Genomic DNA, 70,664 nt, shown 5'->3' with positions numbered 1-70,664 from the left:
GACATAGGATCCACTCAGATTGCCTTCTTCTGGAGATGAGAGGATATTTCCTCCCTCAAAACGGCTGCTGAGGGTCCGGGAACAGTCAGCGTGATGGCGCTGCAGAAGCGTGGGGGACGCACAACAATTTGTAGCCTGTGCCCTGACATCACTGTTCGCATGATCCAGGGCGGCAATGCGTATGCATGCCATTGGTCGACGCAAACAGCGAGCCTCCAGTGAAGTGTCATCTGAAGAGAGATTGTGGACTGGGAGAGATTGCTTCTTTTTCCCATTTCCACCACTCTTGAAAACCGTGTCTGAATGTGGAGAAGGGAAACTTTTCATCAAACTCACAAGCGTGAGACACAACACTTTGACACCGTGAACACTGTGGGACTTGGGGTTGAAAAAACTGTGTTTATGTGCCAAGGTTTACCTAAAGCCCGACCCACTCTGGGTACAAGGGCTTTGGCGATCAGTGACATACCCCGATTAGCAGTGCCACCTGGGTGTACTGTTGTAACAACGAGCTTCACTCGGTTTAGGCAATAAGATGCATTCCGGTAACCGCTGGATCGCACACATAAAAAATAGACCAAGGGGAAAAAACGTTATCAGGGAGGTTACCCTACCGACCAGTCATACGTAGCCTACAGGCGACAAAGCGCCTTGTAACTTAGCTGGGGATGGGACAGACAGCTCTCTGAAAAACTGACCCATTCTATGTTAACAGACCGGGGCAATTCGTAATCGAATCTAATTCCAGGAAGGAAAATTTCTGAGCTGGAGAAAGACAGCTCATTTCGGGGTTCAGATGAACCACAGAGACTGTGTGTGGGATAATGGCATGGTCGTGTCCAACCCTGCTTGTTCCCTCGACTCCGCTACCAACCACAAATCACCTACAGGGCCCATTTCCTGTATCACTAGACACCTCATAAGGACTAGTGAGCTACAGGCAGAAATCAGCGATGAATCCCAGTATGTGGGAAGGGTGCCCCCTTTTGGACAGACAGCGAATCATCCAATTTATTACTCCCAACATGGGGAGATTGATATACCCCTTGAACCCCGTTAACAGCATGGAACGCGGGGTACCAGAGGGGCAGTAAACATGGACACGTTGTGCATCCGTGAGACTGTACAGCCTGCATGAGACCCAGCCAACTTATGAGCACAGACGGCTCCGGCAATGGCTAGACGTTGTACCCCGTTTGCTGTAACAAAACATGTGGTCACTGTCATCACAGTGGAGCGACACAGCTGCTCGTGGGCTACTTCCTCATCGGAGGACCAAGCAAGCCCCGCTTTGTCTACTCCCTCCAACTCCAGGTATTGAAAATGGGAATGCCATAGCGCTGTGGGAACGCTAAAAAGCTTAATTCACCTGAAGTTATGCATTCTAGCTGACGTTGGCCAGGAGGCTCTTTAGTCTAAGCTAGGCTAGCTAGCTTAGCACGGTCCGTTTACAATAACCAAGCAATCTAACGCTACGCATTCTAAGCAAGAGAGCTACTCAAGCAACTCCACCGTTGGAAGGCAGGAATAGTTACTAGTAGCTAGCTTGCCTTCGTGAGTTAGCTAATCTGGCTAGCATGCTATGCAGCGCTTGTTAGCTAGCCTGGTCTTGAAAGTCTATGTAGGACCAAATCACAGAGGGCAAGCGGTGCTAAACCAAGGCAGACACAGGTGGTGGGGGGATACCCACAGAACCTGGTTGCCCTCTTTCTTTGAGTAGCCTCCCATAACTGGCAACACAGCGCACTGGGGCCAGAAGACATTCGACCCGACCAACGACCCAAACCATCTCCGCGTCCTGAAACTCAGACTCAGCCGAGGTACCGGCACCCGGGAGAGGAAGTCACTATCAGAAACGCGAAGCCCACTAAAGAATGCTACGCGATTGTCAAGAAAACCAGTGCTGCAGACTATTAAGGAACAGTGCCAGCCGTCCCCTAGTCTCCGGACTGAGACATACAAGACAACAAACATGAGTATCTTTTAATTCATTGGGGCATGGTCGCGAACCCGAAACCAACTTGTTAGCCTTCGTCACTTCTATTGCGTTAGCCATCGTACTTATTTATATAGCCAGGCCAATCAATTACAAGACTAACTAATTGTTTGTGATTAGGAAACTTATGAGAACCATACATACTTCAGCACACAACGTCCAGGGGGTGAGCACACTCTACCACTATGGGACAGTTTAGTTGGCGCAACGCAAGACAGTCTTGTGTCCCAAATCATTCCTGTTCACACTGAGTTGAAGAGCGGAATAATTGAAGGAATGAATCCAGATTCAACTGTGGAAGGTGGGGCTTTCAGCGAGGCACGGATTTCATTGGCCTTGTCAGGCGTGATTGTAGATCCTTCAACCAAATTCGTGAGAGTGCTACTCCCCCATAGTATGTTGTACCGAAGTTGACAGACTGAAAGGGAACCATTGATTTCAAAGTTTAACATACCATATAACTCTATGCACAAGGAACTAAACTATATGCATAAGGATTACTTTAAACAGTTTTCACACATTTCACAAAAACACATTTAATGGAAGAACTGTGCAGATGCAAAGTTTGTTAACAGAATTACAGTAAAATCTCCCTTTTTTTATGTGACCATGTTTTACTAAAACTCTTAAATATCTGCTCCGAATTCAAATTCAAAGATGTCTGCTGAATGGAGGGGGGACAGGGCTGGGATGGGAATATAATATAATTCTGAGTGATTAACATTTAAATGTAATCCATGTAGCCCACTGCCACTGGCCAGTAATGAGTCTCTACTCAGTCTCAATAAAGAATTAGCTGTTTTCTAGTGCCTTTGATACTATGTATTGTTTTAAGCATTCTGGTCCGGAGAATAAATGGGTGGACAGAGGGAAGCTGTTGTTCAAAGTGTCAACTCACCTGGTCTTTAGTGAGTGTCCACACACAGGTCTGTACTACTCACCAAATGATCAAGGCTGTGTCTAGACTTGACATTAATGCCATTTTTGTATTTTGATCATGGAATCATCTCTGCATCACTCCACCAATCAGGCCTTTATGGTAGAGTGGCCAGACGGAAGCCACAACTCAGTAAAAGGGATATGAGAGCTCACAAGGAGTTTGCAAAAAGGCACCTAAAAGACTCTCAGACCATGAGAAACAAGATTCTCTGCTCTGATGAAACCAAGATTGAACTCTTTGGCCTGAATGCCAAGTGTCACATCTGGAGGAAATCTGGCACCATTCCTACTGTGAAGCATGGTGGTGGCAGCATCATGCTGTGGGGATGTTTTTCAGCGGCAGGGATTGGTAGACTTTCCATGATCAAGGGAAAGATGAATGGAGCAAAGTACCAAGAGATCCTTGATGAAAACCTGCTCCAGAGCACTCAGGACATCAGACTGGACAACGATCCTATGCACACAGCAAAGACAATACAGGAGTGGCTTTGGGACAAGTCTCTGAATGTCCTTGAGTGGCCCTGCCAGAGCCTGGACTTGAACACTATTGAACATCTCTGAAGAGACTTCAAAATAGCTGTGCAGCGACACTCCCCATTCAACCTGACAGAGCTTGAGAAGATCTGCAGAGAAGAATGGGAGAAACTCCCCAAATACAGGTGTGCCAAGCTTGTAGCGTCCTACCCAAGACTCAAGGCTGTAATCGCTGCCAACGGTGCTTCAGTAAAGGGTCTGAATACTTGTGTAAATGTAATATTTCCTTCTTTTTTTATACAGTTGCCAAAAAAACTGTTTTTGCTTTGTCATTATGGGGTATTGTGTGTAGATTGATGAAGAAGAAAAAACCCAATTTAATCAATTTTAGAAGAAGGCTGTAATGTAACAAAATGTGTAAAAAGTCAAGGGGTCTGAATACTTTCCGAACGCACTGTATGCCCGCTAATACGGCACTATTAAAAGGCCCAGTGCACTACTTTCTACTTTTGTGATTGAAAAAAAATCAGATTTTTCTCAGCACCCCTACTTCCCGCGGCTATGATCTAGGCCCCATAGGTACACTGAACATATGGTGAAACTACTCATGAAGTAACAGGTAAGGTACATATTTTTGTTTACTTAAATACAGTGCTGAAATACAGTAACTGGGTAACGACAGGAAAGTAATCGGAAACGAAACTGAAACAAGAGGCAACTACCCAGCTACAAGCAAAGACCCAAAAGGTAGGATGGCCTACATTCAGCATGTGAAGGTTCCAAGTACATTCCTAATAATTATAGTATTATTGATAGTTCTTCAGTAACAAATAGTTGTTCCTACATAACAACCAGGATAATTCATCACTCTTTATATCATTACTACAAACCAACTATCAATGGGTAATTACCAAGTTCCTACCTGGTTGTTGTCGTCTTATTTTGCTGTTGCTTCCTGGTACTTCCCGGAAACAACAGCACTGTGCTTAATTTAGCAAAAATATGGCTTTGATTTGACACCTAATTTGGCGATAATACAGTCTGAACAACATATAAAAAGCTCTGAATGGAATGAAAATGGTCTGGATTCAGTTGAAATGATGCTGCAAAGTTTTGGCAATGAGGGTGCTCATGGCGTAAAAGGTAAGACTGCATTTCAAACAGGATAATGCGAGTTACAACAATTCTAGGGAGAGAGAATGTTTTTGCAATGTTACCCATAATGTTCCCTTGATGTTTGAGTGTCCAGTTTCCACCAGACACTTGGAGATGAATTCACTTTTCAGCAGGACAATAACCTAAAACACAAGGAAAAGTCTACACTGGAGTTGCTTACCAGGAAGACAGTAAATGTTCCTGAGTGTCCGAGTTACAGTTTTGACTTTAATCTGCTTGAAAATCTGTGGCAAGACCTGAAAATGGTTGTCTAGCAATGATCAACAACCAATTTGACAGAGCTTGAAGAATTTTGAAAAGAATAATGGGCATATGTTGCACAATCCATGTGTGTAAAGCTCTTAGAGACTTACCCAGAAAGACTGTAATTGCTGCCAAAGGTGAATCTAACATGTATTGACTCAGGGGCTTCAATACTTATCGAATTAAGATATATTAGTGTTTTACTTTTCATTCATTTTTTACAAATGTTGGAATACTTCTTCCACTTCAACATTTTGTGTAGACCATTGACAAAAAAATGACAATTAAATCCATTTTAATCCCACTTTGTAACACAACAAAATGTTTAAAAAAAGTAAAAGGGTGTGAATACTTTCTGAAGGTACTGTATAGCAACACCCCACCCTCGTGTGCAGTAAATACATTGATCTGATTAATTAGATTGAATGCAACCTCACCCATCACAGAATCTACAACTCAAAACCCCCTTTTTCTAAATACATGGTTGCTATAGGATTCTGATGGGCAAGTGTGAAAACAATCACTAAATCTTTGAAGGCCATTTTATCAAAAGTCTGTTCAACTTTCAAAAGGGAGGTCAGCATTACTTCCTGGAAATTACGCCAATTGCAGAGTGTGATACGTGATTATGAAGCTCTGAATCTGTACTGTTATTAATTGCAAATAAATAGAAAATCAACAAATCTGAAGTTGAGCCTCATTGCCCTTGTTGAGTCACATTTCTTTGGTCTTTGATTGAGGCCCAAAACCCACTGACAAAGTCGTTATACAAAGTATTTGGCATCATATTATAATATTTAAAGAAAAACTTTATAAAGAGAGTACAGTTATAGTACTCCTGATCAGATGACCTCACAAAATCCTTTTTAATTATAATTTTTTTCATCTCTGATCACAAATGAGCCCTTTATTCCCTTCTGTCTCCCCTCAAGATGCTCAGAGGATTTAATGCTACATTTTAGTCCCGAAGAGTCTTAATGTGGTAGCATCTGTGCACCTGTTTCTGCTGCTTCAAACAACCGGAAGCCCCCGGGCTTGGAGATGTGTGCTGGCGAAGAAACATCTGAACAGCTGATAGCAACTGTCCAGCAACCCTACCCACTCCGCCCCTACCCAGATGGTCATGTGCCATCGCAATCCTCGCTCTCTCTCTCCCACTACTTCTCCTCTTCTATCCTATCATCTCGTCCTTCTGCTAAATCCTTCTCACTCCTGTCTCCCAACTCTGCCTCTTCGACCCTACTCTCTTCCCTTTCTGCCTCATTTGACTCCCACTGTCCCCTTTCCTCCTGGCCAGCCAAACCCTCCATTCCTGCACCGTGGATGAGTGGCCGTGTCCAAATACCCATACTTGCGTCCTAAATAGTAGGTCGTTTTGAGTATGCAAAAAAAGAAAGTCTTATAGTATGTGAAATTTTGAAAATCTAGTATACTTTAACTGCCAGTATCTCATATTCATTTCAGCTTTTCATCTAGTAGAATTCCCTGCACACTATTGAGGAAGATAATAGTTTTTCACACCCACATGTGTTTGACAACAGCTGATAATCAGAATAGGGGATGCGCTCTACAAGAATACATGAATAGCGGGGAGCAAGCATGATTGCACATTCCATGACACCTTCTTAGTATGGATGAGTAGTATGTTGATATTTGTTGCTTACTGCAAATGTGTTTACTAAATAGTACATTCTAAATACTTTGTAGTATGATTAGTACACAGTATGCAGTTTAAGTATGTAGCCAGATTTCGGACACGGCCAGTGGCTCACTGCGTGTTCAGAGTGAAAATGGAGGGAAACTAAACTTCTGGAGGACCCATCATCCTGCCACTTCGTCCTCAATACCTTCTCTTCTTCTGTGTCTGCTGCCAAATTCCAAGTCTCTCAAGTCTCTATTCCACCTTCTGCTCTGTCCTTAATCCTCCACCTCCTCCCCCTCCCTCTCAGCAGACAACTTTGTCAAGCACTTTAAAAAAATGCTGGGGCGACATCTGCTCCTCATTCACTCAGTCTACTGAGTCCACTGGTCCCACTCACACAGTACTACCCTACGCTTTGACCTCTTTCTCCCCTCTCTCTCCAGATGAAATCCTGCAACTAGTGATGTCTAGCCGCCTGACAATCTGCCCAATCTACCCCATTCCCTCTTCCCTTCGCCACGAGTATTTCTGTCTGTAATAAATCCCTTTTGTGGGAGAAAAACTCATTCTGATTGGCAGGGCCTTGCTCCCAAATGGGTGAGCCTATGCCCTCCAAGGCCCACCCATGGCTGTGCCCCTGCCCAGTCATGTGAAATCCATAGATTAGGGACTAATGAATTCATTTGAATTGACTTATTTCCTTATATGAACTGTAACAGTGAAGTCAGTGAAATTGTTGCATGTTGCGTTTATATTTTGGTTAGGTATACACTACCGTTCAAAAGTTTGGGGTCACTTAGAAATGTCCTTGTTTTTGAAAGAAAAGCCAATTTTTTTGTCCATTAAAATAACATCAAATTGATCAGAAATATAGTGTAGATATTGTTAATGTTGTAAATGTCTATTGTAGCTGGAAATTGTTGATTATTTATGGAATATCTACATAGGCGTACAGAGGCTCATTATCAGCAACCATCACTCCTGTGTTCCAATGGCATGTACTGTTAGCTAACCCAAGTTTATCGTTTTAAAAGGCTAATTGATCATTAGAAAACCCTTTTGCAGTTATGTTAGCACATTAAAGAAGCAATAAAACTGGCCTACTTTAGACTAGTTGAGTATCTGAAGCATCAACATTTGTGGGTTCGATTACAAGCTCAAAATGTCCAGAAACAAATCACTTTCTTCTGAAACTTGTCAGTCTATTCTAGAAGGCCACCATCCCAGAGTCGCCTCTTCACTGTTGACGTTGAGACTGGTGTTTTGCGGGTACTATTTAATGAAGCTGCCAGTTGACGACTTGTGAGGCGTCTGTTTTTCAAACTAGACACTAATGTACTTGTCCTCTTGCTCAGTTATGCACTGCCCGGGGCCTACCACTCCTCTTTCTATTCTGGTTAGAGACAGTTTGCGCTGTTCTGTGAGCAAGTAGTACACAGTGTTGTACGAGATCTTCAGTTTCTTGGCAATTTCTCGCATGGAATAGCCTTCCTTTCTCAGAACAAGAATAGACTGACGAGTTTCAGAAGAAAGTCCTACGTTTCTGGCCATTTTGAGCCTGTAATCGAACCCACAAATGCTGATGCTCCAGATACTCAACAAGTCTAAAGAAGGCCAGTTTTATTGATTCTTTAATTAGGACAACAGTTTTAAGCTGTGCTAACATAATTGCAAAAGGGTTTTCTAATGATCAATTAACCTTTTAAAATGACAAACTTGGATTAGCTAACACAACGTGCCATTGGAACACAGGAGTGATGGTTGCTGATAATGGGCCTCTGTACACCTATGTAGATAATCCATTAAAAAAATAATCCGTTTCCAGCTACAATAGTCATTTACAACATTAACAATGTCTACACTGTATTTCTGATCAATTTGTTGTTATTTTAATGGACAAAAAAATTGCTTTTCTTTCAAAAACAAGAACATTTCTAAGTGACCCCAAACTTTTGAACGGTAGTGTATATATAATTCCAAAAATAAGTCCAAAAATGGATGTAGCAATTACAGATTGCCCCTTTAAGTCTATAAAAAGTTTGCAATAAAAATTTAGCAATAAAAGCCCCACTTCTATTCCATAGGCTGGGATCCGCTGTCACGACTTCCGCCGAAGTCGGTTCCTCTCCTTGTTCGGGCGGCATTCGGCGGTCGACGTCACCGGTCTACTAGCCATCGCCGATCCACCTTTAATTTTCCATTTGTTTTGTATTTTTTTCCAACACACCTGGTTTACATTTCCCTCATTACTTGTCATGTATTTAACCCTCTGGTCCCCCCATGTCTGTGTGTGAAACTGTTTGTTGTAAGTGCTTGTGCACATTTTGACTGGTGTGCAACAGGTTTTGTACCCATATTTTGTAATTCTGGATGCGGTTGGTTTTGATAATTAAACTGCTCCGGTTATTACCCAGCTCTGCTCTCCTGCGTCTGACTTCCCTGCCACCAGTTACGCACCCCTTACATCCGCACTGTGCAGCTGTTGCAAGAGAGCATTTTTCACTGGCTGACTGTCCACTGGTTTCAAAAACAATGATTGATAGGCAGTTTAAACGTCTTGAATTCAACAATTATTGGGTTCAAATACACATTTAGATGTGTGAAAAGCCATCCACAACAACCACAATCCGTAAGGCGCAAATAGCTAAATGAGAGAGCAGCAGTGTGATTCACATCAATATGCTATGTAGATATCAATAATAAGTGATATCCGTATTGCCGTAGACTACACCATCGCTGTCCTTCTTACGTCCAAGCATTTATTCAAGTTGGATAATCTTTGGATACCAACAGCAGTCGTACAATTCGAAGACATAGCTTGGACTGTAGCCTACAAAAGCATATTCCTACTCTTTTCCCGCGATCCATCAAACCCATTTGGTGTCTCGTCATAGTTGTTTATGATTTCTGGTCAGACTCGCTCAGGTGGAAAAAACTTACATTTGCGCCCTTTTTCAATGTTGATTTGAATGTCATTGAGAAAAAAGAGAAGCGTCAAAGATTTCTTTCGCAACCTCCTTTCTGAATTTAAAAGTAATCCTCTAAGTAATCATCTAGTTTTTCAAAAGTATCTGTATTTGGTTCCAATATTTTTGCTGGTAATGTAACGGATTACTGTTACCGTTTTTTGTAATCCCTTACATGTAACGGATGTAATCGTTACTCTCCAACCCTGCATACCCGTCGTGCATTATTGCCTATTTCTAGTATGTTTATTGATCAGGAAAAGCATGCAGCTACTTGCTGTATAACTCTGATGATAGAGCAAAATGTGGAATAATCGTGACTGTGTTTTTCTGACTATGCACTTCAAGAGGTGATGATATTAAAACCAAATAGTTCTAAAATGTATTTAACGATCCCCTTGAAAACAGCAAGTAGTTGCCAATGGTTTTAGCGGAGCTGGAGTTATCCTTGCCCCCCAGCAGTCACATCGAACGCTCTACACCATATTGATAACGATCTATAATAACCCCCCGAGTTGATGCGGGGAAGTGTCCATATTGCTGAACTCAGCATGCATACAGTACACAGCAGAACATGATTATCACATGAAACAATCAGACTATTATTCTATCATTTCACCCCTTTCCAGTAAAGATAATGAATACAAATATTAGACATTGGGTTCCTCCACACATCAGTTAATTAAAAGACATGGCCAGCATTGTTGACATCCAAAATCAGTCGAGTATTTTCAGAATGGTCTGCTCGTTGAAATGTAGGTTGCATATACCCTATACAATGCCATATGTGGACCAAGGCTTTACAGGTGGGATACAAGCGTAATATTATGGTTTTGATTGACTGTTTGACTTCCAATTGCAGCGCAGATTGTGGTTGCTGTGAATGCAACTGATTGGAAGGAAATCTGTGGAGGGCGTGGAGCTGAGATTACAGATTCCCTCTAGCCCCCCAACACCAACCTAACCGCCACCACCTACCCATCCCAACCCGAGGATGAAAGAAAGAGACCAAATATTCTATAGCGAGCAGATCATTGGATGGGCGTTCATAAAGACCAATAGTTCAGCCTGCATCAGCCGCGAGACGAAATCTATATTTGCCAAATTGTGGGACAGCAACAACATAAACATATTGACGGATCATGATTTAATTAGTGCCATAAAGCTTTCTACCTGGGACCATGGAATATTCTTTGTCACGAACCTCAGACGCGATTGCTGATATCATGGACAATTGAGGTGCTTCGTTGCATGATATAGTAATGTTTTAATGAGTGAGCTGTCGTGGGTGGGATTGTCCTGCAGAAGATCAAAGTGTAGGATACTAGGTTTCTGGATTCGGGCACTCACACAGGGAGGCCTGATGGAAGCTGCGACACATTTGGATATGACACAGTAAACTTCGAGTAAAGGATAGTTATGAATGCGCGAATGAAAATGTGTCGATATATAGCAATAATAGAATAATAATGGATGTTTTTTGTAATGTGGTGCATAGCATAGTGACTAAGCTTGAGATGTAAAGAGAAGCCTGCAGGATTTTGATATCGGAGCTGACTATATATTTCGCTGCTTTACTGGAAACGTAAACATCCGGATTATCTTTGATCTTTGACTTAATATAACGGTGAGAGTAGTTAACCGAAGACTAGTTACTATCGCTCTTATGCTTTTGGCGTGGGGGAATTCAACAACACAGGACTAATGCCTTCTCTTCCTTCAATTTAAACTGAGAATTACGTTTTAATCTTAAAAAGAGGGCAAGTAGTGTGAGTTTGGGTTTTGCGCTCCTCAGGAATCCTGTGTGTTGTGTGATTGGCCAACATCAACATGCCAACCTCACGCTCCGGTGCCACCTCGGTGGAATACTGGGTCGATGGCTCGCGCCGAGATGTCTCCATGGATGAATTTTACACCATGGGCCCAGAACTGGGAAGGTAGAGTACTGTAGTCTGTGCCTTTATTGACTCCAATGCATACAGTAAATACCACCAGCATCATGACCTTCATAAGGGGTTGTTTCTGGTCATGTACTGTAGAAAAACATATCAGTGGAATTTCATCAAATGGGATGTAGTATTTCATTACATTATGGCTGTAGCTAAAGTGTACATTTTGAATTACCATGTTTACAATTTCAGTATTTATCTACTGTGTATATCACATGGATTAGGTTTGATACTCTGACAGGACAGACAGAATACATATTTTAGACCAGTTCAGTAAAAGGAATCAATTGCATGCATAGTTCAGCACCATGGACAGCTCCTCCTGTTAACGAGTGACAATTTCTCTCCACATCATCTCACCTCATAAGTAGCCTACTAATATGATGCCAAGACACAATCAACATGATCTTCACTCAGTCAGAGGAGTAAACAGCCCACTGTATTTGCTATGGATATGGCCTCTCATTGTAATGGGGGCAACACATGGCTTAGCACTGGACAACAGTAAAACATGAAGGGATTAGTGCAAGTATGGAGGAAACAGGCGTTACGGACCATTTTCAGAGGCTTTATATGGAATCTCCCACTACCTCTAACCCCTCCACTCCCCTCCCCTCCATCCACATGAGTCTGGCTTAAGTACACTCTTACATCACATCCAGATTGACAATGTCAACATGTCAATATTTGTCACTTGGGGTGGGTGTCAGTGGTCTGTTGAAGTTTGGGGGTCTGACTGACAGATGGAGTGGCAATTGGAGCCCTTCTGGGTATTCATGTGTTTGATGAAGATATTTGTCAGTAGGCGTAAACAACGATATCCCACCATGTCCATGGTCCTGACTCAAAACACTGGCTCACTGTAATTGCTAATTCACACTATAGGGGAAAAAATGATCCATGCCAAGCAGATCTGTACTGGGCTGGCCTGGTTACACATCCGCTGTAGTTGCTGGGACAGTGTGTGAGAGAATAGCTGAAACATCACACTGCAGTTAGGGTTGGCCATATCATGTGAATCAGGTGTAGTATTTCCATTGGATATACCGTGGAACAGGTGAATGCCTCAGAATGCAGCACCAATGCGCCTGTGCCTTTTATATTAAACCTAATTTCTCTTCTCCTCCCCTGCAACTGCTTCTCTTCTCCTCACCTGCAACTGCTTCTCTTCTCCTCACCTGCAACTGCGTGTATAATGGACAGGCACCCATTTTTGTCACTTTGGGTGTTCTGTGTGAGACTGAAGGGAGAGGTCTCACTGTCAGTGGTGTAACAAACTGTATATCAAGCTTTCAAAAAGCTGTCCGTACGTCCCTTTATAGGACTCAAACGCATAACACGAGATCTAAATCAAATGATATGGTCATTACTTATTAAAGTAGGCCACTGTTTGCTAGAATTAGCAGTAACAATTGAACACCAGCAGCGCATATTGAGTCAGATACGGACGTTTACTGAATTAATCATCTGTGATCGACATTTGAGGATCTATCTACAGTCGGTAGATCGATTGTAAACAATAGGCCAGTTCAGCCACTGGTACCTGCGTCATGCACGTAAACATACACAATTTACTCTCAGCGTCCCCCAGCCTCCCCATATAAGGGTGTGCACAGTTGTTAGGGGTCTACTTTTTGAGGAGAGTTGTCCTGGTTGCCAAGGAGACCCTACAGCTATGAGAGTGGTGTCGAGAGGGCTGGGGGATGATTATGCCTGGATTGTATTAGCACTAGCAGGACTGCTGGAGAAACAGGGAATCATTTCCTAAGCAGGGCAAACGCTTAGTGCCCCCATAGGGATACTACTGAGGGGAAGTCCCAGATTAGATAGCTGCTGGCTGCTGCCCGAACCCCCACTGTGTGGTTTTATTCTGACCGCCCTCTTAATAACGACCTAGTTCAGTTTTACACAATACACATCCGATTCTAATTGACCAAAATACCAGTTTTGCTGACGGTACTGAATAGTAATGATTGTACACATGTACATATTGATAGCTCACTTGATGATGGTATACCGGCGTCGAAGGGATTAGTAAATCCCGAGAAATACTATTTCTTCAAAGGCTCAATTGAATTTGAACACACATTGATAAAAAAGACATCTTTCAATGTTGAGATATGCCAAAATACAGATATGAAACGGTGGGACTCTACTGATGAACGTATATTTCATATAGACAGAGCACCAAAACACACAACCATCTGTATGTGTGAGGTCATATAGACTGTTCAAGTGAAGCAAGATACAGGTGGTGCTCCAGTTGTCCTAGGCAACCCACAGCTCAGCTGCTGCTGTGTCTGCTGCTGCAACTGCTTTCCTTAGTTCGAAATAATAAAGATATACATTGGGCCAGGGCATTATCTCTAGATTTCCAAGTAGATTGAAAAGCAACAGACAACACGAGACAGCCCAATCACGTATTAACAGATTACCCACGGTTTCAGCTCGTACTTAGTGCTACCCCTCTGCCCTCTCATGTAATCGTGTCATGGCTTTGAAATGCTTTCTTTTCCTGCATGTTTTCCTCTACAACGGGTTTTATTTAGCACTGTTAGCAATAAGCACGTAGATGGATTCTGTCTCTAATGGTTCACAGTGGAGTTGTTATTGTAATGGTTGAGATGGATGTCAGCTTTTGATCGTTACGTTGATGAGCAAATGACATTATACTTACAATCAAATAATGATTCATAAGCAGTTCATGAGTCGAACTGGAGATAAAATGCTGAATCATTGCACTATGGAGAGAACCATATAATCATAGTCGTTGACGTTGACTGATTTATCTTCTTCCAAGGGGGGCCACGTCAGTGGTGTTTCGCACTGAGGAGAAGAAGACACAGAAGCCCTATGCTGCAAAGGTCCTCAAGAAGACTGTGAGTCCATCGGCCATTTTATAGTTATACTGACAGTATCATAATGGGGCTCTCATTCTCATTCTTTCCATTTCAGATCGATAAGAAAATAGTGCGGACTGAAATTGGTGTTCTGCTGCGACTTTCCCACCCGAATATTGTAAGAGTTCACTTTATTTTATCCAAGACACCACTTCTAAACATTAAAATGTTATCTTTTCTCAGACCATGATGGATATGAACAATAGTGGTGACTTGTAGGATACTAGCAACTTCAATGTTTTTGATGTTGTATTGTTAAAAAATTTTTTTTTTAAGTTTCTAAGAATGGGAATTAAATTAACATTAATGGTGACCTCTTTAGTAACATGAATGTTTTTTATTATGTCTTTGTCAACATTTTGGGGAGTTCTCAATCTCATCTTCCCCTCTACCTGTGGTTTTGGACCTCAGATCCGCCTGAAGGAGATCTTTGAGACAGAGACAGACATCGCCCTCATCTTGGAGCTGGTGACTGGAGGGGAACTCTTTGACAGGTGCCTACGCCCAAAATATACCACCCTTACGACACCGTCTCAACCCCATATCCCTGCTGAAATTGGTTTCACTTCGGCGGGGCCAGAGGTGGAATCAGTGGCCTCACTCAGTCCCCCCGTTCCATTTGCCTGCTTTGTCATTAGCAGCAATTTATGACACAGGCGTTATTGAGATGTAGAGCATAAAAGGAATAGAAAATTACATTTGTAATGGCCCTCACCAACACTGTTGCCAGGAAACCGATTAGAAGACTGTGGTTGGAGCAAATCCCCCACCCATCTGTAAAACTCATCATGAATATTCAATATGAGTCAGTGTTTCTCTATTGTTTAATTGTTTTGGTATAATAGCCTAATTCAATTGTCTGTTCATCTCGTTATCCTCCTATCACCTTATAGGTTTAGGAATGTTTGACAGTAACAAGTACCTACTATTAGGTCTGTGACGATACCAGTATCGCAATATTTCTTCCATGGCAAAAATGAAAACACAAAGCAGACTATTTGGTCCTTTAATAAATGTGAGTCTGGATGACAACATAATTATGTTTGTTCCCAACATTAGGGCTGTTTTCCTAAATAAATTCAACTCGTTTCGTGTTTTGTTTCCTTGCCACAATACTAACGAGTATCGCGATACTGGTATCGTCCTTGCCCTATTATTTTCCCTCACTACAGCTGAGGGACCACTCTCTTCCAAAGTGGGGTATTTCAACTCTGTGTAACGTTTTGACTGTGTTTGACCGTTAGTCTCTTTCTGCCCTTTTAGGATCGTGGAGAGAGGGTACTACAGTGAGAGAGATGCTGCCCATGTCATCAAGCAGATTCTGGAGGCGGTGGCGGTAAGATATGTGATTGAATGGCCACTGATGGGCTATTGAGTAGAAATGTGCCTTATTTCACCAAATGCTTTGGAATTTGCAAAGAATTCTGAGATGCACAGCACCCCTCTATGCAGAGAAGAGAGAGTAGAGATGCTGTTGCTGCTATGTGTTTTGTCTTTCACTATGGTTGCATCATCTTAACACTTATTTGTCTTAACACTGCATTGTTGGTTAATAAGGGCTCGTAAGTAAGCATTTCACTGTGAGGTCTACAGCTGTTGTATTTGGCGCATGTGACAAATACAATTTGATTTGATCTACAGTAGCTTCAGTAGGAAACAGGTCAACATGGAGTGTTGTCATTTTGATAAAGCTTGTTAAATTGAGACAGGTCTCTTATCCGTACTTTGCATAGGGAAATGCACATACTTTTAGGCTTAATATTCAATTTGTTTCAGGTTTGGTCTTATCTGTGTCCAGTCACTGCACATACTTCTAAAGTCATAATCACATTTTTAGCATAAAGTTCAATATGCTTCAGATTTCATATTTCCAGGGAGCTAGTATGTGCAGTCAGTCACTGCGCTCTGTTGCAGTCAGCGCCGAGCCTTGTTTCAGGCAGAATGATATCTCCCAAAAATAGAGGATGATTATTATTTAGTCAGTGGAAAATGTCACTAAACATTGTTTTGGGACTTGGCAATGGCACCAATGAATGTTAACCAGAAGATTAGTGTGAGCCTTTATTTAGAAATACAAATGTATTGTAATCCCAGAATACAAGCAGCTAAGGGCTTGGCTGGACACACACACACACAAGGTGGTAGATGTGGGTCAGATGTGGCATCGGTCTCAGCTAGAGGAATGACGGATGTGTGTGTGAACGTCCTTGTGTTTGAGTGACTGTGTGTGTGTATCCGTGCGTATGTGCGTTTGGTGAGCTGCAAGTGTGAAATAATCCTCTCAGAGAGCCATAGCATTTTTTTTCACAGCACTCTTAATCTTCTGACCAAGAGAGGCAGCAGGCAGCAGGGAACAGGGATGTGGGCTGCCTGTTATGTAACAGTGCTAGCGAGTGTGTGCCTGTGTGACAATGAACCAAGCCGCTACTGTACGGCCCATATGGTCACTGCTTTTGTTTTCTAAATAAGGATGTGACAAGTGGAGATTTTTTAAAATTTAAACAGCATTTATTTATCGGTTTTCCCACTGGAATTGTATGCATTTTTCTTATCGTTCTATGTGAATTCACAATGTAAAATATGGTCCTACTGCGTCCTATTGCATATGACCACTAGGGAGCAATGGCGTTCTTTCTACTCGACAACAGAGCTCACCTTGTAGATACACACAGCGAGGCGTGGCTTAACGTGGCCACGCCGAGTAGGGTACAGCCGTAGGGTACTCCCGTTACTCCCATGTAATTAGCCTAACTTAACGTGGCCACGCCGAGTAGGGTAGAGCCGTAGGGTACTCCCGTTACTCCCATGTAATTTGCCTAACTTTGGTGTCATCCTAAGATAACTAGTGACGCTTTTTTTGTCGTTTCAAGAAACGTTTTCAGCAGCCTCATGTGTCGTTATTAACACACTTGGCAGTCACAACAATAAATTATTTGCATGATACTTATTCTGCCACTCTAATTTGTTACCCGACCTGCTAACACTGACAGTAAAGCTGCCGCATTATACTTATGTCACTGTTTGTTTACCATTAGCGTTTTCGCCGGTTAGCTGGCTGGCTAGCGAGAGAAGTTCATCTCGATCTAATTCGCTAGTCTTAGATATGTCGCGTAACTACTTCTCTTCTTTGCCTGCCCTTTGAACGGTCTCTAGGTACTTGGAAAAGTTTAATCTTGTTGGCTTGCCTATACAATGCCTTCAGAAAGTATTTAGACCCCTAGACTTTTTCCACATTTTGTTATGTTACAGCCTTATTCTAAAATTGATTAAATAAAAAAAATGCCTCATCAATCTATACACAATACCTCTTAATGACAAAGCGAAAATATGTTTTTATACATTTTTGCAAAAAACAAAAATACCACATTTACATAAGTATTCAGACCCTTTGCTATGAGCTCAGGTGCATCCTGTTTCCATTGATCATCCTTGAGATGTTTCTACAACTTGATTGGAGTCCACCTGTGGTAAATTCAATTGATTGGACATGATTTGGAAAGGCACACACCTGTCTATATAAGGTCCCACAATTGACAGTGCATTTCAGAGGAAAAACCAAGCCATGAGGTCGAAGGAATTGTCCGTAGAGCTCCGAGACACAGTGGCCTCCATTATTCTTAAATGGAAGAAGTTTGGAACCCCCAAGACTCTTCCTAGAGCTGGCCGCATGGCCAAACTGAGCAATCAGGGGAAAAGGGTCTTGGTCAGGGAGGTGACCAAGAACCCGATGGTTACTCTGACAGAGCTCTAGAGTTCCTCTATGGAGATGGGAGAACCTTCCAGAAGGACAACCATCTCTGCAGCACTCCACCAATCAGGCCTTTATGGTAGAGTGAAGCCACTCCTCAGTAAAAGGCACATGACAGCCCACTTGGAGTTTGCCAAAAGCACCTAAAGACTCTCAGACCATGAGAAACAAGATTCTCTGGTCTGATGAAACCAAGATTGAACTCTTTGGCCTGAATGCCAGGCGTTAAGTCTGGAGGAAACCTGGCACCATCCCTACTGTGAAGCACGGTGGTGGCAGAATAATTCGGTGGTGATGTTTTTCAGTGGCAGGGACTGGGAGACTAGTCAGGATCGAGGCAAAGATGAACGGAGCAAAGTACAGTGAGATCCTTGATAAAATTAAATGCTATTAAAAAAATTAAATGCTATTTATGCCTCTGTAACTTTCTGACTCATCATTATTCCCAGTCATTATCTGTAATCATGGTAGCATCCACATGAATGTAGACACCCAAAGTCAGTAAACTACTTGCTAGTTATCAATAAAATGTGGTATGTTTGTCATTGTAGTGAAATACTCCTTCTATGGAGGTTTTCGTATTGATATAGAACTAGACAAAAACAGCAATGCTTCTCCAATGGGACCTTAAACATGCTTTAAGGCACCTGTATTTATTTGTTTATACCATAAAGAGCTTTCTGAAAAATTGCTGGGGAAAAAATCGAAGTCATTGCGAAAGAGGACCAGAACCTATGATATGAATAATCAAGGACTTGTGACTATACGGTTTTATCCGGTGTCATCATTAGACCTGGGCTTCAGAGGTTTTTGATCCAGCCCCGAACCTTTTGGAGGTAAAAAGGTCAGATATGAGTTTCCGTGACCACACATCACTTGCGCTATATGCAGTATTAAAAAACATGTTTTACTGACAAATTTGAATGACTAAAATAAACAATACTGCGCTAGGCAGGAGCACGCACTGCAAGAAGCCCCTGGAGTGACACCGTGCCTGCTGTGATTGTTCGATCTTTCACAATGCATTGGACTGCTCACGTCCCTTGACCCCTACAGCACCGGTTATACGTCAATGTCATCACTCAGCATAACGCCTTTCACTCAGTCAGAGTCTGCAGCATAGAACAGAGCAAATATAGATATTCAGAACTTACAAGCAGCCCTTAGCTGCTTGTATTCTGGGATTACAATACATTTGTATTTCTAAGAGTGGCAAAAAAGCTAGCAGGTTGAGCAAGTTGTGGCAGCAATGAATGAGGTGGAGGGCAGAAAAGCCAGAAAGTCAAAATGCAGCAGAAGTAGAGTTAGCCACAGGTTTGTAGCTAACTAGCTAGTCTCTCCCAACATAAAGGTAATAAGCTAGCACTAGCGCTCAGCATTCTTAAGCTATTGGGTGTCAGAGTTATTTAATTGTATATAGTGAATGGGCAAGCAAAGAATGTTGATACAAGTCATGATATTAGGACAAGTGTTTATTTCCAGCAAGTGTATTTGATGGGTTTCGTGTCTGTAGCTAGCTTGTCTAGCTGAGACCGAAGATATGTTTTGGGACTTCTGATAGTGTGGACTGAAGCTGAACTTTACTACAACGTTATATTTAACCCCGTTTAAAGTTAGCAATGTTGAGGTGGTAGAACTGACAAAATTAAAATAATCATATAGGTCGTATAACCTATTCCATTCTACAGGTAAACATGCATAGCTCATGTCTGTTATTTCTATATAGGCTATGTAACTATTTGTAAAAAAAAACAGCCTTTTATTCACTTTGGGAAATTATTTAATTGAGCTTTTTATTTTTATTACTCTTTTTATTCACTTAGCTAATTACTTTTTCTGTTGTTGCATCGTCGAAAGGTGAACTTGCAGGTACGCATTTCATTGCACTGTATATCATGTGTATATGACGAAGAAACAGACTTGAACTTAGAAGGGAAGGGCAGCCATAAAGAGAGGGGAAAAGAAGGCCAGCTTTGTGGTTAGACTGAAGGTGAACAAAACAGTGAAAAATACATAGGCCCTTAAGTTATCCTCAAATGTTATGTAATCTAAACATCTGAAATTACATGGTAGAACTGACCAAATGAAATGAAAAACCTGAAACCAACTATAAATTGTAGAAATTCATATACAAATATTGAAAGCATTTAATGAGACAACTAAAAGATGTGCAACATGAAAATATTGTCTAATTTACATTGTGTAATTTATTGACGGTCCCTAACTTGCCCCAGAGACAGGCTATCCGATGTCAAAGTCAGGTCGCACACCAGCCAGCTGAAGCTAATTGGTGAAATAATTTGGCTAACTCTTCCCACCTGCGAACACACACACACACACACACATTAAATCACAACCCTGAAACCAACTCGCTTTTAATTTCAATCATAGCCGCTAGCCTTTCTTAATGAACCAAATCTGAAATGAGGCCAGATCAGGACGTGTAGTCGCCCTTTAAAACGAACTAATGACATGTTGCACCCCTTACCTTGCTAGCTTTCAGATGAGCAAAGGAGGACAGATGAGAACAGCAGTCCAGTGGAGCACTTACAACAGCAGCAGCCAGGGGCAAATGGTAGGGAAAAGGATGATTTAGGTGACCCAGACACAGGTCCAAAACAAGTTAAGCTACCCCAGTATCCCCTCGACCGTTTTGGATTGAAAAACTAGACGCACACTAGACACGACACAGAAACAGCAAAAGATGAGTAAATGATGGAGAGGGAAACCAGACAAGACACATAGACAGCAACAGAAGAATAGGATATGATGGAGAGAGACACCAGAAGAACAGAACAGGCCATAACAGAAAAGGATAGACAAAGGAGACAGTAACAAACAAGAACCTGAGACAGCAACAGACAAGACACAGAGAAAGTGACCATTGAGGGCAGATGGAAAGAGAACAGAAGTGGATTGAGCACACAGAAGAATGTCACACTTCATGCTTCTCTATAGGTTTTAATTCAGTTTTATTTGCACAAAATATAAGAGCTGAAATACAGAAAGATACATTTAAAACATGGTTTACAAATCATTTGCAGGTGAGGTGAAAAATCCTGTGAAATTACTATTAAAAACAATTGTTTACTTTTACCCCCATGCTGGCTTTGGACTAAGCCCCCCAATGTCTTCAAATCCTAGAAACGCCCCTGGTTCTATCTACAAATGTATGGTTTTGAGATAGAGTATTTTTGAAGTCTCAGATCTCAGAACTGCTTTGCGATGTCTTCCGCTTTCATGACTCAAAAAGTACATCACCTTACATCAAAAATATTTTATTGACAACCCAGCATTTTGATTGACAACCCAGCATTTTGATTGACAACCCAGCATTGTGTGATTGGATTGCAGATAGAACATTGTAGCACCCAGTTCAAACACCACTCATACTGTCTTTCAGATTGTTTTCCCTTCAGTGCTCCAATCTCATAGTTCAGAATGTTGACATTTATGATTGCTGAGTGTATATGCTACCGCATGTATACATCATACCTGCCACGAAACAATCTTATGATGAAGCTGCACAGAACCAATACAGTTTATTGCTTCATATTGTGTAATGACATGATTTCTTTATTTGGCGTTTAACCTCTGTGCATGGGGCATTCTGTGGGGTTATAGAGCAGAGTTAATAGGTTTTGAGTCATAAACACCTATGCAGGGGCATTTTTAATGACAGCAAGCAGAGATAGAGGCCCAGCACTTTTTAATTACCGCCTATAAATCAATTTTCAATTTCATACATGTTTTTCTGTAGATGAAATAGGCCAATTTAATTAATACTCCATGAAACCATGCAGGCATAAGTGACATAAGTGAGAACTCAGTTGGGGTCTCAACTTACTGTTGAGCGTTAGAATAGTAGAATACCTGTAGAAGGTGGAAGTTCGAATTTTGTTTGTGCATCAGCTATTTTTCTCTAATGTCAGTCACTGACAGTCATTCAATTAGCCATGTCAGCTAACAATTTTTAGATTGGCAAATAGACTAGCCAGCTATCTAAACTTGTAGTAATCATGGGCAAATACCGACTGGTCACACAGTACACGTGCCCAGGGGCCCTGACCTCCAGGGGGCCCCCATTGATTTTGTTAGTCACTCTCACTCAGATATCATGGCATAAGTCATGGCAAAATGTGTAGAATTGCTGGAAATTTGCTTTAAAACTGAAAAATGTATTTCCACCATGACAAAATGGCTAGAATTGCAGGAAATGCACTTTAAAACGTCAATTTCTCTCCCCTACGTCAAGGGGGGGGGGGCACTAAAATGTTTTGCCCGTGCGGTGGGGGAGTAGAGCCAGCCCTGACTAACCATGGCATTTTCCCCTCACATCTTTCAAAATGAGCCAACATAGAGAGGTGAACCCCCCCCCATCTTTCTGTGCATGCTGTATCTAGCAGCCTGCTCCCACTCAGTTTTTTTCTCATCTCATTAAAAAAACGACATCTGTCAAAAGCCCCGGTACACAAACTTAATAAACCATCGACACCGCCATGACTCATTCGCACACTTTGGGCCCTCCCCAGCCATCCCAGCCCGGCTAGCGCACAGCGGCGCAGATTGTCAAATTTACAACCTTTCTCCCAGGCAGACAGAGAGCCAGAACATCTCAGGGGAGATGGGTTCAAAAGGTTCTGCATGGAGGCCCATCAAAAGCCAGCCTGACAGGGGAGTGAAGAGTTTTCCATTAGAACTAATAGCAGTCAGGCTGGGCACTTACTGCCCATTCCAGCTACAGTAGCTGATGTCAGACTTGAGGCTTAACCACAGGCTTTCTCGGAGACGTCGCTGGTTAATTTGCCGGAATGAGTCTGGGCGTTCACAGCCGGGAAGGGAAGCGTGCAGTAATGACGAGAGCGTGGCGCCGCGTGGGTGTTGTTAGCCGCCCCGGTAGGCCTCAGCGGAGACTCACGGTGGAAACCGGGCTATATTTTGACTAGGTCATTATATGTGTCCTCCCGGGACCTCTGTGTGTGGCTGATGAGGCCCAGTGGCATAGGTTACTAGAGAGGTCCTGACCTTATTACAATCATGTTGAGACCAGTGGTGGAAAAAGTACCCAATTGTCATACTTGAGTAAGAATAAAGATACCTTAATAGAAAATGAAAGTCACTCAGTAAAATACTACTTGAGTAAAAGTCTGAAAGTATTTGGTTTTAAAAGTACATGTAATTGCTCAAATATAGTTAAGTATCAAAAGTAAATGTATAAACCATTTCAAATTCCTTATATTAAGCAAACCAGACGACACAATTTTCTTGTTTTTTTAATTCACAGATAGCCAAGGGCACACTCCAACACTCAGACATCATTTACAAACTAAGCATGTATGTTTAGTGAGTCCGCCAGATCAGAGGCAGTAGGGATGACCAGGGATATTCTCTTGATAAGTGAGTGAATGGAATATTTTCCTGTCCTGCTAAGCATTCAACATTTTAGTACTTTTGGGTGTCAGGGAAAATGTGTGGAGTAAAAAAGACATTATTTTATTTAGGAATGTAGTAAAGTAGAAGTAAAAGTTGTCAAAAATATAAATAGTAAAGTAAAGATACCCCAAAAATGGCATAATTAGTACTTTAAAGTTGGAGCTGTCCGTCTTCTCTTTAGGTACGCCTCTGTCATGGGGGTTCAACATAAGGAACTAAAGCCTAATTCAATCATCAACAAATGAAGAGACCTGTCAGGGTCAACACTGCAGAGAGCTACATCTAAATAACGGACAACCTTAGTTCTACCTGAAGTGCAAGTCCAAGGAAATGTGTAATCCAATGGAAAATAATTCAAGTCAATAAATTCATTAATAATAATCAGGGTTGGGGAGTAGCGGATTACATGTAATCCAATACGTGTAAGGGATTACAAAGTAAAATGTTAACTGTAATCCGTTACGTTACCAGCAAAAATATTGTAATCAGATTACAGATACTTTTGAAAAACTAGATGATTACTTCAAATTCAGAAAGGAGGTTTGCTAAATCGGCTTTTTTACGCTATAGTCCAAGCTATGTCTTCCAATGGTACGACTGCTGTCGGCATCCAAAGATTATCCATCTTGAATAAATGCTTGGCGGTAAGGATGACAGCAGTGTTGTAGTCTACGGTGATACGGATATCGCTTATTATTGATATATCTACATAGCGCATTGATGTAAATAACACTGCTGCTCTCTCATTTAGCTATTAGCGCCTTACGGATTGTGGTTGTTGTGGATGGCTGTTCACAAATCTAAATGTGTATTTCAACCCAATAATGGTTGTATTCTATCAATCATTGCCTATCAATCATTGTTTTTGAAACCAGTGGACAGCCAGTGAAAAATGCGCTCTTGCAACTGCTGCTAATTAGTCTAATGCCTTTTAAGGGGAAAGTAATCGAAAAGTAATAAAAAATTAACTGAATGTAATCAGATTATGTTACTGAGTTTAGGTAATCCAAAACTTACATTACTGATTACAATTTTGGACAGGTAACAGCAACGGATTACATTTAGAAAGTAACCTACCCAACCCTGTTAATAATCCAACAAAAATACTGAAGTTCCAATGGAAACAAATCAAATCAAATTTTATTTGCACATACACATGGTTAGCAGATGTTAATGCGAGTGTAGCGAAATGCTTGTGCTTCTAGTTTCAACCATGCATGAGGGAAATAAGTATTTGACCCCTCTGCAAAACATGATTTAATACTTGGTGGCAAAACCCTTGTGGGCAATCACAGAGGTCAGACGTTTCTTGTAGTTGGCCACCAGGTTTGCACACATCTCAGGAGGGATTTTGTCCCACTCCTCTTTGCAGATCTTCTCCAAGTCATTAAGGTTTCGAGGCTGACGTTTGGCAACTCGAACCTTCAGCTCCCTCCACAGATTTTCTATGGGATTAAGGTCTGGAGACTGGCTAGGCCACTCCAGGACCTTAATGTGCTTCTTCTTGAGCCACTCCTTTGTTGCCTTGGCCGTGTGTTTTGGGTCATTGTCATGCTGGAATACCCATCCACGACCCATTTTCAATGCCCTGGCTAAGGGAAGGAGGTTCTCACCCAAGATTTGACGGTACATAGCCCCATCCATCGTCTCTTTGATGCTGTGAAGTTGTCCTGTCCCCTTAGCAGAAAAACACCCCCAAAGCATAATGTTTCCACCTCCATGTTTGACGGTGGAGATGGTGTTCTTGGGGTCATAGGCAGCATTCCTCCTCCTCCAAACATGGCGAGTTGAGTTGATGCCAAAGAGCTCCATTTTGGTCTCATCTGACCACAACACTTTCACCCAGTTGTCCTCTGAGTCATTCAGATGTTCATTGGCAAACTTCAGACGGGCATGTATATGTGCTTTCTTGAGCAGGGGGACCTTGCAGGCGCTGCAGGATTTCAGTCCTTCACGGCGTAGTGTGTTACCAAATGTTTTCTTGGTGACTATGGTTCCAGCTGCCTTGAGATCATTGGCAAGATCCTCCAGTGTAGTTCAGGGCTGATTCCTCACCATTCTCATGATCATTGCAACTCCACGAGGTGAGATCTTGCATGGAGCCCCAGGCCGAGGGAGATTGACAGTTCTTTTGTGTTTCTTCCATTTGCGAATAATCGCACCAACTGTTGTCACCTTCTCACCAAGCTGTTTGGCGATGGTCTTGTAGCCCATTCCAGTCTTGTGTAGATCTACAATCTTGTCCCTGACATCCTTGGAGAGCTCTTTGGTCTTGGCCATGGTGGAGAGTTTGGAATCTGATTGATTGATTGCTTCTGTGGACAGGTGTCTCTTATATAGGTAACAAACTGAGATTAGGAGCACTCCCTTTAAGAGTGTGCTCCTAATCTCAGCTCGTTACCTGTATAAAAGACACCTGGGAGCCAGAAATCTTTCTGATTGAGAGGGGGTCAAATACTTATTTCCCTCATTAAAATGCAAATCAATTTACATCATTTTTGACATGCGTTTTTCTGGATTTTTTTGTTGTTATTCTGTCTCTCACTGTTCAAATAAACCTACCATTAAAATTATAGACTGATCTTTTCTTTGTCAGTGGGCAAACGTACAAAATCAGCAGGGGATCAAATACTTTTTTCCCTCACTGTATCTAACAAGTAATCTAACAATTTCACAACAACTATCTTATACACACAAGTGTAAAGGAATGAATAAGAATATGTACATAAAAATATATGGATGAGCGATGGCCGAACGGCATAGGCGAGATGCAGTAGATGGTATAGAGTACAGTATATACATATGAGATGAGTAGGGTATGTAAACATTATATAAAGTGGCATTGTTTAAAGTGGCTAGTGATAAATGTATTACATCCAATTTTTTATCATTAAAGTGGCTAAAGATGAGTCAGTATGTTGGCAGCAGTCACTCAATGTTAGTGGTGGCTGTTTAACAGTCTGATGGCCTTGAGATAGAAGCTGTTTCAGTCTATCGGTCCCTGCTTTGATGCACCTGTACTGACCTCGCCTTCTGGATGATAGCGATGTGAACAGGCAGTGGCTCGGGTCGTTGTTCTCCTTGATGATCTTTTTGGCCTTCCTGTGACATCGGGTGGTGTAAGTGTCTTGGAGGGCAGGTAGTTTGCCCCCGGTGATTTGTTGTGCAGACCTCACTACCCTCTGGAGAGCCTTACGGTTGTGGGCGGAGTAGTTGCCGTACCAGGCGGTGATAAAGCCCGACAGGATGCTCTCGATTGTGCATCTTTAAAAGTTTTTGGTGACAAGCCGAATTTCTTCAGCCTCCTGAGGTCGAAGAGGCACTGCTGCGCCACCTTCACCACGCTGTCTGTGTGGGTGGACCATTTCAGTTTGTCTGTGATGTGTACGCCGAGGAACTTAAAACTTTCCACCTTCTCCACTACTGTCCTGTCGATGTGGATAGGGGGCTGCTCCCTCTGCTGTTTCCTGAAGTCCACGATCATCTCCTTTGTTTCGTTGACATTGAGTGTGAAGTTATTTTCCTGACACCACACTCCGAGAGCCCTCACCTCCTCCCTGTAGGCCGTCTCGTCGTTGTTGGTAATCAACCCTACCACTGTCTGCAAACTTGATGATTGAGTTGGAGGCGTACATGGCCACGCAGTCATGGGTGAACAGAGAGTACAGGAGAGGGCTGAGAACGCATCCTTTTCGGGCCCCAGTGTTGAGGATCAGCGGGGTGGAGATGTTGTTTCCTACCCTCACCACTTGGGAGCGGCCTGTCAGGAAGTCCAGGACCCAGTTGCACAGGGCGGGGTCGAGACCCAGGGTCTCGAGCTTAATGACGAGTTTGGAGGGTACTATGGTGTTAAATGCTGAGCTGTAGTTGATGAACACCATTCTCACATAGGTATTCCTCTTGTCCAGATGGGTTAGGGCAGTGTGATTGCATTGTCTGTGGACCTATTGGGGCGGTAAGCAAATTGGAGTGGGTCTAGGATGTCAGGTAGGGTGGAGGTGATATGGTCCTTGACTAGTCTCTCAAAGCACTTCATGATGACAGAAGTGAGTGCTACGGGGCGATAGTCATTTAGCTCAGTTACCTTAGCTTTCTTGGGAACAGGAACAATGGTGGCCCTCTTGAAGCATGTGGGGAGAGCAGACTGGGATAAGGATTGATTGAATATGTCCGTAAACACACCAGCCAGCTACACCCATACCTGCTGCCTTGAAGAGCAACTGCCTTTAAAAGGCAACGATTCCCTTTGAAAACGGACTATGTGGCATCGACATGAGTCAGAAACTGTTATTCTAGTGTCAGAATTGACTACAAAGTGTAAATAGGATCATTTGGGTCATAAAGTCAGTCTCGTCTAAAACTGAGTTTGGAACATCAGTGCGTTGCACCGAGTAAATGAAGGTTGGGTTTTGATTTGACCATTTGCCCAATAACATGGGTTAGTCAGCTGAGGTGATTGCTCTCTATCCAATAGCAGAGACAGTGAGACAAACCTGCCCAGCAGCTCTGACTGTTTACATAATGTAATACAACGCGTCACAATTTTTGGAACTTGAGAAATACTGCCCCGAACACCTTAGTGATGTGTAAAATTAAACATCCTTGGACAAAATGAATGACAGATTTCTTGTTATGGGGATTTTGAGGAAGTGAAATAGGCCGTTTTCAACCAGATAAGTTGTTTATTGCCTTCAGTTGCCTTTATTTAACCTGTATTTAACTAGGCAAGTCAGTTAAGAACAAATTCTCAATGACGGCCTAGGAACAGTGGGTTAAGCTGCCTTGTTCAGGGGAGAAACGACAGATTTGTGCCTCGTCAGCTCGGGGATTCGATCTTACAACCTTTTGGTTACAGGCCCAATGCTCTAACCACTACGCTACCTGCCGCCCATTCAGTTGCTCTTGAACACATTATTTTCATAGTTACACCATTTAAGGGCAATGTTTCCTTTTATTTTCACTTGATGCTTTCATGGTAACGTTACAACACGGCAACCGATCCGGTAGTCAGAGTCGGAACTCTCTTGACTCTTGAGTAATAGGATGGTGAGAGCAGTCATAGAGCCTCTGAGCTACTGCAGCAATGGGCCCCATCTGTTAAGTCAATTTTAGATCAGGGGCTGCTCATTTAGAGTTTCAATTAATCCTGCCAAGTGAAGCCCTGATTGGGCTGTATCCCTCAGGTCTCACAGTGATAAAAGTGGTATCCATGAGTTCATCTGACTCTGGGGAAGTACTGTATATACTTTAAAGGGCTTCACTGCCAAAATCCCAAATTATTTTTAGGCTGCTCTGCTGCCTCTGACATTCTCTCTGTTCTTCAAGTGTCAACGCCTGTACAGATCTGTCATCTAGTCCACACAGTTGTGATCATTGACTTTAACATAAACGGATTTGTTCTTGTGGTAAAAGTGTGCTTAAAATGGACAAACTGTCATGGGACGTTGAGCTTTTTTTGTACTTAACTACCACTGACTGCATATCTAAAGGTGACAGAACTCAATTTCCAGCTTCGTAACTGTGGCAGCTTCTGGGTTGGGGAGCCCTTGGTTACTAGGGCTATGACAATACATAGGCCGGTATTGTATTATTTATTTACAGACCATTATTTTACCAGGTAAGATAACTGAGAACATATTATATTTTACAGCAACGACCTGGGGAAGAGTTACAGGGGCGAGGATTAAGCCAATTGGAAGCTGGGCATGATTAGGTGGCCATGATGGTAAGAAGTCCAGATTGGGAATTTATCCAGGACATCGGGGTTAACACCCCTACTCTTACGATAAGTGTCATGGGATCTTTAGTGAGTCAGGATACCAGTTGTAACATCCCATCCGAAAGAAAAAAACCTATGCAGGGCAATATCCCCTTCACTGCCCTGGGATCTCCTTAGAACAGAGGGGAGAATGACTACTGGACATCCAACACCACTTCCAGCAGCATCTGATCTACCATCCAGGGACTGACCAGGATCGACCCTGTGTAGCTTCAGAGACAAGCCAGCAGTGGGATGCAGGGTAGCATGCTGCTGGGTAGGGCTATAGCAATACATTTATAACATTTACAGCAAGGCTGTCCAATCTTATTTGTAAAGGACCGGTGTGGGGGCAGGCTTTGGCTCCAACCTAAACACTATTGAATCGTGACTCATTCAGAGATAAATCATGTTGTATCCTTGAGTATTGATCCAGTATCATATTTCTGTCAGATGATTACTATTGATTTACAATCAGTCCAGGCTTGGCTCGGTCAAACAGTAATCAATGTCCCTGAACTCTGCTGGCCTGTACCGTGAGGGAGGGTCAGAGATGGTGAACGCTTAGGATCTCACATATTGTAATACATGACCGAAAAGGTGGGAAGGACCCCATTTTGAAAGACAAAAATAAATATAAACTAAAATGCTAATGAAAAAAGACCATTTTTTTAAAAATTGTTGATTTGGAATTTCATAACGTCATTTCAAACTCATTTTGAAACAAGTGCCACACCGGCTTGCATTTGAACTGATCAGGGTCCGGTTTCCTGATAGAGATGGAACTTAGGCTTACAAGTGTTTTAACGATGCATCTTTCCTATAACAGCAGAAGATGTAGCATGCGTTTCCCAAAACACCACGCAGAGAGAACAGTCGCAGAGGGCATTGTTGGAGCATGTGTCGATATTGACAGGATGGAAAGAAAGGGAGCACTGCTGTCGGATCAGCTTTCTCCATTTAAACCGTACCTTAACATTCAAATTATTTCACAATACTGACGATGGATCAGCTCCTAGAAAGAAATGACCACCCGCGGCAGCAAATATCGAGGCGGCTTATTCTAATACTTATCCAATAAAAATGCACTAAACGATGAACTTAGACATGTTCGACTTTCACAGAATGCTGCCCAATGCGTCACATTTATGTTTCAACTGTCAACAAGCAACTGGCACCTATATGCACGTATTTTGTGACTGTAATAGAATCCAGTCTTATTGGAATGAGGTTCATTCAGAAGATGTTAGATAATTTGCTCTTTCACCGAACCTATACCTACTTTATTTTGACTGTGACATTGTATTTGAGCCTGAATCTGAACTTCTGTTTAATACTCTTGTCTATTTAGCCCCAAAATGAATTTTGCTGTTGAGTTCCACACCAGAAATACCGTCTGCGAGGATGTGGCTCTCTCCAGGCTTCTGCTATTCTTCCCCTAGAAAAACTCACTTTTGACCCGTGGACTGAAAAGTTCTGGAAAACATGGTCTCCATTATGTAGAATCAAATCAAATCAAATGTATTTATATAGCCCTTCGTACATCAGCTGATATCTCAAAGTGCTGTACAGAAACCCAGCCTAAAACCCCAAACAGCAAGCAATGCATGTGAAAGAAGCACGGTGGCTAGGAAAAACTCCCTAGGAAAAACTCCCTAGAAAGGCCAAAAACCTAGGAAGAAACCTAGAGAGGAACCAGGCTATGAGGGGTGGCCAGTCCTCTTCTGGCTGTGCAGGGTGGATATTATAACAGAACATGGTCAAGATGTTAAAATGTTCATAAATGACCAGCATGGTCAAATAATAATAATCATAGTAGTTGTCGAGGGTGCAACAAGCACGTCCGGTGAACAGGTCAGGGTTCCATAGCCGCAGGCAGAACAGAACACCGCCCATAAATGGCCAATATAAATGATACTGCCGTCTTTGAATTTTATGTTCTTTTTTTTTTTACTGTATTTTTAGGAAAGATACATCGTAAAAACACTTGAACTCCCTGTACTCTGTGTGGTGAGCTTCTTTTGTTGTCGGTGTAAACCCCGATCAAAGAAAAAAAAGGACATTTGAATAAAGAGATAATTACAACAGCAAAAAACTTAGCCTTGAGATGCTTTTGGGAAACGGGGACCAGGTCAGGTTTGACAACAGTACAGGGCCCGGTTTCCCAAAAGCATCTTAAGGCTACGTTCATTGTTAGAACCTTCGTAGGAGCATCGTTAAATCTTAGAGCGGTTTCCCAAAACCATCGTTATTAACGCTGCACTTGATAACGCTCGTAATCTAACGCCTGCCTCAGACCACTTATTGAACAGCTAAGTGTGTCGTTAGATGCTTTTTTATGCCCTCCCACGTAACTTCATACACAGAAGATCTCCGCTAAATATATTCACATGGTTTATCAATCGTTCTGTGACGCTGATAACTTCAGAACAAAATATGACTATGAATACAAAGTTGCTAATGTCTTTGCAATTGATACAAACAAGCGACATTTAAAAATATGCTTTAAATAAAAACCGAGTTGACTTGAAATATAAACAGTAGGGTATAGGCCTATTTTTATTTATTTATTCCTTCCAATTTTGATCTCTTTGCAGCAACTCCCCAAAGCGCTCGGGAGGCGAAGGTCGAGTCATCCGTCCTCCAAAACATGACCCACCAAACCTGCGCTTCTTAACACCCACCCGCTTAACCCAGAAGCCATCCGCACCAATATAGAAACACTGTTCAACTGACGACCGAGATCAGACTGCAGGCGCCCGGCCCGCCACAAGGAGTCGCTAGAGCGTGATGAGCCAAGTGAAGCCCCCCCGGCCAAACCCTCCCCTAACCCGGACAATGCTGGGCCAATTGCGCGACGCCCTATGGGACTCCCAAGCACGGCCGGTTGTGATACAGCCTGGGATCGAACCCAGGTCTGTAGTGACGCCTCTAGCACTGCGATGCAGTGCCTTAGACTGCTGCGACACTCGGGAGGCCCGCTATAGGCCTATTTCAATCATATTGAAATATATTTCACTTTCAATCAATTTACTTCTATTTCTCTTCTTGTAGGTTACTGTCTGTAATTTGTCTCAATACATTTCATGATGTGTATAGCCTAACATGTGCACAGTGATGTGCCAAATTGGTGATTTAGTTTATTGACGAAGTATCTGTGGTTTTTATGACGACGGCGCTGCAGTGGATAGCTGCCATCTTACCAATTCTGCTGTTTTGTGTGTTTTGTTTTTTTAACGCCGCTCTTAGCTTGTACATCATATTTCCGCCATCATTTCCTATGACAGAACGGAGCACCTGGACATCAGAACAGCGATCACTAAACTCGATTTCCACTAAAACGAGTGGGCAGCTCGGGACGTACTGCTCATTGCGGAACAGGCCCTAATCCCCGGGACTCGAAAGAGGAAGAAATGGCGAAAAATAGGCAAAACGGAGGGCACCCTGACGAGACTACGTCGGTGGGTAAATAAACCACCTCTACCCTCCGTTCTATTGCTGAACATACAGTACAGTCACTAGAGAACAAACTGGATGAGCTCCGTTCGAGACTATCCTATCAACGGGACCCGAAGAACTTTAATATCCTACGTTTCTCGGAGTCGTGGCTGAACAAGGACATGGAAAATATACATCTAGCTGGTTTTTCTATGCATCGGCAAGACCGAACGGCAGCTTAGAGTAATGTTAAGGGGGGAGGTGTGTGCCTCTTTGTTAACAACAGCTGGTGCGCGATCTGTAATGTTAAGAAAGTCTTGAGATTTTGCTACCCTGAGTTAGAATACATCATGATAAGCTGCAGAACATGCTATTTACCAAGAGAGTTGCATAGGGCCATAAGCAAACAAGAAAATGCACATCCAGAGGTGGCGCTGCTAGTGCCCCGTGATTTTAATGCAGGGAAAGTGAAATGCATCTTACCTCATTACCAGCATGTCACCTGTGTAGCTAGAGGACTTCTATACCAGGCGGTGTCAGAGGAAGGCCTTACAAATTGTCAGACTCCAGCCAGTCAAGTCACAGACTGTTCTGTCTTCTGCTGCACAGCAAGCGGTACCGATGCACCAAGTCTGGAACCAACAGGACCCTGAGCACCTTCTATCCCCAAGCCATAATACTGATAAATAGTTAGTTCAAGTGTTAACCAAATAGCTACCCAGACTATCTGCGTAAACCCTTTTCTTGCACCAGCTCTTTTCACCCATCACATACGCTACTGTTTATTATCTATCCTGTTGTTTACTCACTTTATACATTTCTACCTCAATTACCTCGTACCCCTGCACTTCAGCTTGGTACTGGTACCCCCTGTATATAGCCACGTTATTGTTACTCATTGTGTATTTTTTCCTTGTGTTCTTATCTTTATATTATTTTTCTCTCTGCATCCTTTTTGATTAATCACATCATACTGTATAAGGTCTACAGTTTTACCAGGTTAGGCTACACGATCAGGAAAATCTACGGGCCCCAGAATAGTTTTTTTCCACCAAGCCACTGTGTTCTGTGGTGCCACCTCTGGGTGAATGGGAGTTTGAATCTGAGCTTTCTGGCCGTCAGAGAGATCTCTAATGTACAAACACTGGTTCAGGAAAGAGTCAATAAGTCGCTTCAATATTTGCAGCCGTAGGTGGTAATATCTCGCTAGGAGCTGATCCTTCATCAGTATTGTGAAATAATTATAATGTTAAGGAAAGATTTGAATGGAGAAAGCTGATCTGAGCGCAGCGCTCCCTTTCTTTCGATCCTTTCGGTATCGACACATGCTCCAGCGACGCACTTCATTTTACATTTTGGTCATTTAACAGACGCTCTTATTCAGGGCTATTTACAGTCAGTGGATTCAACTAAGGTTGCAACTGTTTTGTTCTTTTGTGTTTGTGTCACAGTATTTACATGAGAATGGGGTGGTGCATCGTGACCTGAAACCGGAAAACCTTCTCTACGCTGACCTCTCCTTGGACGCCCGGCTTAAGATAGGTAACCACATGTACTTGTAGACTAAGGCTACAGAACTGACACCTTCCTTGATAAACGGACAATTTCCTAGCTAAATAGGTGGTGGCACTGACGGGAGTGCCACCGTTTGGTCAAATATGAAAATGCCAAATGTTTTATTTATTTAATTATTCTCATATTTAGATGAGAAAATATTACTAGTAGGAGTTCTTGCAGGAATATGGCCTCGTCTGGGATCTGGACTTTAATATAATAATAAAAATACAGTGTATATGACATTTAGCAGACACTTTTATCCAAAGTGACTTCCGGTAGTGCATGCATACATTGTTTTGTATGGGTGGCCACAGCGGGAATCGAACCCTAAATCCTGATGTTGCAAGCACCATGCTCTACCAACTGGGCCAAACAGGACCAGACATTACTGTGATATGCCATATGTTACTTTGTTTTCTTTTGTAACTCCTGCCCATAATTCACAGTAGTGGTCTTGTATAGATCAATTTTTCCTCTGTGGCATACAGTACATGAATGATACACAATAAAAGACGATAAGGCCAATGAGACTAAACCATTATCTGATCTTCACAGCTGACTTTGGCCTCTCGAAGATAATAGATGAACAAGTGACCATGAAGACGGTGTGTGGCACACCTGGATACTGCGGTGAGTTATGGATTAACAGTTATCCTAATGAGAATACAATTGTAGGATCAGGCTCGTCCTAGTCTGTTGTTGTGTACTGTGTTGTGTGCTAGAGATGAGTCACACTACCATACTGGTTATTGTTCGGTGCTTACCATTGAGCCATAACAAAACAAATTGTAAGGTGACACTAATGAAAGGAAATGGAAACTACAGAGTGAGACTTTAAAAGGGGAAATCCGGGTTTGGCTAGGAAATATTATATATATTGTAGCGACCCTGGTTTATAAGTACGGATATCGACTCTGCCACTTCGAATCAAATTTTATTTGTCACATGCGCCGAATACAGCAGGTGAAATGCTTACTTACGAGCCCTTAACCAACAATACAGAGTTTTTAAAAAAAAACGAAAGGAAAAATAGTAACACAAAATAACAATAACGAGGCTATATACAAGTGGTACCGGTACCGAGTCAATGTGCGGGGGTACGGTTTAGTCAAGATAATTGAGATAATTTGTACATGTAGGTAGGGGTTAAGTGATTATGCATAGATAATACACAGAGAGTAGCAGTAACGTATGTGAAGAGGGTGAAGGAATGTGAACGTGTGTGTGTGAATTTGTGGTATCAATATGCATGTGTGAGTTTTGTCTGTGATCGTGTGTGTGTCTATGGTGGAGTGTCAGTGTAGTATTTGTAAGTGTGTAGTTAGTCCAGTGAGTGTACATCGAGCCAGTGCAAGAGAGTCAGTACAAAAAATAATAATAGATAAATAAGAATAAAATAAGGGGGGCAATGTAAATACTCCTGGTAGACTGTTCAGCAGTCTAATGGCTTGGGGGTAGAAGCTGTTAAGGAGCCTTTTGGCCCGTGACTTGGCACTCCGTTACCGCTTGCCATGCAGTAGCAGAAAAAAACAGTCTATGACTTGGGTGGATGGAGTCTACACCGTCTGGTATAGAGGTCCTGGATGGCAAGAACCTTAGCCCCAGTGACGTACTGGGCGGTGCGCACTACCCTCTGTAGTGCCTTGCTGTCGGATGCCGAGCAGTTGCCATACCAAGCGGTGATGCAACCAGTCAGGATGCTCTCGATGGTGCAGAGGTCCCATGCCAAATCTGAAGATCTGAGGTCCCATGCCAAATCTGAAGATCTGAGGTCCCATGCCAAATCTTTTCAGCCTCCTGAGGGGGAATTGGCGTTGTTGGGCCCTCTCCACGACTATGTTGGTGTGTTTGGACCATGATAGGTCCTTAGTGATGTGGACACCAAGGAACTTGAAGCTCTCAACCCGCTCCACCACAGCCCACGTGAATGGGGGCATGCACAGCCCTCCTTTTACTGTAGTCCACGATCAGCTCCTTTGTTTTACTCATGTTGAGGGAGAGGTTGTTGTCCTTGCATCACACTGCCAGGTCTCGGACCTTCTCCTTCACTGTTGTTGGTGATCAGGCCTACCACCGTGGTGTCGTTGGCAAACTTAATGATGGGGTTGAAGTTGTGCGTGGCCACGCAGTCGTGGGTGAACAGGGAGTACAAGAGGGGACTAAGCATGCACCCCTGAGGGGCCCCGTGTTGAGGGTCAGCGTGGTGGATATATCCTCACCACCTGGGAGCGGCCCGTCAGGAAGTCTAGGATCCAGTTGCAGAAGGAGGTGTTTAGTCCCAGGGTCCTTAGCTTAGTGATGAGCTTGGAGGGCACTATGGTGTTGAACGCTGAGCTGTAGTCAATGAACAGCATTCTCATGTAAGTATTCCTTTTGTCAAGGTGGGCAAGGGTAGTGATGAGTGCAATAGAGATTCCGTCATCTGTGGATATGTTGGGGCGGTATGTGAATTGGAGTGGGTACAGGGATTCTGGGATTATGGTGTTGATACGAGCCATGACCAGCCTTTCAAAGCATTTCATGGCTACAGACGTGAGTGCTATGGGGCGGTAGTCATTTTAGGCAAATTTAGGCATACCGTCGTGGCACAAGTCAATGGCACAGGGCTTCGGGCCAGAAGGTTGAGGGTTTGCGCTACACTCCCTGCCTGTTTCATTACAATATTATATACAGTGCCTTAAAGTATTCACACCCCTTGGCTTTTTCCACATTTTGTTGTCTTACAATTAAATTAAAGTTAAAGATTAAAGTTGATTTAATTGTAATTTTTTGTTGATTAAATAAGTATTCAACCCCCTGAGTGAATACGTTAGAATCACCTTTGGCAGCGATTACAGCTGTGAGTCTTTCTGGGTAAGTCTCTAAAGTCTTGTTCAAACTGCAGGCCTTAATGCTAAAATCAGAAAAGCACCTATTGGTAGATGGGTAAAAAAAATCCAGGTGTGCAAAGCTCTTAGAGACTTAACCAGAAAGACTCACAGCTGTAATCACTGCCAAAGGTGCTGCTACAAAGTATTGGCTCAGGGGTGTGAATACTTACATAAATGAGATACTTACGTATTTCATTTTCAATAAATTAGCAAAAATGTCTAAAAACATGTTTTCACTTTGTCATTATGGGGTATTGTGTACAAATAGGTGTGTGAGAAAAATATATTTAATCCATTTTGAATTCAGGTTGTAACACAACAAAATGTGGAATTCAAGGGGTATGAATATTTCCTGAAAGCACTGTAGATATATTACATACATTGTGGGATCGCTATCAGTCAAATAAATCCTCAACCACAAAACAAATAAATAAATTAAAAAAATAATAATAATAATAATAAATATATATATATATATATATATATATATGTATATTAGTGTGTTTAAGTTTTATTGACAGATATACTGTAGTGCATGCTTTAATGGAGATTATAGAGTACAGCATTAACAGAAATGACATTGATAGTACATAGTGTTTTCGAGGGACTGATATGAGTCAAAATGAAGTGTCCTGTGTGGGAGCTGACAGCTGGCCCTTCATCCCTCCCTCTCTCCATAACTCACTCTCTCCCCTGTAGCTCCAGAGATCCTCCGAGGCAATGCCTATGGTCCTGAAGTGGACATGTGGTCTGTGGGAGTCATCCTGTACATCTTGTGAGTAAAAATAATAAAAACAAAATACTTTAAAATCTGTCCCAAGATCTGCATGTACTCAGAGTGGGTAGCTGGCAATTTGAAGCCCTCTCATGACGGTATCGCAGCTAATCTCGCCCTTTCCTCGTGTCATATGGATTTCCGATTTAGTAAGCCGTTGCAAGTCTATTAGAGGGGGGGTCTGATCTGAAAAGATCCCGTATGTCTTTAAAACAAGTAGTGAAAGTGGCAAAACAAATAATCAGAGGGAAATGTTGCCTTTCCCCTCAGGCTGTGTGGGTTTGAACCCTTCTTCGATCCGAGGGGAGACCAGTATATGTATAGCCGCATCCTCAACTGCGACTATGAGTTTGTCTCCCCCTGGTGGGATGAGGTCTCCCTCAATGCTAAGGACTTGGTGAGTTTCGCACCTAAGCATTGCACTCCAGAGGCTTTTATTATGAATAACAGTGTGCAGTGTTTGAAGGTGTTCACATAAATTGCTAATTAACTTTCTTTTTTTCTTTGTTAATGTTTGAATTATGTAAATACTGTATATGCACAACGTCTGTTCTTTTTATTTGATTGCAGGCCCTTAATACATGTTTTACACAACTGGTTTGACTAATACAATATATTGGTTTGTTAAATTTAGGAAAATGTATGTTACCCTTTATTTTAGGAGAATGCAATTTGTCTCGGGTTTCATCAGGGCCAGGGAAAAACCCATATGGCAGAAAATGCATTACTGCTGAGCATATGTTGCCTTACACCCATTCTCAGGGGTAGGCAACTAGATTCAGCCGAGGGACAATTTTGGTCAGAGCGGATGGTTGGGGGCCGAAACATAATTCTAATCATTTGTACAGTGCAAATTGACAACAACTAAGCCCCCAAAATATTTTATTTGAAAATAATAATTTCTCACCAAAAAAACGTCCCGCGGGTCGCGTGTTTGCCGACCGCTGCACTATATTCAGTTTAATATTTCACAACTATTTCACTTCGATGAATTAAAAAAATCATAAACTCCCAATTAAAAATAATCTTCCCTGTTTCTCTGTAAAAAAACTTGCCCAGGGACAGATTCAAGCAAATCTGGTTATACTCTCTATTAGCATGGTTATGCATATTCATGTACCCCTGGTTTTGAATAATGTTTAATAACAACCTGTTCCATTTCCTGTCCCCCTTAGGTCAGTAAGCTGATAGTGCAGGACCATCACAAGAGGCTGACGGTGAAGGAGGCCCTGGAGCACCCATGGGTTTTGGGCAAGGCTGCCCGCTTCTCCCACATGGACACCACTCAAAGGAAGCTACAGGAGTTCAACGCCCGGCGCAAACTCAAGGTGAGCAATGGGATTAATGTTGGGTCCCAAATAGGGAAATGTAGAATCAAGTAAATGCGCGTTCTTTTTTTTTATGGAAGCGAAAGCACTGCTAGAATCATCATTGACAAACCTATGCTAAAAATATTACAACGTATCAATTAGCATAAAAGCTAATGTAGATCCCGTCCCAGCTGTTCCATTAATTTGAAGGGAAAAATATTTTTAATAAAGAAAAGTAATTTACCATGTCAGACGACAATAGGCAACAACAAACATCGCAGTTTGAATGGTTGGATGTTGCTCTGATCGTCTCTGGAAATGTAAGCTTGTGTCACTACCACCGTCTTGATTGGGATCTATGCCTCAAGGAATTGTCTTCTCTATTGCCAATATTACATTGCAATAAGATGGTTCTTGTGGCAGGCTTGGTGACTGACAGTGATGTGCCATGTTTCTCTGATTGCAGGCTATCATGAAGGCCGTGGTGGCCACCAGCCGCATGCACGAGGGCTCCCGGCGGCGCACGGACAGCTGCGATATTCCCGGGTCCGACAAGACCACCTCCAGGCAGAGCAGCATGCAGCAGGACCCTCCCCCGGATCAGGACCCCCAGGAGGGCCAGGCCAACCAGGGCACAGACACCACCCTGACTCAGGATGAGGAGGACCAGTGCCCTCCGCCCCTGCCGCCCCGCAATCCCAGACCCATCCCTCCTCTACTGGCTGGGGCTTCGTCCCCCACCTGTCTGCCCACCAGGCCCCCACTAAGGGGAATTGATGGACAGAGACAGATGTCGGTCATCCCCAAGACGGCCGTGGTACGGCCCAGGGTGCCTAAGAAGAGCTGCTCCTCGGTGGATTCCGCCACCACCAAGAGGGAGACCTCCTCCCCAGTCCAGACCAGTCCCCCAAGCCCCAAGAGCCTTGGCAATGGATTCGCCATGGGGGTGGAGTCTGGCAGTAAAACGACCCAGTGTTAGTGAGTGGCAGGTACCAAAGAGAAAGAGGGTGGCGACACTCACCTAGGATCTCCAACTGTTGTCCTAAGATGGCTGATGCCGTTGTTGCTGTAGTGTGAGATGGTAGATGACAACATGGAGGAGGAAGGATGGAGGAACGGCTGTCTTTGTTCAGATCTCGCCTCATATCCGTTTTGATCCGGGACAAAAGACTAGTACTATACATAACTTGATATCTTTTTTTCCCTTCTGTGCGCAACGAGTTTGGAGACTCATAACGAATTTGCAAATGAGCTTTTAACTTTGGTTTCAACTGTTGCCGACTTGCTGTAACTTCTCTACTTTAAGGCCTCTCTGAACGGGACTAATTGTTCTTCAAATGCCACTTGAAAAGACAACTTGATTTCATACTTTGTATACTCTACACCTTTCTACTATTCAATGTTGGAATCTACTGACTTCATATGCAAATACGTGGATATATATACTGCACATAACCCTCTCCTTCTTGCATAGCATTCAGGTAGTAAAGATATTGTATTTGTGAGCTTATGAATATAGTTACGGTGTATTTTGCATTAATTGTAATGATCTAATGTTTGCACTGTATATTATCAGATTAATCTATATAGATCGCAAAAAAGCATTCACACTGCTAGTCGTTTACTATCTAAGTCAAATTGCACTTTTATTCCCTTGGAAATATATATGGCTGAATAGTGAAGCTTAATTTGAGGCTGAAACCAATTTTCTCATTCAGTTGTTTACCCAAAAAGTGGTTGTAAAACTTCATTCTGTGGTAGTTATCTGATGAAGGAACATACATCCTAATCATCTCATCAACCTCACTGGAGCTACCACTCTCTCTACCTCCTTTTTGTACAGGGGCTTCCAACCCAGTAAAGGCAAAATCTGTAAAGAAATGATTGGATGAGGTGAGGTACTGTATCAGTCGAAGCAGAGTCTTTCTGCAACATTAGAATGATAGTCAGTGGCAGGTAAAAACCTGCAAGGTGAATGCTTTCTCAAATAACTGATTACCGTAATTTCCGGACTATTAAGCGCACCTGAATATAAGCCGCACCCACTGAATTTTTAAAAATATATTATTTTGAACATAAATAAGCCGCACATGTCTATAAACTGCAGGTGCCTACCGGTACATTGAAACAAATTAACTTTACACAGGCTTTAGCGAAACATGGCTTGTAACAAAAATAAATAGGCTTTAACGAAACACGGCTTGTAACAAAAATAAATAGGCTTTAACGAAACACGGCTTGTAACAAAAATAAATAGGCTTTAACGAAACACGGCTTGTAACAAAAATAAATAGGCTTTATCGAAACACGGCTTGTAACAAAAAATAAAAAATTTGCAGTAAACAGTAGCCTACCAAGAAAGTCATTGGTCACTATCTTCCTCCTCCTGTGCACTGAAACCATCTCCTTCGGTGTCGGAGTTGAATAGCCTCAGAATTGCTTCATCCGATATTGGATCGTTTTCATTGTCGCTCTCGTCACTTTCATCCGGAGGCAAATCCCCCGCTGAGCCCTCTTCAACACGCAGCAGTCCAGCCTTTCGAAACCCGTTGATGATAGTGGATTTTTTGACAATGCTCCACGCTGTCAGGACCCACTGGCAGACTTGACCATAAGTTGCTCTTCGCATGCGGCCCGTTTTAGTGAAGGATTTCTCCCCACTTGTCATCCAAGCCTCCCACTGAACACGGAGCGCCACCTTAAATGCACGATTTACACTGATGTCGAGTGGCTGCAAATACTTTGTTGTGCCCCCAGGAATCAGGGTGACAAAATGACTACCGTAATCAGAATGATGGGAAGTTTGAGAGCGCTCGATTTAATCTAAACAGTAAACAAAAAAGTTGTTTGACCTTAACCCCGTTCGGCAATTTCATTGGTCTAATGAAAGCTTCATGCCGCCAAAAAAACTGAGCACGTCACAGAATGTGTTTTTTGTGGAAAAAAAAATGTGAAAGCGGGAAAAATCCATATATTAGCCACGTCATTGTTTAAGCCGCGAGGTTCAAAGCGTGGGAAAAAAGTTGCGGCTTATAGTCCGTAAATTACGGTAAATGAAAGTGTGTCATTAAAATAGTATATTTCTAATTTAAGGGCCAACCTTCACCTGCTAACACATATTCTCACTCGCTTTCATTGCCAAATTGGATTATATTGCTGACATGTTAACACATGTATAAACCATACATTTACACCTATGGAATGATGTATAAAGTATGGATATTTTACTGATAATTATTATTGCTTACAAATGCTTTATTTGGGGATTGGTGGGGATGTGGTTAACAGTTGTGTTTGTTTTGTAGTTTCTCAGTTTCCCATTTTTCATTTGTAAAAATAGATGTACCCTACCTTTGAATATTTTTGGTGAAGATGACATAAGAAAACATGAGATGATTTAACATCAGTCAGAGGGGGAGTGTACTGGAGGTGTACACTTCTATACCTTTTTTGTGTTTCATCATATCTAAATAATCTAAATGATTGGATTTGATTATTGCATTCTACAGAAATATATTTTAAAGATGGTAGTTGCTGTGTGCTGATATAAAAAGGAATAAAACGTTGATTTTCAAGTCCAATATTGGCTTGGGAGCGTTACATCAGTTTTATAACAAGCTGCTGATATGAGAATCTCCTCCACACGTTTGATTTGATTAAAAAGGCAATCTGCTGTTGGCTCATCGATTTTTGGACTTAAACATGAATGATATACACTGAGTGTACAAAACATTAAGAATATCTTCCTAATATCGAGTTGCAGCCCATTCTTGATACAGACAGGAAACTGTTGAGCGTGAATAACCCAGCAGCGTTGCAGTTCTTGACACAAATCGGTGCACCTGGCACCTACTGTACTACCATACCCCATTCAAAGGCATCTTCTGTATTGCCCATTCACCCTCTGAATGGCACACATATACGATCCATGTCTCAATTGTCAAGGCTTAACCTGTCTCCTCCCCTTCATCTACACTGATTGAAGTGGATTTAACAAGTGACATCAATAAGGGACCATAGCTTTCATCTGGTCAGTCTGTCATGAAAAGAGCAGGTGTTCTTAATGTTTTGTACACTCAGTGTATACACATTGATTCATGAAGTATAGAAATAGCTCATGAGCGTAGTTCAACGGTCGTACCCAATCAGAGCCCAAAATATGCACGTTTTACTCCATTCTTTGTGAACAATGTAATAAAAAAAATTATACTATTTCCTCAAAATATGGTTAAAACTACCTCAGCTGTTTAGCTGTTTTTTGTTTGAACTGGAGATAAAAGAAAAACTATGAAACGAAACAATGAAAGAATAATCAAAATTGGTGGACAGAGAACGGAATTTTATTGATGTACGTCAGACGATTACAGTACAGAAAATACCATTAGAGTTCGAGCATGTCACTGATTCACGTGGGAATGACGAGGAAAATGGAGGGACAACTCCACCATGTTGGAAACTAAAGCAGAACAACTGTTGAAGTATAGTTTACTGTACAATACTGTGAATCTGAAGTAATTTTTTTGCATCGTTGTAGTTGGATTATAATTTGCCCACTGTCTTCTCAACAACAGAAAAAATAGGAATTATAACAAAAGAAAGTAGATTTGTTCTCTGAATAACAAAATGAACATTTAAAATAGTGTTTAAGATATTAATGTTAGTGCACATAACATACACTGAGGCCTGGACCTTGTTAAACTTGATATGACACAGGCTAAAGCGCCTTGAAATCCGTCACGTGACACATACGAAAGACACACTGACTGTCCACGTAACACACCGAAAAACATGGCTGTGTCCTACTTTTAACTGGCTTCCTTATGTCTTTACCTTTCCATTGTAACCACTAATAGGTGAAACGGCTGGACAGCATCATATTACTTTCAATCAACCGTCAAGGTTTTTCAGATCAGTGTTCACAATGGAATGGAGGTGAGGAAAGGATGCGGGTTAAGCCAAATGGGACGTGACCCGGATCCCTCTGTAGTAGCATCCTGCTCTTAAAATGGCGGGCAGGTATGTCATCATGGCACAGGTGCCGATCCTTTCAGAGTAGAATATATTGAGATGGCTTTCTTCCGATTCTTTCGTTTACATGGATCTGGGCTTTAGAGAAGAAAATAAAAATAGTCACTGCTTAGTCGAAAAAAAGGAAGGAAACCATTTCAACCAGAACTAGTCAGTGCTGGACACACATACAGGTATACACTTTGTGAATTCATACAGGTATACACAAAGCAGTGGTATGAGAGAGCAAAAAAACGTCCATTTATATGGCTCTAGAAACTGAGTGTAATGACCGGGCATTGCTATTGAGAAAGTCTTTCCAACATATGCTAAACCACATGGGCATTGCTATTGAGAGAGTTTCCAACGTATTAGTTAACCACATGGGCACCTTGGCTTGGATAGGCGTTTTGGAATGTTGTTCAGCTCATCATGGTGTGAGTGCTTTATCATAAAAATGATCATCAGAGGTATGATTTAATTGGATCGTCATGACGTTTCATATGCAATAGGAAACCGTGTCTGTAGTACATTATACTGCCCCAATTCACAGGACATGGTTAGGTGAGTGTCCGGCTTTGTAAAGTAGCTGTTGGGTCCAGTTAAAGCAGCAAAGTAGAGTCAGATTACTGCTGCCAAAAGAAGAGATGGGGGGAGTCAAATCCTAAAACGTACTGTAACCATCACGTTACCTCCGGTCTTTCAGATAAAACTCTTCGGCCCGAGAGTTTCCTTAAGCGAGGACGGAGACCTCGTTCTTGCCGGGAACGCTCCATTTCCAAAACGCATGGACACAGACGTTAGTCACGCAGTTTACCTACGATTTTACTTCTGGGTTAACAGAGATGAACTTGACTCAGACCTTACACACTGTGCTTAATTATGTCAACATCTACAAAGACGACATTCAAATTCTAAACAGTAAAAAAAAAAAATTTACATAGCACTTCTTCCTTTTTTGTTTTAGAACTGTACAAGATTAAAAATGACCAATAATTAGTTATACATATTTATAGGACAACATAGTTTATGTAATATTACTATAAAGAACAAACAAGATTTTGTTTTTAGATTCTGAATGTAGTATCCCCTTTTGGAATGCGGTAAAGATATGTTATGCAGAAGAGTAGTTTAAGTAGTTTCCTTTTTTTAAGCAGCGAATATATATTCCTAAAATGAAGACGGTAAACTACTGCCGGTAACTGCTGCGCAATCCTTGCAAGTCGGGGTCAAGACTGCCAAAGCATTTAGATTTGTTAAAGTTCTCAGCATATCAGTTAGCCACATATCCTGCTGATAAGCTATACTCAGCAGTAGCAATACATAACCACTAGGTGGCGTTGCTGTAGTGAATGTCCACTATGGCGCTGCTAAGGACTTACAGAGTTCCTATAGTACTCTGCTATCCTCTCACTGCAAAGACCCCATTTTGCTGAAGAGAATTCTGAGCCCCGGCCTACAGTGTAAATGACAACCCACTAGATTTATCAGTCATTCTCCATCTTGGTTTCATACACCACGAAGGATGACACGTGACACAGTCAAGTCTCATCACAGCTGAATTGAAGAAGTGACTGAGGGTGGCTGGTCCAGTGGAGTGGCTTGAGAGATAGGAAGATGTGTAGAGGACCAACTTTGTTCTGTGGCTATCCCTCCCCCTCCCCGGAAACGAAATACTGCATTGTCTCAGCTGTTATTTAGCTAGTGTTCATAAGCTCTCCTGTGCATACTGTAGTAGACCCCCCCCCCCAGACAGGTTGGTCTCTGTAGGGGCTTACGGGGGCCCCTCTTTGGGGGAGGAAGGGGGCTGGGACTGGGAGGCGCTGCCCCCGGAGCTTTTCAGGGAGCCCAGGGTCTTACTGAACCAGGAGTTTTTGGCCGCTTGGATCTCGTTCATCAGGATGCCCCTTTGGTGCTCCAACTCCTGAGGATGGACAGAATAAAGGAATAAAACGGTCAGCATATTACTCATGAATAGTCATTATAGCAAGCCTGAATATTAGTCATCACAGCAAGCATGAGTCAGCCACCATAATACATCATGAATAGTCATCTTCGTAAAGCACGAATAGTCAAAAGGGATAGAAAATAGAGCACGCACATCCAATGGCTTCGAACCAACTGTCAGAAGGCGTGTATATATACACTAATTTATGGTACTACAGAGTCGTTCCACCTCAAAAAAGCACAAGAAAGAGGACTTCGACACCCACCACGTCTCAGATTGTTCTGAAATCGTTTCTCTAGTTAGAAACAGATGATTAGCATTCCTGAAATGTTATTCCGTTGAAATATAATCTGATCTCTGTCAGACAGAGAAGATTATATGAATCCTACAAATAAATTTAAAAAATGGCCAATTTGGGTGCGATCAATTAGCTTAATTTCTCAGAGATCAAATTATTTTGCAACAAAATAACGCTTCAGGAATGCTTATCTCATCGGTTTCTAACTACAGAAACGATTTCAGAACAATCTGAGAAGTGGTGGGTGTCATGACTTGCTGGAAGGACACGGAATGACCCAACATTGAGTGAGATACCGCAGTGCCGCTGCCTGCATAGAATCTGACCTGCATCTTGCACTTGGCCTCCACCAGCTGTAGTTTGGTCTGGGCCAGCTCTAGCTCCAGTTCTCTGAGCTGGGCCTTCAGGGAGTCCTTCTCCTCATCCAGCTCACTGTCCCTGTTGTCTCTGCTGGGAGGGGGTATCTGCAGAGGACCTTCTTTACTGAACACCTCCCTGCAGCGCTCACACGCCATCACCTTGCTCTGTAAGGAGAGAGGAGGAACACGCACGTACCGGAAGCAACACGTAGTCAGTTACGCATTGTGGTCATAATGCCTACCGCTGTTTGTCATATCACAATCATTTATTTTTATTTAAACTTTTTTTTTAATTTCCCCCCCACCCCCAGGAAGTCCATTGTTAAGGTCAGAGACATGACCAAGGCAGCAGCTCAATAAAAACACCGATCACAAAAGCACAGCACACCAATAACACAAATAATGACATAGCTTCAAGTTTTAACGTCGCATGCACGAGTACAGTGAAATGCCTTTCTTGACAGCTCTAACCCCAACAACGCAGGATTCTATAACAACGTAATTCTAAAAAATAACAAGGTACAACAAAAACACACGAGACACACAACTAAAATATTAGAAATGATATGGTGTCACATAGCACACACCATACTGGGTGCATCATTGCCCTGTACTACCTTGATGATGTCCAGCTCCTCCTTGGTGGCAGCGTGTTGCTTCTCCAGCCGGGTGCTGAGCTGAGAACAGATCTGGGGACACACGCAGGAGGACAACCTTTACTGCAGGGTTATTCAACTCTTACCCTACAAGGTCTGGAGCCTGCTGCTTTTCTGTTCTACCTGATAATGAACAGTCCTTGATTAGAGGGGAACACTTGATTTTTTTTTTAACTGTGGAACTAACTGACTGGCTTTGAGGTCCAGAGTTGACTTTGAGGGCTTTACTTGTTGCTTATTAAGCAAATACACATTAACGGGGCAGCTTCATTGACCTTTGCGATACACCTGAACACCATCAAATACAGAAGATTTATCTCAATTAAGATTGAATGGGACTTTTGGGACACTGTATGATTAGGATTCATTGTATTGTCCCCAAAGGGGGAAATTTGTCTTGGACATTAAAAAGTGCTGCTGCTTCCACATAGAATATCACAGGTTAAACATACATCACCACACAACATACAAGCAACCGCCTGCACACCCACACGCCGTCGGTTAGGTCATGGCAAGGCTGCGGCTTGGTGGTCAGTTCCACAAGCTGAGTCAACGCATTACATGCGCTAACGGTAACGACAAAATGTCAAAGCAGGATATCATACAAGTGACTATAAACTAGTCTTATGGGTTTATCTGGGTCGGGAAAAAAAGCGAAGGCGACGCGGCTAGAACGATGAGACGCTCGCCTCTCCTGCGTGACTCCGGATCCTACCTGTTTGTATTCAGCGATGATGACCGTGGTCTTCTTGATCTCCGACTCAGCTTTCTCCAGCTCTCTCCTGAACACCTCTTTGATCTGGACAGACAGGGCAAGAAGGCACTTTACTACTTTACGTTCTGCAGACACCGCAAACTGATATTGGGAGACAATGTGACATAAACCAAGATAAACGAGAGTAACCTTTGTGTGAAGTGCCTCTTATCGTTTATACCTCAGGAAAATGGTAACGACGGTATCATACTGATTTAATGTCTACGCGAAAGAGCATGTCGGTTTATATCTGTAGAAGAAGAAAGAAAATCAACCGTAACATTGATCATCCTTATCACCACAATTAAGACCTGGGAGAAAGAACAAAAAAGAAGGCCTGCATGTTTCACAGGAAGCCTCCACAGCTCTCCAGCAGTGGTCACCGAGCGATGGCGCTGGGGAGCTGCAGGGTTTTTAAACACACCAGATACAGTCAAAATGGTTGTCCGGATGAGCAGCGCTGAAGCTGGAACAACAGTCTGTACACTTGGTGGCTTATCAAGGGTTGCAAAATTTCCGGGAACCTTAGCAATTTAATTGTATTCAATTCTATATCTTGGTTTAGCCTGGTTGCCGGATCTGTTTCTGCTACAGCCAAGTTATTTTCCCCATTGTCATCATGAAAATATGACCATGCTGTTGTGATACCGCTGGCTTAAACAGAGACAGATCTGGCAAACTGGTTAAACGTGTGAACGTGAGCTATATTACCTGTGCGGTTTCCTCCGCCTGCCTCCTCTTCTCCTCCTCCGTCTCCACCAGGCGCTGTTTGGTGCAGAGCAGCTCCTTGTTCAGCACGTCTGCCTTGTCCTCCACCTGGTCCAGGTCGGTCCGCAGGGCGATCTTACTGGTGACCAGCTCGTGGGCCAGGTCATCGTTCTCCTGCTCCAGACGCATGCTGGCCTCCTGTAGACGACGGTTCTCTCTCTGTGGGCAACACACACACACACACACACACACACTAAGACTATGCACAGTATGTGGAGAAACACTTACACAACATGTTCTTTCTGCAAACATAGCGACAGTTCATTTGCTACACACACAGCAAGCAGGCACACACACACACACACACAGTACACAGCTAACGTTATGACCTTCATTTGAACTCCCTGCCTCTTATTGCACAACAACAACCACATCCCCGTTGTACTGTTTGACTAAGTTTAGTGCCACTTCCCCCGACGCATCAGTATTTGAACGAAGGCTTGTTCAAAGGTCCCTCAAATAGAACTGAGAAGGACCAACAACATCGATATACAATAACCAAGCAAACCGTATAACCAGTTATCCGATGCAACAAACTGGCATACATTCAACGCCATTTCAAATATAACAGGCAGGCTCACACGCAGGCAGGCAGGCAGGCAGGCACAGAAAGTAATTGTTGCCCATAAAAAAGGGTCTTATGACCAGGACCATTGTGTTTGATTGTCAGCCTGTAAGTGGTCTCACATGACAATGATGGAGATGTTTCAGTTGTCATGGAGACCAAGCTGAGTCACCTGACCCAACCCCATCCTGTTCACGCCCTTCACGATTTGATGCATCTATGCTGAAACAAGAACGCTGCACTGTTTGCGCACAGGAAACCCGACAACAGGCAGTAAGCAGACAAGAGACTGAGCTAAGCTGCATAAACTCAGACTTGGGAGTCTGCTTACCTTTTTCCTCTTACTGTGGTCTATCCAGAGTCACAACAATGACGAAGCTGGGAACAAATACTACAGCAACACAGACACACACACACTCACACTCACGGGTCAGTTCTCTCTCTCACACACTCACAGGTCAGTTAGTTCATTCCACACCATCCTGCAAAACACCCCTCCCACTGGTCTCTGTCTCCTCCTCTCACTTCCCCCCCATCACACCCTTCCCTGTATCCGGCCCCTGTGTTTCACAGAGGCTGATGTGTTTAGGGGTGGGAGAAGGGGACGAGGGACACAAGGAAACGTTATGAGACCGCCACTAAGTTAACACTGAAGTGAACAATTGGGGCCTGTCCAAATACTTTTCAAAAGCATTCCCTACTTATTCTTTCTTTGAGGTTATCTCTGATCTGACATGGTTGAATTGGTTGTCTTCAGGGAGGGAAGGAAAGGATACATTTTCAAAAGGATCAGTGGCCTCATTTCATCTAACACAGCGGCAGGCTTCAAACGGATCCTAATTGATTTCATTACATGTGTTTCGTTATGAGGAATGAGGATGCTCAAACTCATGTGACTCAGGCTCTCTGGAAAGACAGCTTAGAATCTCATCCAACATGTTTCTTGACAAAATAAACTTTATTGTATTTTGTGTCGGGTAAGAACAAATAAAAATTCTGTGCTTTAGGCAGAACATTTTTCAAATCAGAATAGCATGAACGTAAACACAACGTGAGTCTTGCAGTAGGTACAACAAAATTCAACTGTAAGGTATCGTTAAAAAAAATACAAAATAAAAACTTTAGAAAAATGTACTGAAAAATAAATGCACTTAGGAACGTGGTCCCAAACAACAATGAACTTGAAAACGTTTCAAACGTTTGTCAGTAATAATTGTAATGGCGGCGTAACTTTCTGCATTTGTGCTACACAAACCCCTTGCCGAAATGCCCTGCTGTCCTTTCGTACGGGTGAACGTCGCAGAGTTGGTGAAGAAGATGAATAATGGGCTAAAGGAGAGGTGAAACAGGAATCTAGCCTACATGACAGAGACATGACAACTACAGGGCAGGCCCATCACGCACTCAAAATATATGAACAGGTCTCTCTTCCAAAATAGATTATTATGTCAATTAGACAAACCTGTATAAATAAAGATTCAATAAATACATGTTTAAATGGTGAAGAATAACACTCAAAAAGCACACATGAAGTAATAAAAACGTGAAATAATATTCAAAGCATTACCGAAAATGAAAACGAAAAAAATAAAGCACACAAACGAAACAGATATGCCTATAATTGTCATGTATCTGTCACATTCAGCCCTTGATACTGCCTTGTGAAAAACTTTGTGACGTTGGCCCATTCGAATAGTCCAGGGCAGCAGGCCATTAGGGGTACGGGTTTTGCACAGCACATGAACAAAACATTAGCCTGGTCAAAAATACATCCAAGCCCGGTTGTAACAGCCACGGCCTAATTATAACTTCAATGTCCGTTATTTTCCCTCTCTCACATGAACAGTAACACTAAAACCAATTCCACACGGAAACAACTCCACAGGTGTTCCTGACAAACAATGAGACGTCAGTTTCATTCACACATCACAGCCAGTTTCACTTCACAACTGGACGAGGTTTGCAGGCGATTCGGTTTCGTTACTCAGAATCGTCCTTATGAATAGAGGAAAGCCCTGAGACATATATTTTCTTTTCCTCATCTTTGACCGGCACAAGTCTATGGCCTCCACTCATAACAAAAGTCTCTCTCCACTGAGTCTGTGTACGCCTCGCGTAGTCTGCCACGATCAGCGCAGTGTTCTACACAGACCTGAGCCGAGACTGGAGGGAGAGAGGGGGGGAGAGAGAAAGTGGGTGGGACTGGGGTCTACAGGGAAGGATATCAGCGTTTCCCCTAGATGTTGTTTCTTTAGGTAGGATACCAAAGACTTCCCGAAGCGTCATCTATACCTACAAACAAACTGTTTTCTGAGGTCCAATTCTTTAGGAGGTATACAGTAACAGTAAGGGGGGGCTCTGAAGTAACACTAATAACACTAGCTATGGGAAACACTGGGGTAATTGTAGTGGCTGAATAGGGAGGAACTAGAAGTGAGGCCCCTAACCACTCATACAGGGTCAGATATCTGCCTAACAGGTGATGTCAGAATGGGAGGTAAGAGTAAACTGATCCTGGAGCAGTAGTTAAGATAACGGAGCAGTCTGTTTCTTACCTGGTAACGGTCGATGGGGTCCTCCTGCTGCAGCTGGCTCTCTCTCAGGGTCTGGTACTCCTTCTCAAACTTCTTCAGCTTCTTGGTGGGCACCTGGAGGGGTGACAGGAGAGGCGGAGAGGGAAAAGTAGTGTTGGTGGATGGGGTTGTTATGAACTCAAACGAATAGTTGAATTGAAGAAACTTTATTATTGTGTTTAAAGTGTAATGTCTTTGACCACAAGATGGTGACACTAACAAGACTACAGAATAAGGTGTAGGGCCTGGGATCTGTAACAATAAATTACAATAATAATTCATCCTTTTCTCCCTTACCCGAGGTAGGCTAAATCACTGATCTGTAAGTGACGGCATATATAAAGGATTAGTTCGCATTAAATGACTTTCTGCCGTCCAATTCCTTCAAGGAACAAAAGAAGCAAGGGTGTATTTTAAAGGAATTCAAACTGGGTACGGTTCTGTCTCCGAATGGATACAACGCAGAGCTGTGGTTACAGTGAGCAGGGTGATCTACTGATCCAGGGACCAACAGAACACCAAACTAGATTTGCTTCATTTGTATTCTTTTTTTCGTTTCAACATGGAACAGAACAGTGGGCCCCAGTTGAAACATTCTTCTTTGAACGGAATCAATGCACCCCTATCCACTGCTTTTTTTGTAGGGAATTTTATCAACTGTAAGGCGCCTTTAGCCTTGGCACAAAATGGCTGCCGTCTGCGTCTCATTAGTGCGGTTACCCTCTGAGGCATACCTAATGACCCTCCTACTCCGTGCAGCGCACATTTACTTTGTGTACACCTGTTCATTTGAGGGATACCTAATGACCCTACTACTCTGTGCAGCACTTCAGCCTCTACTTCCCAGCAGAAGCACCATTAACAAAGGAGATGAACAACACAGTAACAGAAGTATCATAAACACAATACTTCAAAAAGCAGAAAGCAGTAACTGCCCTCATCTTAACTGCAACACCTGAACACTGTTTTTTAAGGTAGGATACATTATACACCTGCACAGTATACACAAGAGAACATGGCGACACATTTGGTCTCTGCCAGCTAGGCCCGTGTCTAAGGAAATGGTATTATTCCGCTGTGTGGAGTGCAGGGACTAGGGTTGCTCAGCCTTTGGCGTTTCCATGGTAGCTGCTGCTAGGATGTGGATTACAGGTCTGGGGCGTAAAGAGTCACAGAGGGGAGGGACTTTGTTCATGGATACGGTCACCAGATGCCCCTACAGAAGGGGGGGGGGGGGGGGCACAGCTCACCGGCTGAGACTGCCAAAGATAGGAGAAAAGGAAGGAGAAAAGAGCGAGAGAGGGAGGGAGAAATGGGAGCTCTCTGTCTGAGATAAAGAGCAGAGAGACAGACGAGAGGAAGAGATAGGAGCTCTCTGGCTGAGAAAGAGCGAAGACAAAAAGAAAGGACGAGCAAAAGAGAAATGGCAAGTACAGTAGCCAGAGAGAGAGTGATGGAGGGGGCAAGAGAAAATTAGAGAGACGGATAAAGCGAGAGTAGGGGTTGCATGAGTTTACCATAGTTACTCAGTGACTGGAGTTGTCAAGCGGTTCTCAAGTGCTCTCAGTTACACAATATGACATTACACCCTATTGCTATCCTATTCCCCATTACAGACATTGTTATCGTCCTGTGTTTGTTCTTAGCCTGATAGAATGTTAGGCCCAGTGATTAACTCACACACCAGTTATCATATAATATATTATGACCCATTACCTGACAGACAGGTAAGAAACAAGAAAGGAATCCACAGAAAGATCTAAGCAGGCAAACCGCTTCTATGCTGTATTTAGTAGCTTAAAATGGGTACTGAATGTGTGGTTGATAAGACAGCACATCAGCAATGTTCAGGTGTGACGCCCTGCAAAGATAAGACAGAGACCAGCACGGAGAGAGAGGAGAGAAAAGGGAGACATTATCTGAAAACAATACGAATAGGAGAGAGAGCGAGAGAAAGAGAGAGAAATAAAGAGATGTAGAGCCAGCTACTGATGAAAGGACTGCGCTTAAAAATAAAATAAAAAAAAGAATATGCCACACAGAGGCTTGTCCGGATGTTCTACAGAGGCAAAATGCTTTTTAGATTATCACATTAATATTTAGCTATTTATTTGATTTCTAGAATGTTTTACTATTATTGTTGATGGCGTTCTCACTTCGCTATAGCAACAGTGGCCTCGTCATTCATGGCATTAGAGCTTATCTGACTATGAGTAGCCCAACTGTCTCTTGAGGGGGGTGTGTGAAGTTCCTTGCAGAAATTACTTGAAGAGTACTAGCCAAAAAACAAAACGATAGTAAAAGCTTCCGTCCCCCGTTACATATTTGCCATGGGATTTTTAGACGACACATACCAACATATGGAACATTCTCAACAACAACAAAAACCTCTCTCGCCCGCCATTTTCTCTCACACTCATGTTTCCCCTCTCTCGATCAGTCATATCTGACCAGACAGCCTTGAAAGTGGCAGAAGACAACACTATTTACCCCTCACTTTTTCCATGATGACAACTTCAGACTCACAAAATACAGCTAATAACCCTCTAATAATTCAAACATCACCCAGACTAATTTCGCCATCTCTGAAGTAGCTTTCTATGAGCCATACAAAACGTATTTACAATGCATAATTATATTCCCAATGATAAAATATACTCCTAATGTTAAAATATGCCATACAAAATATATTCCCAAGGCTATAATATCCTATACATTAAACATATAAAATATTTCCAATTCAAAATGATGCCAAGCTAAATATATTGGAGGCAGTGACAGGAAGAACCATCCAACTGCAGATTAGTTGACGTAGCCCTGGTCTGCGAATTGCAAAGCACATGCACGTGTGTCTCAAATTTAATTTTTGCATCTCAGTTGGAATGTGCGTGAGCAACCTGATCTTTCCATGTGTTACAGGGCGTCAGTGTGCTACGCACATACCAGTCGACGCATTGGCTCTGGTCCAGGGCGTTATGTTAGTGTGTTAGTATCATAGTGGTCGAAGTTGGAAAAGTAGGGCCTTCCAAGTGGCGCAGTGGTCTAAGGCACAGCATCGCAGTGCTAAGCTGTGCCGCTAGAGATCCTGGTTTGAGTCCAGGCTCTGTCACAGCCGGCCGCGACCAGGAGACCCATGGGGGGCGCACAATTGACCCAGCGTCGTCCGGTTTAGGGGAGGGTTTGACCGGCAGGAATGTTCTTGTCCCGTAGCGCACTAGCGACTTCTGTGGCGGGCCGGGTGCAATGCACACTAACACGGTCGCCAGGTGTACGGTGTTTCCTCTGACACATTGGTGCAACTGGCTTCCGGGTTAAGCGGGCAGTGCGACTTGGCTGGGTTGTGTTTCGGAGGATGCACGGCTCTCAACCTTCGCCTCTCTCAACCTTCGCCTCTCGAGTCTGAACGGGAGTTGCAGCGATGGGACAAGACTGTAACTACCAATTGGATACCACGAAACTGGGGAGAAAAAAATAATACATTGGAAAAATAAGCTAGCTAGCTATTTATTCTGGATGAATTTAGGTTTTGATAATTTTTTTATATAATGTTGATGCCAAAAATCCCTACAACCAAACAACCACTGTTGCTTGTGCTTTAGCTGTCACCTGCTAGCAGAGCCAATAGTAGCCTAGCGGCTAGCGAGTAACGCTAGCTAGCAAGCAAGCGGCTAGCTAGTAACGCTAGCTAGCAAGCTAGTAACGCTAGCTAGCAAGCAAGCGGCTAGCTAGTAACGCTAGCAAGCAAGCAAGCAAGCAAGCGGCTAGCTAGTAACGCTAGCTAGCAAGCTAGTAACGCTAGCTAGCAAGCAAGCGGCTAGCTAGTAACGCTAGCAAGCAGCAAGCGGCTAGCTAGTAACGCTAGCAAGCACTCGGCTAGCTAGTAACGCAAGCAAGCAAGCGGCTAGCTAGTAACGCTAGCAAGCACTCGGCTAGCTAGTAACGCTAGCAAGCACTCGGCTAGCTAGTAACGCTAGCAAGCAATCTAGCAGCTAGCTAATAGTGCTAGCTAGTGACTTCAAAGTATTCCTACCACTTAACTTTTTTCCACATTTTGTTGTGTTACAAAGACAGATTTAACTAGATTTGTCATGTTTGTCATACACAAAATACTCTGTCAAAGTGGAAGAATAATTCAAATTTCTTTTAAATGTATGGAAAATAAAACAAATGTATCTTAATTAGATAAATATTCAATACATGTTATGAATGACCTTTGGCAGTGATTACAGCCTTTCTGGGTAAGCCTCTAAGAGCTTTGCACACCTGGATTGTACAATATCTTCCCAATATTCTTTTTTTTTTTTTTTAAGTCAAGCTCTGTCGAGTTGGTTGTTGATCATATATTTTCAAGACGATTTAAGTCAAAACTGTAACTAGGCCACTTGGGCACATTTAATGTAGTCTTGGTAAGCAACTCCATCGCATATTTGGCCCTGTGTTTTAGGTTATTGTCCTGCTGAAAGGTGAATTTGTCTCCCAGAGTCTGTTGGAAAGCAGACTGAGCCAAGTTTTCCTCTGGGATTTTGCCAGTGCTTAGCTCTATTTGGTTTCATTTATCCTACAAAACTGCCTGCTCCTTGCCGATGATAAGCATACCCATAACATGATGCAGGCCCCACAATGCTTGGAAATACAAAGAGTGGTACTCAGTGATGTGTTGGATTTGCCCCAAACATAATGCTTTGTATTGAGGACAAAAGGTTCACTTAATTGCCACTTTTTTGCAGTATTACTTTAGTGCCTTATTGCAAACAGGATGCATGCTTTGGAATTTTTGTATTCTGTACAGGCTTCCATCTTTTCACTCTGTCATTTATGTTAGTATTGTGGAGTACAATGTTGTTGATCCATCCACAGTTATCTCCGATCACATAACTTAAACTGTTTTAAAGTCACCATTGGCATCATGGTGAAATCCCTGAGTGGTTAGGAAGGGTTCCTGTATCTTTGTAGTGACTGGGCATATTTGTACACCATCCAAAGTGTAATTAATAACTGCACCATGCTCAAAAGGGATATTCAATGTTTTTTTTTTTTTTTAACCCATCTACAAATAGGTGCCCTTCTTTGCAAGGAATTGGATAACCTTTGTCTTTGTGGTTGAATCTGTGCTTGAAATTCACGGCTCGACATTACAAATAATTTTATGTGTGCGGTACATCGACGGGGAAGTCATCTAAAAATCATGTTAAATACTATTATTGCATACAGAGTGAGTACATGCAATTTATGTGACTTGTTAAGCACATTTTCAATTATTTAGGCTTGCCAATACAAAATAGTTGAATACTTATTGACTCAAGACATTTCAGCTTTTCATTTTTTAATTTCTAAACATTCCTAAAAACATAATTCCACTTTGACATTTCGGGGTAGTGTGTGTAGATCAACGACACAAAATCTCGATTGAATCCATTTAAAATGTAACAACAAAATGTGGAAAAAGTCAAGGAGTGTGAATACTTTCTGAAGGCACTGTAGGTAGCAGCTAGTGGCTAGTACTACTAGCAAAGACACTGATAACTAACCTCTTTTGTCTGTGCTACTAGCTAGCCGCTAACTAATAACTTCTAATTCTAAATGCAATTTCACCACCCATGCGGTTGGTGGTGGTAACGCACCATCCTCTCTTGCACCATTTGACATCCTGTCTCATCTTGTATGTCTCACAGCTTCTGTGGTGTGAGAAAGTATCTGCTGGAACCAGACCCTATTGGTGGCAGCTGGGGCTATGTAGCGCAATGAGAATCAAAATAAACTAGGGCTGGGTCAATGGCACCATATTCCTTACGTAGTGCACTACTTTTGACAAGGGCCCATAGGGACACAACCTAAGTGTAAGCTAACCTTGACCCACTGACGGAATAGGAGTTCATGAGAGGCTCAGCTCTCCAGAGATAGCCTAACCTAGGTACAAGCATTGTTCTAGAGCCACTCCTTACCAGGACAGAGCTGGAACCTGTAGGCACACAACAGTTAGAGATTACAGAGCAATGTTATTTTCCTCTCCAATACTATACCCTCATAGTATACACAGTTTGCATGTTTCAGGGCACACTAATCGCTCATATGTACACCAAGACACGGCATGCACATTCATTGGCACGCCAGAGTTTGGGTATATTCCAAATCCGACCATTTCAAACGCATTGAAATGCAATTCAGACAATTGTAAAAATCACCCTCGCTTTGGATTTTAGTTGATGAACTGACCCGAGCCGATGTGAAACACATGCTCTTTATCTGAGCCGAGCACAGTATTCTCTGCTATAGGCCTGACAGTGCATCAATGGTGCCTTTCCTGGCTGAAAACATTTTAATATCAAAATGACTGTCACTATCTTAGGATTCCAAAACGGCCAATTCAGGAAAACTGGGTCATGTTTGAATTCGATGACCAGACAAACACGAACACATGCACGTGTTCATACATGTGTTCATCGCAATTCAACGGCTCAGACACAAGACGCATGTGGCAGGGTCTACAGGAAATCAGGGAGTACAAAAAGAAAACCAGCCACGTCACGGACACCGGCGTCACGCTTCCAGACAAACTAAACACCTGCTTTGCCCGCTTTGAGGACAATACAGGGCCACCGTCGCAGCCCACTAACAAGGACTGCGCCCCCCCCTCCTTCTCTGTGGCCGACGTGAGTAAAACATTTAAACGTGTTAACCTTCGCAAGGCTGCTGGCCCAGACGGCATCCCTAGCCACGTCCTCAGAGCATGCGCAGACCAGCTGGCTGGTGGGTTTATGGACATATTCAATCGCTCCTTATCCCAGTCTGCTGTCACCACATGCTTCAAGATGGCCACCATTGTTCCTGTACCCAAGAAGGCAAAGATAACTGAACTAAATGACTACCGCCCCGTAGCACTCACTTCTGTCATCATGAAGTGCTTTGAGAGACTAGTCAAGGATCATATCACCTCCACCTTACCGGCCACCCTAGACCCACTTCAGTTTGCATACCGCCCCAACAGGTCTACAGACAATGCGGGCCGCCCCGAGGTGGTGAAGGTAGGAAACAACATCTCCACTTCGTTGCCCCTTAACACTGGGGCCCCACAAGCGTGCGTGCTCAGCCCCCTCCTGTACTCCCTGTTCACCCACGACTGCGTGGCCATGCATGCCTCTAACTCAATCAAGTTTGCAGACGACGCTACAGTAGTGGGCTTGATTACCAACAATGATGAGACAGCCTACAGGGAGGAGGTGAGGGCACTAGGAGTGTGGTGTCAGGAAAACAACCACTCACTCAACATCCACAAAACAAAGGAGATGATTGTGGACTTCAGGAAACAATAGAGGGAGCATCCCTCTATCCACATCGAAGGGACAGCAGTGGAGAAGGTGGAAAGTTTTAAGTTCCTCAGCGTACACATCACAGACAAACTGAAATGGTCCACCCACACAGACAGTGTGGTGAATAAGGCGCAACAGCAGGAGGCTGAAGAAATTTGGCTTGTCACCCAAAACCCTGACAAACTTTTACAGATGCACAATCGAGAGCATCCTGTCGGGCTGTATCACAGCCTGGTAAGGCAACTGCACCGCCCTCAACCGCAAGGCTGAGCGGTCTGCACAACGCATCACCGGGAGCAAACTACCTGCTCTCCAGGACACCTACAGCACCCGATGTCACTGGAAGGCCAAAATCATCAACAAGGAGAACAACCACCCGAGCCACTGGCTTTTCACCCCGCTATTATCCAGAAGGCGAGGTCAGTACAGGTGCATCAAAGCTGGGACCGAGAGACTGAAAAACAGCTTCTATCTCAAGGCCATCAGACTGCTAAACAGCCATCACTAACTCAGAGAGGCTGCTGCCTACATTGAGACCCAATCACTGGCCACTTTAATAAATGGATCACAAGTCACTTTAAACAATGGCACTTTAAATAATGCCACTTTAATAATGTTCACATACCTTACATTACTCATCTCATATGTATATACTGTATTTTATACCATCTATTGCACCTTGCCTATGCCGCTCGGCCATCACTCATCCATATATTTATATGTACATATTCTCATTCACCCCTTTAGATTTGTGTGTATTAGGTCATTGTTGGGGAATTGTCAGATTACTTGTTAGATATTACTGCACTGTTGGAACTAGAAGCACAAGCATTCGTCTACACTCGCATTAACATCTGCTAACCATGTGTACGTGACCAATACAATTTGATTTGACATGCTGGGTGAAGAATAAGGTCTCCTTTGAGTCTGAAAATAACTCTGTAATTGAAACAATCTGACAATTGTAATTTGGTTAGCATCCTGAAATGTAGCAGACTGGAGAGAGGGACACGACTTACAGCAGTACACACTGAACCACTGAAATACACTGAGTATCCCAAACACTAGGAACACCTAATATTGAGTTGCTCCCCCTTTTGCCCTCAGGACAGCCTCAATTTGTCAGGCATGAAGGTTCCACTGGGATGCTGGCCCATGTTGACTCCAATGCTTCCAGCAGTTGTGGGAAGTTGGCTGGATGTCCTTTCGGTAGTGTACCATTCTTTATACACACGGGATACTGTTGAACGTGAAAAACCCAGCTGCGCCTGGCACATAGTACCATAACCCATTCAAAGGCACTTAAATACTTTGTCTTGCCAATTAACCCTCTGAATGGCACACACACAATCCATGTCTCAATTGTCTCAAGGCTAAGCAATCTTTTTTTAACCTGTCAGTAAGGGATCATCGATTTCACCTGGATTCACCTGGTCAGTCTATGTCATGGAAAGAGCAGGTATTCATAAGGTTTTGTATACTCAGTGTATATCTACAATTATAATGCAAATTCAAACTGCATTTCAGTGCATCAACTCATACCAGGGTTTCCATTAGCTGGTCATTTCTGGCTTTTGGCCGATAAAATAAATTAAGAGCTGATAAATAAAATTGTAGCTGGCCAAATTGTCCAAGGCTACCTATCATACACCCCGATTTCGCGCTTCAGTACCATTCTCTCACTCCTTGTGCACTGCCTTACGCGCATGCGCCGGCTGCTAAGGCAAGAGAGAGAGAGCGAGTGGAGCCGTGGCTACTGTTGATTGCGAAAATGGAGGCCTTTTTAATTCAAGTAAAACAAAAGTTAGAAAGTATGCCTATAGTGAAAAGCCTCAAAGGGGGTTGTCCTTCGTATAGACAATTCTTACTATTGTAATGGATTAAGATGAGAAGAACATTGGCGCGGCCAAATGCAGGCTACTGTTTAACTCGCTATTCAGGTAGGATGCAATTTTGGAACTTTCATTTATGATTTTTTTCATATTTACAAACATTTGTTTTATCATTATTATATATCATTGTTAGCCTATTTATTACTCTAAACCAGTTCTTTAAATATGCAAAACCTGGTTTGATTAATTCTGTTGAGTCATTTTCATTGGCTAAATTAAGTTTGATCTTTGTGTGCTCCGTATTTAGTTTAAGTTAAATAAATGTCCTCATCCTATCGCTGTCATGTGTTAGATTCGGTAGACACTAGCCTTGATTGGTAATTGCTGCAATATAACTTAATCAAAACTTTTAGGAATATTTAAAACAGTTCACAAGTGTTTTGTTTCATTCTGTTGAGCCATTTTCTTTGGCCAAATTAAGTTCCCACTGTAATGTTGTGTCTGCCGCAATATAATATCATGTTTGCATTTCCCCAATGGCTTGACTTACTTTTGATATTACCCAAAAGTTTAGAAATGTTTGTGAAGGTTTGGTGTGGTGTGGCTATAAGCCTATTATTCTGCAGGCCTATGATATAAAGGCTGTGCGCACTGGCGCTCCAACTGACTCCGACATTTGAACTTGAGATGAGGAAGAACGTTTTAGGCCTACCAGATCTCCTCCTATAATCTACAAAAAATAACACTTAGCTTTACAAAAAAATATTAGGATCGAAAATGAACTATTTAACCTCCTGTATGCCCATCTCTCTATAGCAGACACAGTAGCCTATCTTACAAGGATAAAGAAATGTATGTTGGTGTCGTAGCATGCCACAGGCATATTTCTATTACTCTCTCCCTGGGGCTAGGCCTAAGCTTCTCTTACTTTATATACACTTGTTAAAATATTAATATCATACAGTGGACTCTTAAGCCTATAGGGCTATACTGTATGCATGCAATGCCCTGATGCATTTAGTGCTCAAATCCCTGACAGCTGAACCATGCGGTGCACAATTTAGGTTTTAGGAAATTAAAAACCAACAAAACATTAGGCTATAAAGTTTTTCATACTCTACACATCGAAACACAAGGAAACGTGTTTTTGTCATTTGTTACAGGCTGTTTCTAAGGACACGTAAATTTGTCTCATTTGGCCAATATCCCTCGTTTATTGATTGCGATGGCGTACGCACTAATGGATTACGCACCCAATGCATATGGATGACCGGGAAATATCTCAAATGTCCGATAAAATAAAATTTTCCCGGTCACTTGTCCGGCGCCAAATTTTGACTGACTGACACACACTACAATCTACACTGTATCCTACAAGCCAGCAGAAATATGATACAAAGTGTTCTCGCTGTTGCACAAACAAGCAGTGTTTCCTTCAGCGGTTCTTAGGCAGTCAAAGTGCAGTCAGATGTGAAGACTGTTGAGGCTGGCAGAAGTAGCCAGGACTGAGGAGTGACTTAGACTCAGACTTAACCTAGACTTACACCTACCACAGGTTTGCGAGGCTTGGAGTGGGCCACCAGGCTAACCAGGATATCCTCCTCATAGATCTGGTTGATGACGTGGGCATCATACGCCACTGTGATGGAGATCTCTTCCATCATCTTGACACAGGATAGTAGTCAGCTCCACAGGTGGGGGAAGAAGGCGAGGAGTGGAGGGGTGGAGGAGAGCAGTAGAGGCAACAGGTCAGTCAGAGAGCCTGAGGAGTGACTGGCCTCTTTCGCTGTCCCTCAGGGTACAAGCCACACCCCTAAAAGAGGGCGGGATGGAGTGAGGTAGGAGAGAGTAAGGGAGGATCCCTGCATAACAATACACACGTCTCTCTCTTTCTCAGTTTCCCTCTCCCTCTCTCTGATGCTTGGTGTTCTCAAGCGTGTTAAGAGGATGCTAGTGTGTCTTTCGTTCACCTCCTCTTCCTCAGAACCGCCAGGCTGCTATTTCTCTTCCTTCTTTCTTCCTTTCATCCATTTGTTTGTCCTGCAATCCCATCTCAGGTTGCGCTCAGGGTATTATTTTCTCTCCCTTCGGTCTTGGTAAGATAGTCTGGTTTAGTCGCACTCCTACTCAACTACACACACACACTTCAACTGTATGTTTTAGTGTATGTGTCTGTGAGAAAGTGTTGGAACTGTCCGTCCGACCACAATGACTCAACGTGTTAAGTGCCACTGCAGTCTGCACACATCACACAGAGTTTGTGTCCTCCAAAAAAAACGAATACAAATAAAAAATGAAATTATGAATAAAAAGGGGAAAAAAACATAGCTCATTTGGTGGCTTAAATTTTTTTTTTTTTTACTTCCAAAGTTGAGGCTACATTGCCTGCAGCCTGGCTCCTCAGGACCCAACTGTTCACTTCAGATCCTCCTGGGGCTTTGTCTAGCTAACTTTCAGGAGATCTCCCTGGTGTGGAAAGGCACTGTACACGTTCTCCTCCTTCCTTCTCTTCCTCCTTCCTTCTCTCAAGGGAGTAGCATTCTGAGTAACCGCTCCTTCTCTTCCCCTCTCGTCACTTCTTCCACTGGTGAAACCGCTGAGCCTGAAACTTTCTTCCGGAGGAATTTTGAAAGCAGACAGAAGAAATGTAATAACCGCAACTAGATTAATCGATCAAATCAAGCGCCTTCAGTGGGTATCCCGAGTTGGTTTTGAATGGACTTCTAATGCTAGGCCTTTCAAGGCCTTTTTATATCTTCTTTTTGTCCTGGAACTGTCTTGAAGGTTCCTCAACGTTGTCCTTGGAGTGTTTAGGGCTGTGAAATTCAAATTCCACCCCATAATCCTGTGGGGTTGTTACTCATAGAATGCTTCACTCCCCAACTAGCAGGTGATCAACTTGACTCCTAAGCTGCTTAGCAGTCAAGTTGATCCGCTTTAGACATCAACAAAAAAATGAAAGGACAAAGTAAAGTGAACAGGCAAGCTAGCTTTCCTTTTTTTGGTTCTCGTGGACATATAAATGAGGTGTATCAGCTGATTCAACACAGAGCTTGATGAAGTGCAGTTCCATTGACATTGATGGTTGTGGTCGCCGGGAGACACTGTGCTTCTAATGACACCAAATTCTGTAATGAAATTATCTTTCTCTCTCTCTCTCACTCACTCACTCACTCACTCCATGAGCTTGTCTCCTGAGAGCGGTGAACACACACGCGGGCACAGGACAGACACACACACACCTTCCACAGAATCTTTTTTCGTTCCACAAAAATATGAAATAGGTTTGGAAAAAAAACATGTTCAAAAAGGACAAGATGCAAAAATAGAGTGGATAATTCTGGAGCCTCTTCTCTGTCAAAACACCTCAGGCACAATGTCACTTCAGAGGAAAATGAAGAGAGGAATTGAAATCCCAGGATGAGAGGGCTACTGCTGTGGCTCGTTTCTCTCGCTCTCTCTCACACACACTCAGTAAGTTAATTCTCTCTTGCTGGATGCGTTTTGATCAGGCAATTCATTCATGCCCCAGAGTCTTGGAAAGTCCCCTGTATTCCAAAACAGATTCCAGATCAGTCCTAACAGCAAGTCAATCAGAGGGTCCTATTACACGTTTTAGCTCCCAAGAGACTTGACGGCCCACCGCAATCACAGTCGAGAATGTCTTTTAGCCGCTAGTCGATTTGATATCTTCCTCTTTGGTTCAAATGGTCGAAGCCAAACCAAAACAAACAGCCTTGCAAGCTCAGAGCGCAGGCTGGCTTCACGTTGTGTCTTCAGTCTTGCAGCAGTGTGTGTGTGTGTGTGTGTGAAAGACAGAGTCACAGAACACAGGAGTAGGCCGAGCCAGGTAAAGTCTCTCTCTCGTTGCACAGTTCATCCAGAATCAAACACTGATGCTGGTCGAAAAAGAGCAGAGAGACAGACTGTCTGGTCCGAATCAAAACGAAAGAGATTAGGAGCTGTCCTCCATTTTCTTCTCCTGCTGACTCACCTGTCCAGCTCACCTTGTGCACATCTGTCATTGTAAGGCCCGCCTTCTTGCTCTCGCTCTCTCCCAGAGTCCTAGAGCCTGCCTGCCTCAAACCATCCTCTGGACTCGCATGACGGTGTCGGAGGACAGGCTCATAGTAGCGGCTGGAACGGAAATAAATGGAATGGTAACTGAACTCATCAAAACACGTGGTGTCCATGTGTTTGATACCATTCACTCCATTCCAGCCACCATTTTGAGTCGTCCTCCTCTCAGCAGCCTCCTGCGGTACGTGTGTTTTACATGATGTCTAGTATGTGAGAAGGTGACGTAATATCACTCAAACATTTTAGTTGAAAGCAGAACATTTAGCAGATCATTTTCTTCCTGGAACTTTCAGAGATAAGCTTGTGCAACAAAATAATTGCATAATAACGTACGCAGAGTGTCTACAGTCAGGATATCCTGTGGTTAGAAATACACAGGAGAGAGGGGGGGTGGGAGAGGATATATATACAGGATGGGTGGAGATGGAGAGAATTAGCTCTTCCATTTCGCTCCTCTTCCTTCCTGTGAGAGTATAAATACCCTTGCCTTCTGGTTTGCCACCTATACACAGTTGCGAAGCGAGCACACACACTAACGGGAGCTGCTGCGTAAATCAAAAATTTACATTTTACTTGTCACATGCACCGAATACGACGGGTGTAGACCTTACCGTGAAATGCTTACTTACAAGCCCTTAAGCAACAATGCAGAGTTTAAAAAAGTAAAACATTTGCCAAATAAACTAAAGGAAAAATAGTAACACAAAATAACAATAACGAGGCTATATACAGGTGGTACACCGGTACCGGTAGGGGTAAAGTGACTATGCATAGATAATAAACAGAGAGTAGCAGCAGTGTATGTGAAGAGTGTGAAGGAATGTGTGTGTGTGTGTGTGTGTGTGTGTGTGTGTGTGTGTGTGTGTGGCGTCAATATGCATGTGTGTTTTGTGTGTGTGGGTGTCTTGAGCCTGTCATCTCTGTGTGCAGGCAGGTAGCCTTGGGCCACTGGGGCCTCCTCCTGACCTCAGCACATTCCCCAAATACCACAGACCTCATTATATTCTCCGTGTGGGAGGATGTAGGTATAGTTTACATTTACAACCACACACAGACAGGCTGCAGATGTGGTGTGCCCCGTGATATAGAAGATATTGAGAGACCAATAAAGGAAAAAAGTTCACAAGGAATCATCATCATCATCATCATCTCCGTTCGGCTCTGATAACAAACCTGGTTGAGTAGTCATCTAGCCAATTCAACTAGGCTGAACAATTCCACATCTATGAAAATAAAACCGGATTTCGCCCAGTCGGAGGCATAAGCTTCTGAGCAGAGCTCAATTTTGGACCAGTGGTCGGTGCAGTGTGTGCATTGCAGGGGAACAGAAAACCGAATAAATTGTTCCTACCTTGATGTTACAGGCCTGTTCCATGAGCCTGCGAGCGTTCTCTGCAGCCCGGTAGCGCTTCGGCAGCTGGACCCTGAAGAACTTCAGTGCTCCCTCGAAGTCAGCCTGGAGCAAGTCTTCCTTAGACGTCTGTGGGGAAAAGATGAGAAGCTCAGCCAATAGAATAGGGTATATATAGTATCCATTACTTTAAATCTGCTTTGTGTTTGGCCCAAACTTAGCACCCGTTTATTATAGAGGGTATTGAAAAGGTAAAGCAAAGGCCTTTCTTTTTTATTTAACTAGGCAAGTCAGTTAAGAACAAATTCTTTATTTACAATGACGGCCTACCCAGGCCAAACCCTAACCCGGACAACGCTGGGCCAATTGTGCGCCGCCCTATGGGACTCCCAATCACGGCCGGTTGTGATACAGCCTGGAATCTAACCAGGTCTGTAGTGACGCCTCTAGCACTGAAATGCGGTACCTTAGACCGCTGCGCCACTCGGGAGCCTTAAAGAAGGAATAAGATATTATGGTATAGTATGATGTTGCAGCATTTTTTGTTTTGCACCCAGAACAAGTGCTTAGTAACTCTCAACCAGAGTGCTCAAGGCTGTTACAGAAAGCGTGGAAGTAGCATTTTAGCTCCCTTAACACCAGAAAGTCTGAAAACATGACACTATGTCAAACTTTGTCTGTAATAGCAGTATTTTGCAATAATACTACTTTGATCCAACATATCTGTTAGTGTCACATGCCAACTGAGAGTTAGAACAGGTTGACTACCATGGCAAAAACTGTAATAGCGCCACCCGTTGGCATTCCGATGCATTGTCATAATGATGATCCAAAATTACACTCACACAGCCCAAGCTATTCAACAATATAAGCAATTCAACAATATAAATACATTACAAAAGCATTTTGAAACATAACTGCACTGAGGAGAAAGCTAACGCCTGCAGTAGCCCTCTCAGGGTAAGATTGCCCACCGCCCACCTATCCTGTCTCAGTCCCTGTCCCAGTCTCACCGCCAGTAGTCGGGGAACGAAGAGGCGGTGGCCCATCCCCAGGAGCCCCATCACCTTACATACAGAGTCCGTCTCCCCAGCCTTCTCCTCTGCTGAACCCCCTTCCTCTGCCCCCCAGCTGCCCTTCCGCACCGCTGGCGTCATCACCGAGGGTGATGGTGGAGTGGTGGGGGAAATGGAGGGAGAGGAGGGCGGAGAGCGAGAGGGGGAGGGAGGATCCCGCTCTGGGGCCAGGGTGGCCAGGGTGCAGGGCGACTCCAGCTTGCAGTCCGAAAGCGTGGACGTAGCCGGGACAAGTTCGTATCAGGGTCAGTCAACCCGGGCAAAAACTTGAGGTCAGAGTCCAGCTGTTTGGCTGTTTAGAATTGCAAACTTTACAAATGACAGCGGTGATCTTCAGGGGAAAATAACAGGTTGATAGTTCCGGGCAGTGACACAGTGACGTGTTGGATGGGAGCTTCTCTCAATAGACGGGTTTGCGGGTTTGAGCAGCATAGAGAATCAGTAAGTTTGTTTGGTTCGTCGTGTCCATTCAGTAAGCACCACTGTCAGAGAGCCGACACAGCCCCTAGGCCTGATAACACTATAGTTCCTACCTCACAACTGACCAGAGCATCCAGCATAGCGTAGATATGGGGTGCTATCACTGTGATACAGCCAAAGAAATATTACACAGTCGCAGTTCTGAATAGATACCGATCCTGTTTCACACTGCTTTTCCCCCCCGAAATTCTAAAATGGGCATGCCGTTGCCTAGCAGCAAAACAGACGGCACGCGGTTAGTCGATTTAAACAGACGACAGGTGATGAGTCTTCCACTTATTCTCCTCCACTCTCCTCCTTCAAAGAGAAGAGAATCCCTCTCTCACAACCAAGCCCCTATGCACAGGACTTCGCATAAATGAGAAAAGACATCAAAGAAAGCAAGGGTACTTTTATATCACCAGTCCTGGGGTAACGATAAATACATACAGGCCACAGCAGGCAAAGTAGATGGATTGAGTTTGCTTCAGAAAAAAAAAATCCATCTTTAAAAATCCCTTCCAAATGATGTTGTCCCTTTACACCCGAGCGGTCCTTTCTGATGTAAAACACTTCGGAAGCTGAGGAAGAGACTAAATCTTGTTATGTTTAAGTGCATTTCTATCAGTCACACAGCCTTAGGCAGAAGCTGCTTCCGTCCCGAATGTGACGTCTTGAGCCGAGCTTGTGCACAGCTGAATGGTCCTCATGGTGACTCAAGAGTCAGAGAGGAAACAGACATGGTGCTGGAGATCACATTAGATCAGGGAGAAGCAGAGGCGGGAGGATGGCTCTGACAGTGAGCTTAAGCAGGACACTGTGCACACAAGCCTGTGTGGGTCTCTCTTCTTCAGGAAATCCTTCACTTCCACAGAGGAGCACTGAAACAGTCCCTGCCCTCTGTTCGCAGAAACAGCAAGGCTTCAAAAAAGGGACTCCTTCACCTAAGAACTCCAGCAGAGTAGACTTTCCTAACAAAACACCACCAGGTTTTCATCCAGGTCCTTTGCAGAACAGGAGGGTCCATTTGCTGTGTCTAACAATGCTGGTCCAAAGCCTCAGCCAAACAGGAGCGCAGGGGACCCCTGGAGCCACAGGTCGGGTCACGGATAGGCAAGGCAGGTGGAGAAGCAAACCATGCTAGTGCTCCCTCCTCCCTCTTCTTTCCTATAGCACTCACAACCTAAAAGGCCTGCAATGCTAACAGCTAATGGCTAACCCTGCTGCTCGTGCTGCTCCAATGCAGAAGTCTGGTCTGGGGCTGGGCGGGCGGACGGCTAAGCATGCGCGCAAAACACGGAGGGAGAGAGACAGGGAGCATGTGACCGAAACACTGAGGCGGAGAGGTGCTAGAAGACGAGGGGGAGTAGAGAGGGAAGGAAGACAGGAGGAGGGGGGGAGGGAAGGGGAGTGAGAGAGGGGTCCGTGGGTTGATGCGTTCGTGGTAGACATCGCTGAAAACAAATGTAACGGGCCTCCCCCCTTTTCAGCACTGCTGTTAATGGCTAACCGCTAACAGATGCTACTGCCGCTGCTGTGCGCTCCAAATGGACTACGGCAGACAGGCAGGGGAGGGCAAGTGCACAGAGGGAGGAGGGGAGAGAGGGGGGGGGGGAGAGGGGGCCTCAGGGGGGAAAATGCCGTCATACCTGACCAATAGAAAAGAGGCAGTGGAACCCCTTTACTCTACCCACGCCCTCAAATATACATTTTTATCGCCATCCTCATGGTATCTCCCTTTTTCATATACGATCTCTCACACACACAGACACATTATTGGCATGAAAGCACCACTCTGTTGTTGCCGGAGGCTTTGTAAAATCAAACAGACTGTAATAGGGGTATCATCCCAGAGGAGAGACTGTGTAGAGACAGTGTAGAGACAGTGTATCAGCTCAAACAGAAGGAGCTATGACCATAGCCCTCCCAGTAGCTGCTAGTTCACGTCACACATGGTTTCTTCCCACAAAGCACTTTCTCTTTCATCTTCCCCTCTCTCTTCTGATGTCTTTTCCTCTTTATCACTCTCTCCCTCGCTCTCTCTTTTATTTCTCTCATTAATAGCAAAGACATCCACCTCTCCATCACTCCCTCTCTTAATTTCCCTTTCCACCCGAGGGTGTGATGTAGTGTGAAGAGAAGGATACAGTAGGTTTCTGTGGACCTGACTGTTATCCTCACTGAAACTCATTTCCCCTCTGAGTGATTCAACGGAATCACATGGGAAAGTCACATTCACAGTGCAATCACGACAAGCTAAAAAAATCGAATTCAAACAAGCCACTCTAGCTTTATTTGCAGGTTTAATTGCAAGGTTTTCAAATAGAGACCTTTGTACATTCAAAAATCATTTACATAGTCCATCTTAAAAAAAACGGAACAATGTCCTACCAATTGAGTGTCGTTTTTTGTTGTCAACATAAAGGCAACCTGCATTTGTCAGAAATAGCACAGCAT

At 43.2% G+C, this 70,664-nt stretch overlaps 2 protein-coding genes across 9 annotated transcripts in view; one reads left to right on the top strand and one right to left on the bottom strand.

Moving 5' to 3' along the window:
- Positions 1 to 10,386: 10,386 nt before the first annotated feature.
- On the top strand, positions 10,387 to 41,358 carry LOC106613573 (calcium/calmodulin-dependent protein kinase type IV). Of its 2 annotated transcripts, XM_014215976.2 has the most exons (12): positions 10,387 to 10,675; positions 11,232 to 11,373; positions 14,186 to 14,264; positions 14,341 to 14,403; positions 14,697 to 14,779; positions 15,549 to 15,621; positions 34,114 to 34,204; positions 34,775 to 34,849; positions 37,789 to 37,864; positions 38,135 to 38,261; positions 39,040 to 39,192; positions 39,641 to 41,358. In XM_014215976.2, the coding sequence occupies exons 2-12, from the start codon at positions 11,267 to 11,269 to the stop codon at positions 40,151 to 40,153; spliced, it is 1,440 nt and encodes a 479-aa protein (XP_014071451.1). In that variant the 5' UTR covers positions 10,387 to 10,675; positions 11,232 to 11,266; the 3' UTR covers positions 40,154 to 41,358. The 2 variants fall into 2 exon arrangements, with proteins under 2 accessions (XP_014071451.1, XP_014071450.1); XM_014215975.2 differs by having other exon boundaries at positions 10,387 to 11,373; positions 39,641 to 41,357.
- Positions 41,359 to 43,492: 2,134 nt separating this feature from the next.
- LOC106613570 (rab GTPase-activating protein 1-like) overlaps positions 43,493 to 70,664 on the bottom strand; it is a 168,969-nt gene continuing 141,797 nt past the window's right edge. For 3 of the 7 annotated variants that reach the window (XM_014215968.2, XM_014215969.2, XM_014215970.2), the window contains exons 19-25: positions 66,673 to 66,801; positions 52,085 to 52,177; positions 48,908 to 49,123; positions 48,158 to 48,241; positions 47,404 to 47,475; positions 46,754 to 46,951; positions 43,493 to 46,105 (exon numbers count right to left, since the gene is read on the bottom strand). In XM_014215968.2, coding sequence (XP_014071443.2) covers positions 45,956 to 46,105; positions 46,754 to 46,951; positions 47,404 to 47,475; positions 48,158 to 48,241; positions 48,908 to 49,123; positions 52,085 to 52,177; positions 66,673 to 66,801 — 942 coding nt within the window. In that variant the 3' untranslated portion in view covers positions 43,493 to 45,955. Of the gene's footprint in view, positions 46,106 to 46,753; positions 46,952 to 47,403; positions 47,476 to 48,157; positions 48,242 to 48,907; positions 49,124 to 50,456; positions 51,693 to 52,084; positions 52,178 to 62,791; positions 65,214 to 65,248; positions 65,529 to 66,672; positions 66,802 to 67,685; positions 69,744 to 70,664 lie in introns of those variants that run through there. The other 4 variants (XM_014215972.2, XM_045687373.1, XM_014215973.2 and 1 more) reach the window with 4 other exon arrangements.

The sequence above is a fragment of the Salmo salar genome, chromosome ssa10, assembly GCF_905237065.1.
Source record: "Salmo salar chromosome ssa10, Ssal_v3.1, whole genome shotgun sequence".
In the NCBI taxonomy this organism is placed as follows: Eukaryota; Metazoa; Chordata; class Actinopteri; order Salmoniformes; family Salmonidae; genus Salmo; species Salmo salar.
This window is presented reverse-complemented; position numbering and strand designations above follow the sequence as displayed.

Coding starts and splice junctions, on each gene's coding strand:
- LOC106613573 (XM_014215976.2), top strand. CDS start 11,267: ATGCCAACCTCACGCTCCGGTGCCACCTCGGTGGAATACTGGGTCGAT. Junction 11,374..14,185: donor ATGGGCCCAGAACTGGGAAG/GTAGAGTACTGT, acceptor TCTTCTTCCAAG/GGGGGCCACGTCAGTGGTGT. Junction 34,850..37,788: donor TGGCACACCTGGATACTGCG/GTGAGTTATGGA, acceptor TCTCCCCTGTAG/CTCCAGAGATCCTCCGAGGC.